At 40.4% G+C, this 72089-nt stretch overlaps 1 protein-coding gene across 1 annotated transcript; it reads left to right on the plus strand.

Annotated features, from left to right (window-relative positions):
- Window positions 1-3864: 3864 nt before the first annotated feature.
- On the plus strand, window positions 3865-57278 carry pde11al (phosphodiesterase 11a, like). Its single transcript, XM_061915826.1, is given in 21 exon segments — window positions 3865-4749; window positions 20121-20279; window positions 23625-23714; window positions 23829-23969; window positions 24056-24120; window positions 25439-25559; window positions 25658-25733; window positions 26212-26279; window positions 26875-26967; window positions 27741-27791; window positions 27907-28053; window positions 29322-29429; window positions 29761-29870; window positions 29941-30031; window positions 32375-32475; window positions 32634-32711; window positions 32783-32846; window positions 35000-35074; window positions 54438-54521; window positions 54595-54711; window positions 54713-57278. Coding segments are annotated over 21 exon segments (2736 nt in total). The 5' UTR covers window positions 3865-3969; the 3' UTR covers window positions 54830-57278.
- Window positions 57279-72089: the final 14811 nt, after the last annotated feature.

Consider the following 72089-nt stretch of genomic DNA (forward strand, 5'->3'; position numbering starts at 1 on the left):
CATATATTGCGCTCTACCACGGTATCGAGCACTATTCTCTGGATAATCTAATTAAGACATATATATATATATGACATATATATACATATATATATATATATATATATATATATATATATATATATATGTATATATATATATATATATGTATATATACATATATATATATGTATATATATATATATATATATATATATATATATATATATATATATATATATATATACATATATACAGTCGTGGTCAAAAGTTTACATACACTTGTAAAGAACATAATGTCATGATGTCTTGAGTTTGCAATAATTTCTACAACTCTTGTTTTTTTGTGATAGAGTGATTGCAGCACATATTTGTTTGTCACAAAAAACATTCATGAAGTTTGGTACTTTTACGAATTGATTATGGGTCTACTGAAAATGTGACCAAATCTGCTCAGTCAAAAGTATACATACTCCAATGTTAAAATTTGGTTACATGTCCCTTGGCAAGTTTCACTGCAATAAGGCGCTTTTGGTAGCCATCAACAAGCTTCTGGCAAGATTCTGGTTAAATTTTTGACAAAACTGGTGCAGTTCAGCTAAATTTGTTGCTTTTCTGACATGGACTTTTTTCTTCAGCATTGTCCACATGTTTGAGTAAGGACTTTAGGACGACCATTCTAAAACCTTAATTCTAGCCTGATTTACCCATTCTTTTACCACTTTTGACGTGTGTTTGGGATCATTGTGCTGTTGGAACACCCAACTGCGCCCAAGACCCAACCTCCGGGCTGATGATTTTAGGTTGTCCTGCAGAATTTGGAGGCAATCCTCCTTTTTCGTTGTCCCATTTACTCTATATAAAGCACCAGTCCGATTGAGCAGCATAAAGACCAGCCGACCCGAGGAACCTTTGCCGGAATGTTGCTATCTTCCCGGTAAGCATTACCTCTGGCATTCCCTCCCCTGTGCTTTGCTCTTTGCTCTCGCCGTGTCTCCCTTGTTCATGTCCCTTGTGTCTTCCGCAGTGACTCCTTGAGAATCGTCTATTCCTGAAGGCAGAGAAATGCAGCTTCCACTCCCCTTCAGTGGAGTTCCTGGGATTTGTGGTCGAAAAGGAGCACATAAGACCCGACCCAAAGAAGGTGAAGGCCGTAGTAGAGTGGCCTCAACCTACTACTAGGACGGAACTTCGAAGGTTCTTCGGCCTCCCCGGCTTCTACCGGCGATTCATTCAGGACTTCAGTAGGGTTGCGGCACCGCTCCACTCCCTCACGTTAACTAACGTGCCATTTGTGTGGACTCTGTTGTCTAGAAAGGCCTTTGAGGACTTAAAAGAGCGTTTCGTTTCAGCCCCCATTCTCGTCCACCCCGACTTAGACAGTGCATTCCTGGTGGAAGTGGACGCCTCAGACTTTGGGATTGGGGCTATTCTCTCACAGCGGTCCAAAAGTGACAATTTGATTCACCCTGTGGCCTTTTTCTCTAGGCGCCTGACCCAGGCCGAGCAGAACTATGACGCTCGGAATATAAATTTATTTGCGGTCCACGAGGCCCTAGCTGAATGGAAACATTGGCTGGAAGGAACTAGACATCAGTTCCAGATCCTGACCGATCGCAGCAACCCTCTGCACATCAGAGCTGCCAAAAGACTCAACAACCGTCAGGCAAGGTGGCAGCAGTTTTTCTCCTGCTTCAATTACGTGCTCTCTTTCAGGCCTGGGTCTAAGAACACTAAGGCTGACGCACTATCCCGGTTATTAGTGAAAGAGACCACCTGTCCGTCAGTGCCGGAGCCCATCCTTCCTTCCACTCGCATCGTTGGAATGGTGACTTGGAAGGTGGATGACCTGGTCAAGTCTGTGCTGCGCGCCAATCCAGGACCGAGAGGTGGACCACCCAACAAGCTTTATGTCCATCGGGAGCTACGACCCAGGGTCCTGGATTGGGGGCACTCAAGTCTGTTCTCTTGCCATCCAGGCTTTTAACGATCCCTATCGCTGCTGCGAAGACGTTTTTGGCGGCCATCCATGGCCAAGGATACTCGTGAGTTCATCGCTGCTTGTTCTACTTGTGCCCGCAGTAAGACGTCACACAGGCCTCCTGCTGGTCTCCTTCACCCCCTCTCCATTCCTGCCCGTCCTTGGTCACACATCGCTCTGGATTTCGTCACAGGATTCCCAGCCTCCAGAGGTAACATCGCCATTCTAACTATTGTTGACTTCATTCCTCTGCGCAAGTTATCTTCTGCCTCAGAGACGTCGGATCTTCTCACACTACACGTCCTCAAGCAACATGGCATTCCGGTGGACACACCGTCTCTGACCGAGGTCCTCAGTTTACGTCACAAATATGGAGAGCCTTCTGCGAGAGAATTGGGGCCTCGGTCAGCCTCACATCGGGATACCATCCCCAGAGCAATGGGCATGCTGAGAGGGCGAACCAAAGCTTAGAGACCATGCTACGCTGTGTCGCCAATCGTCACCCCACGTCCTGGAGCAAGTTTTTGCCTTGTGTGGAGTTTTCCTACAACTCCTTAAAAAGCTCCGCTACCGGTATGTCCCCATTTGAGTGTTTGTTGGGTTATCAACCCCCCTTGTTTCCCCAACAGGAACTGGAAATTGCTGTGCCCTCGACTAGGGCTCATATTAGGCGGTTTCAAAGGGTGTGGAGAGCCACTTGTGCGGCCTTAGAGAGGGCCTCCGAGAGGATGTGCCGCAACGCCAACCGTCATCGCATTCCAGCCCCATCCTATCAGCCAGGACAACAAGTTATGCTACTCACGAAGGACCTCAGCCTCTAAGTTCTGCCATCTGAGTACCCAGATTTTTCCCGTAATTTTTTGCTTTCCATTTGCGGTAATACACCTTTAAAACGACAAAAAAAAACTGGCAGCTCAAACGACAGACCTTTTTCCGTAAAAAACATTGTTTTTCTTTTCAATTAACAGCAATATGCAGTAAAGACCACCTCAAAATTTCTGCGTAAAATCTATTTGGATTTTTACAGTGTACAATTCGATGGATAACTTGCTTTGTAATCAGAAGTCAAGAAGATATTGAAGTATTTATTTTGAATTCGACAAAAAAATGTGTTGCGATATCGTTTACTATAAAAGTTGAAAATGTATGCATTTCTATTCTGTGAAAATAAATTAAAAAATATATAAGGTGTTTTATTGACGCATATTATTTCCAGGCATTTGGGGGCCAGGCAAAATGACGTGGCGGGCCAGATCTGGCCCTCGGGCCTTGAGTTTGACACCTGTGGTCGAAAGTCATATCGTTGACCAAATTGAATTCAGTAAGCCGTTTTTTACGGCATTAAACACAAATATAAATGTAGAAAAAAAAGTATATCCACCTTGTGAAGCTATTGAACTTATTTTCTTGAGTGAAGGTAATGTGTTGCTATATCAGGGGTCGGGAACCTCTTTGGCTGAGAGAGCCATGAAAGCCAAATATTTTAAAATGTATTTCCGTGAGAGTCATATAATATTTTATAACGCTGAATACAACTTACTTTTAAGTAGGACCAACATTTTAGAGTATAATAAATCTCTTATTCTTATAAATAACATTGTTATTCTGAAGTTACCCAATAATAAAGGAAATACTTCTAATAAACAGGTGCGGAAGAAAACGGATTGATGGATTAAGATGCATGAGAATATTTTATATTCTGAACGTTATTTGTAACACTGATTACCAGCGGAACAATTCATTACTTATCAGGTTAAGCAATGTCAGCTAAGATTTATCTGAGAGCCAGGTGCAGTCATCATAAGAGCCACATCTGGCTCTAGAGCCATAGGTTCCCTACCATTGGGCTATATTGTTGTAATAATGTCGTCCCCGCCCCCTCGTGTTGTGTGGAAGATTGCGTTCACCTGAGTCATGAATGGCTTCAAGTTAGAAGGTCAGCCTCTCAGCTTCTGCGTTCATGTTCCAGCATCCGAGCGCGTCGTTTGCTCCTCGCAGCATCTCTCACCATGACGGCGTCTGACTTCTCTGACATAGAGGCATTCTTGGACGGACACCCGGACCTCTTTGAGGAGTATTTGGTCCGAAAAGCCAAGTGTGAGCACATTAGCAAGTGGATGAGGGAGCACCAGCTCGCCCCTAAAGTGAAAGTGTCGACCCCTGAGGAGAGACGCGTCCAATTGGCCAGGGACCCCGCTCTCAACCCGGACGCTCTCCGGCGCAGGTCGTCTCACTTGGAGCTTCGGCGCAACTTCGCCCGGTCCAAAGCCACCACGGCGCACCGAACCTGCGACGAGCACGCCAGCTTCGGTCAGCAGGACCCGCAGTCCAGCATGAGGCGACGCGCGCTCCTGCGTAAAGCCAGCTCCCTGCCTCCAACCACGGCGCACATTCTCAGCGCCCTGCTGGAGTCCAGAGTCAGCGTACCGCAGTATGCATCTGCTGCCACCGACCACAAGTGTCGGCTCAGGGAAACCAATGAGAGGGAGTTCTTCTTGGAGCTGGTGAAGGACATCTCCAATGATCTGGACCTGACCAACCTGAGCTATAAGATCCTGATCAACGTGTGCATCCTGGTGGACGCAGACAGGTGCTCCCTCTTCCTGGTGGAGGGCCCCGCGCAGAAGAGGACGCTGGTGTCCAAGTTGTTTGATGTGCACTTGGGAACCACGGTCAGACCTTCCTCCAGCACCCTCAACTCCAACGAGGTGCAGGTACCTTGGGGAAAGGGCATCATTGGGTATGTGGCAGAGCACGGAGAGACTGTCAACATTTCCAATGCATATCAGGTAAAAATCATTGAATTTGTTTTACTAAAGGACCCAATATTTCATATCTACACCAACCTGCCACAACATTAAACCCATGAGATCCAACGCAAGCGCTTCAAGATGATAACACTCAATATATTTGTCATGAGGGACTGCAGTTTCTTATATTTTTCTTTATTTAGCTATTAATCGGTCAAAATATTAGAAACAGCTCCTAGCTGATGCAGTGCATACACCATTTTTATTTATCTAGCCTTTATTTAACCAGGTAAAATCCCATTAATATCAAATATCTCTTTTCCAAGGCAGACCTGGCCTAGAGGGCAGCAGCAAGGTTACATTAAAAACAGTAAACACATAAAACATCACATTTACAACATTACAACTTGCTCATATGACACATGTGCATACAGACAAGGTAGACTGCAGTCCTTTCACAGAAGCTTTAAACTCATTCATTGTAACAAGGGTTTGAAGTTAAATATTCGATTGTAGGTTATTCCAAGCCTTCGGTGCTGAAAACCTAAATGCTTTCTTGCCCAGTTCAGTTCTCACTTTGGGGATGACAAATTGAAGAACATTCATTGAACGAAGATTGTGACTTCCGTGTTTCTTTTTTAAAAGACAAGACTGATAAGATGGAGTGATACCCAGAATGGTTTTGTAGATGAACACATACCAATGATTGAGGCGTCGAGCACTTAAAGATGTCCAGTTAACTACTGAGTATAACACAAAATGGTGAGTAAGGGGAGCGCAGTTGGTGATGAATCTCAGTGCCCCGTGGTACACACTATCCAGCTTGTGGAGACAACCAGCAGTAGCATTCATGTACAACACATCTACATAGTCAATAACAGGTAAAAATGTTGTTTCCACCAATTTCTGTTTCACAGTAAAAGAAAAGCAAGACTTGTTTCTATAATAAAATCCCAGTAAAAGTTTCAGTTTCTTTACAACATACTGACTGTGCTCCTTAAAACTCCAGTGGTCATCAATTAAAAATCCCAAATATTTAAAAGAAGATACTAACATAATTTGTTGCCCATTTCTTGTTCAAATGTTTTCACACAATGCTGATCTTATAGTTTTTGATGTGGTAAAGAACATACACTTTGTTTTCTCTGCATTTAAAACCAGTTGAACATAGCAAAGTTGTTCTTGTACTCTGTCAAATGCATATTGTGGATATTTCAAGGCCTCAGCAGGAGTTGGTGCTGTGCGGTAAATGACAGTATCATCAGCATAGAAATGGAAAGTTGAGTTCGGAATATTCTGTCCAAGATTATTGATGTAAATAGTGAATAATAAGGGGCCCAACACAGAACCTTGAGGGATACCCTTTTACCACGCAAACTACAACCACAATAAGAAACACGACACTAAATGTGCATTGTTATCTCTGTCAAAACACCATTTACATAGTATGGCATTGTTTAAATTTCAATGTTTTACAGTTAAAAGGCACTATTAGTTTATTTTAAAGCAGGGGTCGGGAACCTTTTTGGCTGAGAGAGCCATGGAAGCCAAATATTTTAAAATGTATTCCCGTGAGAGCCACATAATATTTTTTTACACTGAATACAACTAAATGCGCGCATTTTTAAGTAAGACCAACATTTTTAGAGTATAATAAGTATCATATTGTTACGAAGGACATTGTTCTTCTGAAGCTAACCAATAATAAATAAAATACTTCTTACCATTAATGCGACTCCTTTAACAAGTGCGGTAGAAAATGCATGAGAATGTTTTATATTTTTAACGTTATTTTTTTAACACTTTGACTACCAGCGGAGTTATTAATTATTTATCGTGTTAAGCAATGTCAGCTAAGATTAATTGGAGAGCCAGATACCGTCATCAAAAGAGCCCCATCTGGCTCGAGAGCCATAGGTTCCCTACCCCTGTTTTAAAGGGTCATATTATGATGGTTTTCCTCCTACATTTAAAACACTTCGTTGTAGTCTACATCCAATGTAATGCTGGTTCTTTGGTCAAAATTTTGCAAAGAAGATGTTTTACAGACTATCTCTTCAGAATGTGCCGTTTTGTGGGTGGTCTTATTTACGTGCTCCACTTCTACGGCGTCTTTCCCCCGCCAGCCATGTTGTAGTTTTTAGTGCTTCCATGTGGAGTCGACTGTAATACCATAAGTTAGAACTATGCGCGAGTATGTATGACAAGGAGGATGCATGTGCATGAACGAGCCCGTCTGCACCACAACAAGAGGATAGAGAAAAAGAAGGACCTTACAGACTACAGCATTGGACTACAAAGACGCAAAGATTTTGGGGTAAATCTCCAGGAGCTATCCGCTGATGTCAAACTTGGGAAAAACGTCACAAATTGGGCAAATGCCAAACAGCTCGTTTGAAGGGAGCATGAAGAAAGGCTAGGTTGTTTTATCAATGTCTCAGCGATGCCTCTGGTTTGATTTTACATTTTCAGGGCTTGTTCAGCTCCCAAATACACAAAAACAGATACCGATAGGTAAGAAACGACACTTGCCAACCTTGAGACCTCCGAATTCGGGAGAGGTTGTAGCGTTCCGGAAGAGTTAGTGCTGCAAGGGGGTCTGGGTATATGTTCTGTCGTGTTTATGTTGTGTTACAGTGCGGATGTTCTCCCGAAATGTGTTTGTCATTCTTGTTTGGTGTGGGTTCACAGTGTGGCGCATATTTGTAACAGTGTTAAAGTTGTTTATACGGCCACCGTAAGTGGGACCCGTATGGCTGTTGATCAAGTATGCCTTGCATTCACTTATGTGTGTCTGTAAAAGCTGCATATAATATGTGACTTGGCCGACACGCTGTTTGTATGGAGGAAAAGCGGACGTGACGGCAGGTTATAGAGGACGCTGAAGGCAGTGCCTTTAAGGCATGCCCCTGAGACAGTCTCTTGCCGTCGTGCGGGTTCCATGGACCACCAAGGAAGGACATGATTGATCAGGTTTACTTTTGTTTATTTTTTAAATAAAACTCAGTCTCTCGTCGGGTTGCTTTTCAGCTCCTCCTCCACTGCTCGCTCTTCGGTCGCTTTTAGCCGCCCCCGTCGTCTGCGTCTTTCTCTCTTTTGCTTCCGCTATTGGGCTTCACGGTGGCAGAGGGGTTCGGGCATCTGCCTTACAATACGAAGATCCTGAGTAGTCCTGGGTTCAATCCCGGGCTCGGGATCTTTCCGTGTGGAGTTTGCATGTCCTCCCCATGAATGCCTGGGTTTCCTCTGGGTACTCCAGCTTCCTCCCACTTCCAAAGACATGCACCTGGGGATAAGTTGATTGGCAACAATAAATTGCCTCTAGTGTGTGAATGTGAGTGTGAATGTTGTCTGTCTTTCTGTGTTGGCCCTGCGATGAAGTGGCGACTTGTCCAGAGTGTAAGCCGTCTACCGCCCGATTGTAGCTGAGATAGGCACCAGCGCCTCCCGCGACCCCAAAAAAGGGAATAAGCGGTAGAAAATGGATGGATGAATGGGCTTCCGCTCTTCATGCACGGCTGCAGGTCAATTGTGTCCAGGTGCGCGATCCACGCACCTGATCTTGCTTGTGGCGTCGCTGCCTGCACGCCCCGCCTCGCCGCTCGCCCGCATTCTCCGCCTCCTCGCCACCATCTTGGGCCGGGCTCCAGCGTGCCCTGCCCCGCTGCTCGTTCGCCGGCTCCGCCTCTCCACAGTCGCGAATATTGTTGTCCGGGTGGAAATCGGGAGAAATTCTGGAGAATGGTTGCCCCAGGAGATTTTCAGGAGGGGCACTGAAATTTGTGAGTCTCCCGGTAAAATCGGGAGGGTTGGCAAGTATGTAAGAAACAATAACATAAAAGAGACACTAAAGCCAAACTGCGCCCGTTTCTCGTTTTGTATTGACCTGCGACACAATCTATAGACAAAATAGATATATCACTGAATAGAAAAAAGGGTTGGAAAAGGCCCAAATCCCCCATCCCCTTCCTAAAATGGGCCACTATAAAGAAAAATGGCCAACGTGGCAGAGGGGTTAGTGCGTCTGTCTCACAATACGAAGGTCCTGCAGTCCTGGGTTCAAATCCAGGCTCGGGATCTTTCTGTGTGGAGTTTGCATGTTCTCCCCGTGAATGCGTGGGTTCCCTCCGGGTACTCCGGCTTCCTCCCACTTCCAAAAGACATGCACCTGGGGATAGGTGATTGGCAACACTAAATTGGCCCTAGTGTGTGAATGTGAGTGTGAATGTTGTTTGTCTATCTGTGTTGGCCCTGCGATGACGTGGCGACTTGTTCAGGGTGTACCCCGCCTTCCGCCCAATTGTAGCTGAGATAGGCGCCAGCGCCCCCCGCGACCCCGAAAGGGAATAAGCGGTAGAAAATGGATGGATGGCCAACAACCTGTGCAGCTTACTGAGGGATGCACAAAAACATTGATTCAAAATCAATACGTATGTTGTAAAAAAAACTGAAACTTTTACTGGGATTTTATTATAGAAACAAGTCTTGCTTTTCTTTTACTGTGAAACAGAAATTGGTGGAAACAACATTTTTACCTGTTATTGACTATGTAGATGTGTTGTACATAAATGCTACTGCTGGTTGTCTCCACAAGCTGGATAGTGTGTACCACGGGGCACTGAGATTCATCACCAACTGCGCTCCCCTTACTCACCATTTTGTGTTATACTCAGTAGTTAACTGGACATCTTTATGTGCTCGACGCCTCAATCATTGGTATGTGTTCATCTACAAAACCATTCTGGGTATCACTCCATCTTATCAGTCTTGTCTTTTAAAAAAGAAACACGGAAGTCACAATCTTCGTTCAATGAATGTTCTTCAATTTGTCATCCCCAAAGTGAGAACTGAACTGGGCAAGAAAGCATTTAGGTTTTCAGCACCGAAGGCTTGGAATTACCTACAATATAATCTTCAACTTCAAACCCTTGTTACATTGAATGAGTTTAAAGCTTCTGTGAAAAGATTGCAGTCTACCATGTCTGTATGCACATGTGTCATTTGAGCAAGTTTTAATGTTGTAAATGTGATGTTTTATGTGTGTTTACTGTTTTTAATGTAACTTTGCTGCTGCCCTCTTGGCCAGGTCTCCCTTGGAAAAGAGATCTCAATGGGATTTTACCTGGTTAAATAAAGGCTAAATAAATAAAATACATGGGCTGTCAAAGATAACGCGTTAACTATTCAATGGCGATCATTTTGTTAATGCGCTATTAACGTTTTTGACCCTTGGCATGTTCCGTAGTTTGGAAAAATGTGTAATGGCGTGCAGTTACTGTTGAGCGACAGGCTCAAAAATAGCTAGCAGTACTGCACAAAGAAAGGGTTACCTTATAGAAATTTCAGATCCAAAGCCATGGCAAGTCCTTCTCCGGACAAGACATGGAGATTGTTACATTCAATCGCCGTGAGACTACATCATTGGAGCAAAGGCTGAGTGCACATTTGCTCCTTGGAGTGAGGAGAAGCTTCAAGTCCGTGTTTAGATTACAGTTAAGTGCATTGAAAATATAAAATGTAGATTGTTACTTGAACTGCTGTAGTAAGATGGAATTCAAGCTCAACAGAAACAAAGAAGGTAGTGAGGAAGTCCAAAGTCACTTTTATTGGAGATTTTTGCCAAAACATGTGAAGTCTTTTCTTACACCAATCACACGCGTCCGGCTGGCGGCTTCACAATAATACCGTCGCTATGGTATATTCTTTTATAACATGTTCTGATTGATAGTCCGCAATTGCAGAATGTTTAACAGGCTGAATATTACTTTTTATTAATAAGTAGTAGGGAAGGTTAAAACATTGTCATGCAGAGATATGAATGCCATTAACTTGCATTACTGTGCAGAAGTTTAGGGGAATCACTATATCTAAACATCACCCTGCAGAAGAAACCAAGTAAGTGTCATTCATAAGGCAGGATATAAGGATCACACAAATACATTCTTTTAAAGATCTTGTAGAACTACAAACAGTGGAAATTACATACTGTACGTCGCAAAAAACAGTTCACTCCCTGGAAATATGTAAAAGTTTTTCACTGAAAGGGAAGGGGGTTATACTTTAAGGGGTAAGGGTACGAAATGTATGCACAGCACCCAAAAGCTTCTGTTTTCAATAAGTGGGGATAAACTACGGAACAGTTTGAATGCGGGGTTAAAAGAATGTCCAACCTTAATTTTGTGAAAAAACAGACGGGAAAAAAAAACGATACAAAGACAAAATTTTCAATATGTACAAGAATGAGGGTTTTTAACAATCACAAAGTGTTTACATTTATACTATCATTCAAATTATTTGGGTAGGTTTTTACTTTATACTGGTTGGTGTAACCTTCAATTAATACTTGTATTCATGTGACTATATACAGTATGTGTATATTGTGCATATGTACGGTATTTTTGTGGCCAAAAAAAGTGGGTAAAATAATATTTGATAATATATTGTAATAAGACCGGTAAATTTATCATTGTATATAATAATAATGATGATAAGAAAGCTAGTTATTTGATTTATAAAATTAGGGTTGGGAGTAAATACCTTTCAAAACCCTAACCATTATGTATTGTTTTCATTTTTTTCATGTTTTCTTTGTGAAATTATGGTTTCTATTCCTGTATTTTGCAATAATGTTATCAAAATGATTTCCTTTTTCAGTTTTGTTTTCTTTTGCTTTGTTTTTTTTAACATGGCCAAAATACAAACCCCGTTTCTATATGAGTTGGGAAATTGTGTTAGATGTAAATATAAACGGAATACAATGATTTGCGAATCCTTTTCAACCCATATTCAAATGAATGCACTACAAAGACAAGTTATTTGATGTTCAAACTCATAAACTTCATTTTATTTTTGCAAATAATAATTAACTTAGAATTTCATGGCTGCAACACGTGTACTTGCCAACCTTGAGACCTCCGATTTCGGGAGGTGGGGAGTGGGGGGCGTAGTCGGGGGTTGGGCGAGGGGCGTGGTTGGGGGGCGGGGCGTTGTTGGGGGCGGGGTTAAGAGGGGAGGAGTATATTTACAGCTATCTATCCATCCATTTCCTACCGCTTATTCCCTTTGAGGTTGCGGGGGCCGCTGGTGCCTATCTCAGCTACAATCGGGCGGAAGGCGGTGTACACCCTGGACAAGTCGCCACCTCATCGCAGTATAAGTAGAAATCTTTATTTATAATCGAATCACTTGTTTATTTTTCAACAAGTTTTTAGTTATTTTTATACCTTTTTTTCCAAATAGTTCAAGAAAGACCACTACAAATGAGCAATATTTTACACTGTTATACAATTCAATAAATCAGAAACTGATGACATAGTGCTGTATTTTACTTCTTTATCTTTTTTTTTTCAACCAAAAATGCTTTGCTCTGATTAGGGGGTACTTGAATTAAAAAAATGTTCACAGTGGTACATCTCTGAGAAAAGGTTGAGAACTATTGCTCTAAAAGCCGTAGATGTTATTGTCACATATGCATGCACAGTAGATGGTAGTATTGTCCTGTATAAGAGTGTCACAACATTGCTGTTTACGGCAGACAAACTGCTTTACGGTAGACGAAAACGTGACTGCCGTTGTTGTGTGGTGTTGCCGCGCTGGGAGGACGTTAATGAGTCTGCCTAACAATAAACCCACATAAGAAACCAAGAACTTGCCCGCGATCATTCTACCGTTATAACGTCATTGGGCAGGCACTCTGTTTATATTGTGGGAAAGCGGACGTGAAAACAGGCTGTCGACACGTTACCCGGGTCCGCATGGAGCTGGAGGAGGCGTGGCCTCCAGCTCCGCCTGAATTTTGGGAGATTTTCGGGAGGAAATTTGTCCCGGGAGGTTTTTCGGGAGAGGCGCTGAATTTTGTGAGTCTCCCGGAAAATCCGGGAGGGTTGGCAAGTATAGCAACACGTGCCAAAGTAGTTGGGAAAGGGCATGTTCACCACTGTGTTACATTACATTTTCTTTTAACAACACTCAATAAACGTTTGAGAAATGAGGAAACTAATTGTTGAAGCTTTGGAAGTGGAATTCTTTACCATTCTTTCTTGATGTACAGCTTAAGTTGTTCAACAGTCCGAGGTCTTGTTGTCGTATTTTACGCTTCATAATGCGCCACACATTTTCGATGGGAGACATGTCTGGACTGCAGGCGGGCCAGGAAAGTACCCGCACTCTTTTACTACGAAGCCACGCTGTTGTAACACGTGGCTTGGCTTTGTTTTGCTGAAATAAGCAGGGGCATCAATGATAACAGCATTAATGGTGCCTTCACAGATGTGTAAGTTACCCATGCCTTGGGCACTGATACACCCCCATACCATCACAGATGCTGGCTTTTGAACTTTGCGCCTATAACAATCCGGATGGTTATTTTCTTCTTTGTTCCGAAGGACACCACGTCCACAGTTTCCAAATATAATTTGAGATGTGGTCTCGTCAGACGACTGAACACTTTTTCACTTTGCATCAGTCCATCTTAGATGAGCTCGGGCCCAGCGAAGCCGGCGGCGTTCCTGGGTGTTATCGATAAATGGCTTTCGCTTTGCATAGTAGAGTTTTAACTTGCACTTCCAGATATAGCGACCGACTGTAGTTACTGACAGTGGTTTCAGATTCAAGATTCAAGATTGTTTATTGTTATATGCACAGTTAAACAGACAGTTTGCCGTACAATGAATATCTTACTTTGCTAGTCCAACCTTCAACAAGTCACACGGTACTTAGCTAAAAATACAAAAAATAAAAATGTATACACAAGCCACAGTAAGTAACAGAACATTATTGCACATTCTGATTGACAGTCAACAGTATAAATATGGAGGTGACCTCGGGTCACAGCAGCAGTTAAAGGGTCTTTAGTGATCAAAGGTGAAAAGTGTCTACAGTGATTCGTTCACAGTTCGGGGGTGGTCAAGGTACCTATCTTGTTCAAAAGGCAAAGTAAAAATGGTGGTGGTGGTGGTGGTGGGGGGGGTTAGCATCCACAAGTTAGCATTCACAAACCTGATGGCCTGTGGGTAGAAACTGTTTGTCAGTCTCGTAGTCCTGGATTTCAGGCTCCTGTATCGTCTGCCTGATGGTAGGAGGCTGAAGAGACTGTGCTGGGGGTGTGTACTGTACTTTATGATGTTGTGAGCTCTCCTGGTGGCCCTGGTAGAGTACATGTCCTGTAGTGAGGGGAAGGCTGCTCCTGATATGTACTGAGCAGTTTTAATCACTCGCTGGAGTGCCTTCCTGTCCTTAGCAGTGCAGTTTCCATACCAGACCGTGATTGAGCTGGTAAGGACACTCTCAACCGTACTTCTATAGAAGTTGCTGAGCATTTTGGGAAGTACAGTCGCTGCTGGGCTTTCTGTATTGTTTGTTGGGTGTTGTGATCCCAGGTGAGGTCCTCGCTGATGTGGGTCCCGAGGAATTCAAATGTTTTCACCCTGTCCACCTTTGTCCCCCCTATGTACAAAGCTGTGTACTGTGCACTCCTTCTCCGTGGGTCAAAAATAATCTCCTTGGTCTTGTCTGTGTTAAAGGAGAGATTATTATCCTGACACCAGGCCACCAGTTCCGCTACCTCCCTTCTGTACACTGCCTCAGCTCCCCCGGTGATCAGTCCGACGACCGTAGTATCATCTGCAAACTTGATGATACTGGTGTTGTTCTGGGAGGCCACACAGTCGTGTGTGAAGAGGGTGTACAGTAGGGGGCTCAGCACGCAGCCTTGGGGGGTCCCTATGCTTAGAACCTTTGTGTCTGAAGTCTGGTTGCCGATTCTGACTGACTGGGGCCGGTTTGTGAGAAAGTTCAGGACCCAGTCACAGAGAGATGGCGTCAGACCAACAGTGAGGAGTTTAGCAGTGAGTTTTTGTGGGATGACCTTGTTAAAATCAGAGCTGTAGTCGATGAATAATAGCCTGGCATAGGTGTCCTTGCCCTCTAAGTGGGTGAGGGTGGTGTGGATGACGGTGTTGACTGCATCCTCAGTGGACCGGTTCTGCCGTTAGGCAAACTGTAGAAGGTCCAGTGTGTCTGGGATTGTCTTCTTGTTGTGTGACATGACTATCCTCTCGAAGCACTTCATCACTATTTGGGTGAGTGCAACAGGGCGACAGTCATTCAGACAGGTCACAGTATTTTTCTTTGGCAGGGGCACGATGGTGGTGGTCTTGAAGCAGGTGGGCACAACAGCTTGTGCTAGTGACAAGTTGTATATGTCAGCAAGTACGTCAGCCAGCTCTGATAAACACACCCTGAGGGCCTGGCCAGGGATGTTGTCTGGGCCGGCTGCCTTCCATGGGTTTGTTCTCCTCAGAACTGTACGTACCTCTGCTGTTGTCACAGTGAGTGGTGGGTCCTGGGTGCGCTCCGTGGTCAGAACCCCTCTCTGTTGGTTGGTGTTGAGGACCTCGAAGCGGGCGTGGAACTCATTCAGCTCATCTGGCAGTGATTGTTTTCTGTTTGTGACCCCCCTGCTCCCCTGCTTGTAGTCTGTGATGTGTTGCAGGCCTTGCCACATGCGCCGGGAATCTGTGGTGGAGTAGAATCCCTCCAGCTTTTGTCTGTATTTTCCCTTGGCTTCGCTGATGGATTTACGCAGGTCATATCTCTTGTAGTCCTTCTTGTCGTCCTTTATGAAGTGTTCCTGAGCCCGTGTGATATCCTTTACACACTAATGTCGGTTTTTGATGCAGTACCGCCTCAGGGGTCAAAGGTCTGTAATATCATCGCTTACGTGCAGTGATTTCTCCAGATTTTCCGAAACTTTTGATGATTTTATGGACCGTAGATGTTAAAATCCCTAAATTCCTTGCAATAGCTCGCTGAGAAATGTTGCTCTAAAACTGTTCGACAATTTGCTTGCAAATTGGTGACCCTCGCCCCATCCTTGTTTGTGAATTACTTAGCATTTCATGGAAGCTGCTTTTATACCCAATCATGGCACCCACCTGTTCCCAATTACCTTGCACACCTGTGGGATGTTCCAAAAAAGTGTATGATGAGAATTTCTCAACTTTATCAGTATTTATTGCCACCTTTCCCAACTTCTTTGTCACTTGTTGCTGGCATGAAATTCTAAAGTAATGATTATTTGCAAAAAACAAAATGTTTATCAGTTTTAACATCAAATATGTTGTCTTTGTAGCATATTCAACTAAATATGGGTTAAAAATGATTTGCAAATCATTGTATTCCATTTATATTTACATCTAACACAATTTCCCAACTCATATGGAAACGGCGTTTGTAAACAATTACTACATTTAATTTGTAAAACATGTAAAGTACAAAATATCAGAAACATTTATTCATGTAGTAGAAAAAATGATCACCTAGCATCTTTGAAAATCAAAGCATGACCGTTAAAAGTTTTCATTTTGTGTTATTAATCCTCTCCTCTAAGTGCTAGTGCTCCTAAAGCAGGAATACAAATTCTGTATTCCTACGAAATAGAAAATCTGGCAAGACACCAGTGCACTGCAAGCATATTTTTCAATCTCTTTAAAAATGTGTTTATATCCTTTTCATGTTGAGCTGTTTAAAAAACGTTTTGTTTAAAAATATTTAATAAAAGCAAATTAATTGTCCAGACATGGTATTAAAAACTTTAAAATGATCTGTCTGTGGTACACCTATTAATGACGAAAAATTATATCTTTTTGCGATTAATCACAATTAATTTTGAGTTAACTATGAACAAAGGCAACTATCGCAATTAAATATTTAATCATTTGACATATATACACTATATTGCCAAAAGTATTTGGCCACCTGCCTTGACTCACATATGAACTTGAAGTGCCATCCCATTCCTAACCCATAGGGGTCAGTATGATGTCGATCCACCTTTTGCAGCTATTACAACTTCAACTCTTCTGGGAAGGCTGTCCACAACGTTGCGGAGTGTGTTTATATTAATTTTCCACCATTCTTCCAAAAGGTTAGGTCACACACTGATGTTGGTCGAGAAGGCCTGGCTCTCAGTCTTCGTTCTACTTCATCCCAAAGTCATTCTATAGGGTTCAGGTCAGGACTCTGTGCAGGCCAGTCAAGTTAATCCACACCAGACTCTGTCATTCATGTCTTTATGGACCTTGCTTTGTACACTGTTGGAAGACGAAGGGGACCGCTCCAAACTGTTCCCACAAGGTTGGGAGCATGTAATTGTCCAAAATGTTTTGGTATCCTGTAGCATTCAAAGTTCCTTTCAACGGAACTAAGGGGCCAAGCCCAACTCCTGAAAAACAACCCCACACCATATTTCCTTTCCACCAAATTTCACACTCAGGCGGTATAGCTCGGTTGGTAGAGTGGTCGTGCCAGCAACTTGAGGGTTCCAGGTTCAATCCCCGCTTCCGCCATCCTAGTCACTTCCGTTGTGTCTTCGTCAAGACACTTTACCCACCTGCTCCCAGTGCCACCCACACTGGTTTAAATGTAACTTATATATTGGGTTTCACTATCTAAAGTGCTTTGAGTCAGTAGAGAAAAGCGCTATATAAATACAATTCTCTTCACTTCACAATGCAGTCCAAAATGTACTGTTCTTCTGGCAACCTCTAAACCCAGACTCGTCCGTCAGATTGTCAGATGGAAAAGCGTGATTCGTCACTCCAGAGCATACCTGCCAACCTTGAGACCTCTGATTTCGGAAGGTGGGGGGCGTGGTCGGGGGTGGGGCGGAGGCGTGATTGGGGCGGGGGCGTGGTTAAGAGGAGAGTATATTTACAGCCAATTCACCGACTCGAGTATTTCATATATATTTACATACATATATATATATATATGTATATATATATATATATATATATATATATATATATATATATATATACATATACATATACATATATATACATATATATATATACATACATATATACATATATATATATACATACATATATATATATATATACATACATATATATATATATACATACATACATACATATATATATATATATATATATATATATATATATATATATATATATATATATATATATATATATATATATATATATATATATATATATATACATATATGTGTATGAAATACTTAACTTTCAGTGAATTCTAGCTATATATATTTATTTTATTTAATATATAAATGAAATAAATAGTTTAATTTCAGACGGCACCTATCAAATACACTGTAATAAGAACACAGTTGTTCTTCTAACTGTACTGTGCTTGCTGGTTACTAAAAAAAACAACAACACTTACCTTTCACTATTTGAGTAACGTCACTTCTGATTTTCCAGAAGATGGCGCTAGTATGTGCTTTGCCCTGCCGTCTCTCGCTGTCAGCTCTGTTTGTTTTTGTGTTGTTTACGTCTATTTGCGTCTATTTTCGTCTCTGTCAGCTCACAGCTTGAGTATGACCGCCAAACACTGTTGGATCTTTGCCCCTTTCCCACTGATATGATCAACTTCAACGTTGTTTTTTTTACGTCCCAGTCAGCTTTTTCACCTGGCCGGATTCCTGCCTTCCTTTCCCGCCTCGTGGCTCCTCTCCCCAGCCACCTGCGGGCTGTGTGTCGGGCCCCACCTGGATTAGCTGCGCCCCCTTGGACGTGCTGGCCCCCGCCAGGTTCAATCTTGTGAACGCAAGATCTTTGACAAACAAAACGTTTATCCTGAAGGATTTCTTCACTTCCCGCGGACTTGACTTCTTCTGTGTGACGGAAACATGGCTGAGAGCCGGTGAGTCCGCCCCTCTTAATGAACTTCTGCCTCCGGAGTGTTCCTACTTTATTTCTCCAGTCCAGTCGAAAAGGAGGAGGATTAGCAGTCGTTTTCAAAAATTACTTTAAATGCCGTCAGATCCGCCCGCAATCCTCCCTTTCAAGCTTCGAACTGTGCATGTTTGAGGTGGAGGGGGCGTGGCCTCCAGCTCCAGCTGAATTTCGGGAGATTTTCGGGAGAAAATTTCTTCCGGGAGGTTTTCGGGAGGGGCGCTAAATTTCGGGAGTCTCCCGGAAAATCCGGGTGGGTTGGCAAGTATGCTCCGGAAAAGGTGTCTCCACTGCTCTAGACTCCAGTGGCGACGTGCTTTACACCACTGCAACCGACACTTTGCCTTGGACTTGGTGATGTATGGCTTAGATGCAGCTGCTCAGGCATGGAAGCCCATTCCATCAAGGTCTCCACGTATTGTACGTGGGCTAATTGGAAGGTCACATGAAGTTTGGAGCTCTGTAGCAACTGACTCTGCACAAAATCTTTGCACTATGCACTTCAGAATCCGCTGACCCCTCTCTGTTAGTTTACCTGGCCTACCACTTGGTGGCTGAGTTGATGTTGTTCCAAAACTCTTCAATTATCTTATAATGAAGCCAACAGTTGACTTTGCAATATTTAGGAGCAAGGAAATTTCCCGACTAAATTTGTTGCACAGGTGGCATCCTATGACAGTTCCACGCTGGAAATCACTGAACTCCTTAGAGCGGCCCATTCTTTCACAAATGTTTGTAGAAAAAGTCTCCATGCCTAAGTGCCTGATTTTATACATCTGTAGCCAGGCCAAGTGATTAGGACACCTGATTCTCATCATTTGTATGGGTGGCCAAATACTATTGACGATATAGCGTAGATATATATTTATTTGTTTTAAAAAAAAATAATAATATTAATAGATATATTTTTTTTAAGTTTTTGGGCCATCTCCATGCAACAAGTGGGAACTTTTCTAACCTTCAACCCGTTTTGAAAATGTTTTATTATAACTATTATACCATATAATACGCTGCGAGAGTCGGTTTGAATTGAGAATTGGAATCAGATTGAATCATTAGGTGCCCTTCGTCTTACAGTGTATATTCTCTGTTCATTTCCATGCGCCCTGTCATAAAAAGGTTTTAGATGGCATAATAATATTATTCGTAATGAATAAAAATAATAAATTAAATAACTCCAGGGTGTTAGATTAAATATTACGCTGATTTGTTTTATCTATAACACAAAACTAAACTGTTTTTTTTTCAGAGTGGAAAATGTCAGTCCTTTGTATATGCAAAAGTCTATATGTATATTGTGTATCGCCAATTATGTATAGCCTATTTAGTTAAACATTGTATGTATCTAGTATCATAGATGATATTGTATTATATGACAATTATTATGTTCTAACAATCATGTTGCTGTGCAACGCTTTTACTTACTGGTGAGCTGATGACAGTTTTTTCAAAGATGGTTTTTACAGTCCTAGAGGTAGAGTGTCTTTATTTTTGACTTAACTGAAGTAATTACCCACATTTATGTCATGCTCAGTAGTTGTGCTCATTGTGGTGTGTAATGTCAGTGTGCCTGCACTGCACAATCGTAAAGGGCCATAAAGGCTCTCAGTCCTCCGCATATGGGTTAAAGATTATGTTCCGATCGGTTCATCATGATATGTACCTGTGTGCCCTTCCTCCCAGGACCACCGCTTCAGTGACGAGATAGACAAGTTAACAGGCTACAAGACCCAGTCCATTCTCTGTATGGCCATCTGTAACAGTGATGGAGAGGTCATTGGTGTTGTACAAGCAATCAACAAAAATCCCACCGGAACGCCTTTCACTGAGGATGATGAGAAGGTGGGCTCTAACTCACTGCAGGCTCACTCTCTTGCACTTCCAGTGCCTGTGGGCCATTCAGATAATGACGTATGCAACATTAAACATGCCTAGCAGGGCATCAATGTTAGTGCAAATATTTCCTCGGTTCCTCTAGACACAAATGTATGCTCCTAATACCGTAGATATACAGTGCATATATACTTTATACTGTCCCTACAATATATACTATTGTTGACAACCTGACAGATCCCTATTGAATATAGAGCATAAGGCCAGTGCACAACAAAGTCTAATGTATTTTTGCAAAAACTGTTTCCCGACTCTCCAGAAAGTGTAACCTCCTGTCTCACAGCAATAGTGTTCAAGGTTTTGTCCAGGTACTGCCAGAATTCAGTCGTCACATGTGCCATATATAGATAGTAGGCGATATAAACAACATGTAATATACATTTGGTTGACAAAATAGCTTTTAATCCTATTGTTATATGGTGATAATGCCTGTTGATGACACATTCTAGCTGTGTCCCGCTAATTAGCAACAAGCAAACGACCACATCCTCGACACACTGTAGCATCATCGCTAGCAGCTAATGTCCCCACCACAGTGTGAAACTGCTTCAAAGTCAACCGTCCTCGCCTCCAAGGCGGTAAATGAACTATGTTTCTTATAATTACAATGATCACTGAAGGATGAGGAAAATCTAAACATGCTACACTACACACAGTAGGAGGATACAATAAGCCATGCTAATCGCTTAGCTAGAGCTCCTGAACGTAAACAGAGTTGAACGGATTGATACAAATGTCAACGGTAACAATACCTACCATGTAGATCAAATTTTTTACCATCACATAATCCTTGGTCGTTTTTGATATTGTTTAAAAACTCAGAAAATAAGTCTGTAGACACACAGGAGAACCTTAAGGGCAAACACTAAAGGATTGAAATAATAGCCAATAATAAGCATTCATTTAAATATTTGCTGCATCACAAATCCATGTTTTTGTTTGATTATAATTATGATTAAAAATTTAATCATTCAATGATCTTGACAATTTTAAGTATGATCATCGGTATGACCACTTCTGCTCCTGTAACTACTTGGTCTTAGATCAATACCCTCATATCATATCAAGACTTCAAAAAGGCATTTGATTCAATAGACAAAGGCATAATGCTGAAAATCCTTAATTAAGGCCTTGAGGCCATGTACCAGGGCACAAGAGCCAAGGTGGTTTCTCCAGATGGCATCAGCGAGGAGTTCAAAATCCTGGCAGTGTTGCAGCAGGGAGACAATCTTGCCCCCTTCCTCTTTATCATAGCACTGGACTAGACCCTCAGGAAAGCCATCAACGGGTGGGAGCAAGAGCTTGGCTTCACAATTTTACACCGAAGAAGTCTAGAAGAAACCCTGTTGTAACCCTGGCAGACTTACACTACGCAGATAACATCTGCCTGATGTCTGACAGCGTGGAGCAGGCACAGGAACTCCTGAACAAAGTGGAGGTGGAATGTGCTAGAGTTGGCCTCAGACTGAAAGCAAAGACGACTGGGGTAATCACCTATAACTTACACATAAACCACCTACCAATGACTTCCAATACTTGGGTTCCTGGATGAACTCCACAAAACAGGACCTTAAGGTAAGGAAGGTGCTAGCATAGAGGTCACTGTATGTCAAGAGTGTGGTGCTCGAATCTTCCCGGACACATAAAGCTGAGCCTATTCCATGCCACTGTGGAGTCTGTCCTTCTGTATCGCCGCGAAAGCTGGACCCTGACACACACCCTGCAGAAGTCCCTAGATGGGTGCTACACCAGAATGTTACGACCTGTAATGAATGTGGACGAGAGCATCCACTTCACTAAAGAGGACCTATTAGGCAACTGCCGAGGCGCAGCAAGAAGGTAGCAGTTTGGAGGATGAGGCTGGCCGGCCACTGCTACAGACATCTGGATCTCCCAGCCAGCAGGCTGGTTCTATGGGAACCAACGCACAGGTATCGATCGCAAAGACGTCCTGCGCTAACGTATGTGGACATCCTGAATAAAGATGTTGGAGCTGAAAGCTCTTCGGAGGGGGCAGGGTGTATGGAAAACCGGAAGGATTGGATACTCCAATGGAAGCTCGTCTGAGGACGATAGAGAGCACAAGTAGATTAATTATAGTTTTGAGAAAATAATACAACTGGAAATGGCAATATGTTATTGCATACGTCAGTAGTCTATCTAGGAACTTTTGTAACTTGTATTGAAACTATTCTATGATCATTTACATACAAAATAATATATTGTGATATATATCATTATGTATATTGCGATGTTGATTTTAGTAAATATTGCCCATGCATAGTAGATGCATTTGTGGAAGAAGTGTACACTTTATTGTCATGTACATCTTAAAAGTTCTAAGGTGTAGCCTTGATAATAAATCTAGTAATTATTATTGAATTGTTGCTGTCCAATGAAAAGCATGCATCTACAAATTGTATATTATTGTACCTCGAAAAAATACTATACTAGAGAATCGGTTTGACATTATGTAGTTGTTGTGACGGTACAACGGGAGAAGAAGACGGCAGAGGAACGATGACGTCGTTAGCTGTCAGCGTATTTAATGACAGTTTAGTGTGTGAGTGAGATGTGTATTTAACCAAAGAGATGTAGTGTGACGAAGTGTGAGACTTATCTGAGTATGGTTGCCAGAGGGTGTTGAGGATGCGTGTTGGGATCCAGGCGGAAGTCCAGCAAGGAGCAAGGCGGAATCGAACGTCGGGGAGCAGGCAGATGGTCAAGGGCAGGAGCTTGGTTTCGTGGTCGTTAGGCAGGCGTGAGGTCGATGTCCAGGAAGGCAAGGGAAAATCCACGGGGGGTCCAAGGTGACGAGATACACAACTCGACGACAAGGAAGGATGGCGGGAAGCTGGAAGACGACACAACACAGGAGACAATGAGCACAACAGGGAAGGAGCACAGGGAAATAGTCTGCACATGCAGAGGAGCTAGATACGTGTGGGCTTACTGTACTGGGTACGTGAAGCTACGTTCTCACGTCGGATCTCAGGCTGCGTCTGCTCTTGAAGGCAGCTCGCTCATCACAGGCAGGTGTGTAGTTTGGTGAGTGTTTGCAGGTGCGAGGAGGCACGCCCGCAGTGGAGAGAGAGCACATGTGGGAGTGGCCCGTGGTGTGCTTGTCCGGACGCCCAGCAGGAGGAGACATAGCAGGAAGAGAGGAAGCAGGAGTGTGACCCATAACAGTTGTATCTGTTTAGCTGTTCCACACTCAATAACAAAAAAATATATATCATTAGTATTTTTAAATATTTAATCATAATACATGGAATTTTCTTTATTTACAATCAGGTGCTCCAGATGTATCTACCCTTCTGTGGAATATCCATATCCAATGCCAAGTTGTTTTCTGAGTCTCGCAAGGAGTATGAAAGAAGTAGGGTGAGCGAATATTTCAACCATATTTGCATAAAGTCAATAATATTTTTTGCAGACATGTACGTTTTTTATAAGAATGAATGTGACATAAGTTCAAGATTTCCACTGCTTCCTCAGGCTTTACTGGAGGTGGTCAACGATCTGTTTGAGGAGCAAACTGACTTGGAGAAGATTGTGCGGAAGATCATGCAGCGAGCGCTCACCCTCTTGCAGTGCGAGCGCTGCTCCGTGCTTCTCCTCGAGGATATCCACTCACCAGTAGGGCCTTAAGCATCAACTAAACACTCATAAAAAAACTAACGTCAGTCTGCTTACCTTGACGACATATTTGTCTCTCCATTGAGGTTGTGAAGTTCTCCAAGACGTTTGAACTTATGTCCCCCTTGAGCAACATGTCTCGTGACATAAGGTGACAGACAAAATGGAAGAAAAAGTAAAAAAAAAAAAACGCCATTAAAGGCCTACTGAAATCAGATTTTCTTATTTAAACGCCAATAGCAGGTACATTCTATGTGTCATACTTGATCATTTCTGGATATTGCCATATTTTTGCTGAAAGGATTTAGTAGAGAACATCCACGATAAAGTTTGCAACTTTTGGTCGCTAATAGAAAAACCCTGCCTTTACCGGATGTATGTGCGCGTGACGTCACCGGTTGTAGGGCTCCACACATATTCACATTGTTTTTAATGGGAGCCACCAGCAGTAAGAGCAATTCGGACCAAGAAAGCGACAATGTCCCCATTAATTTGAGCGAGGATGAAAGATGTGTGAATTAGGATATTGATAGTGAAGGACTAAAAAAAAATATATATATATATATATATATATATATATATATATATATATATATATATATATATATATATATAAAAAGCAACGGCTCCGGGCGGCGGCAGTGTGAGCGTTTCAGATGTTTTTAGACACATTAACTAGGATAATTCTGGAAGATCCCTTATCTGCTTATTGTTTTAATAGTGTTTTAGTGAGATTTTAAAGATTGTAAAGACATACCTCGAGGTCGGATGGCTGCGGTGAACACGAAATGTCTCAGAGAGAAGCCGAGGAGCCAAGCTCACAGCTGCCTTTTAAACAGCTGCTGCAGGACGACAAATACTCCAATGAGTTCTCCGGTAAGATATATATCACAATTTACCCATCCAAAAACATGCTGGTTGACGTAGAGAAAACATGTTTGCTTGACCGCTCTGTGTTAAAGCTTCACAACAAACAAAGAAACACCGGCTGTGTCTCGGTGCTAAAGACAGCTGCAATCCACCGCTTTCCACCAACAGCATTGTTCTTTATAGTCTCCATTATTAAATGAACAAATTGCAAAAGATTCAGCAACAGATGTCCAAAATACTGTGTAATTATGCCATGAACCGAGACGACTTTTAGCCGTGTTTGGTGCAGCGCTCATATTTCCTTACAGTCCGTGACGTCACGCGTACGCGTCATCATTCCGCGACGCTTTCAACAAGAAACTCACGGGAAATTTAAAATTGCAATTTAGTAAACTAAAAAGGCCGTATTGGCATGTGTTGCAATGTTAATATTTCATCATTGATGCATAAACTATCAGACTGCGTGGTCGGTAGTAGTGGCTTTCAGTAGGCCTTTAAGGATCAATAGTTAATTATTCCTGAGATTACATGAAGTGACAATGGCACCGCCAAAAATTGTTTGGATATGTTTTTTTTGTCTCACTGTGTCTTTATATCAGCCTGGAGAAGCTGTCATGCTCTGATTGGCTGATTAATAACAGCATCGCCGAGTTGGTGGCCTCCACAGGACTCCCAGTTAACATCAGTGACGTGTGCCAGGACCCACGCTTTGATGCAGAGGTTTGTCAAACTTTGCTAAAATGGTATAGTTGTACTGTTATTGTGATTTTATTTGTTCAACTGTAGGTTATCATTATGATAGTTTATTCTGCTTCTAGGCAGATCAAGCTTCAGGATTTCATATTAGATCAGTGTTGTGTGTGCCTATCTGGAATAGAACTCACCAGATAATAGGTAAGTTTGATCATAATTGATTTTAAGGTCTGTACCCCCACTTTAAACAAAATATTGTGCAGCTTTTCATTTTTGAATTAAATGTGTTATAAACTAATGGGCCTTACCTGGCTAAGCTGGTTGTAATTAATTTTTTAGCCAGCAAAATAGTTAAGACCAAACCAACAGCGTTCATTGCTGATTGCTGCTAAGTACAGCTGAATTCAGAACATGGCTAAAACGACAAAATTCACCACAATTAACACATTTAAAAAAAAAATTAAAATGTTTTTTTTTATTTAACTATCCACAATCTTTATTACTTTAGACTGTTATTGTAGCAATGCATATATATTTGTTCCTTGATTGTATGTCCTTTTTTCAATGGTGGCATTTATTATTGAGGCCAACAACAGGAAAAAACATAAAATAAATGTTCTGATCCAAAGTATCTCGTTGTATTTAAAAATAGAATAACAATATATATTTTCTTCTGCAGGGGTTGCACAAATTTTGAATCGCCTCGACAGGAACACCTTCAACGATGCAGATCAGAGACTGTTTGAGGTTAAAAAAACAAACAAACATTGCTACAAAAACATGGAGTGCACATGTTGTTGTTGTCAGTGATGTGCGTTGGTTTTCATGGTGGGTGAGGCACTGACTAAGATCTAAAAGTACACCGCCTTTAAATGTTTGCTTCAAATTATTACTTCTCTCTGCAGTTTATCATCAGATCACCAAGAATAATGACGTCAAACACTTATATTAAATATATTACAAAGTCATGGTGTGTTATAAATGTTTCTTGCAAACATTGTATTGGCGACATGCTGGGAATCAGAGACGTGCACTGGTCATTGCAAGCCAATTTGTAAGGGTTGCACATTCAGAGATAAGTGTTTCTGTCTTGAACTTGATCAGAAACATTTTGCAAATTCAGCACAAGTTTTTGCTTAAATGATAAAAATGGAATCGTTTAGAAAATATATATATCTATAAATATATTTATAACTGAGGTCAGTAAAGAAATATTCACAATGCTTTGCCTCACCTGCATCCTTTGGCCGCACATCACTGATAGTTTTGGATGGACTGAACACATACAAAATGTGAAACCTATCATATCGTTGTGATTTTTGGTCATTTTGTTTGGTTGAAGGCATTTGTGATTTTCTGTGGACTGGGCATCAACAACACTATGATGTACAATCAAGTGAAGAAGACGTGGGCCAAGCAGTCTGTAGCACTGGATGTGAGCACAGCTAACACAATGTTCATCGTAAAGTGCAAACTCTTCATCCATGTTCATGTTTCTTGACCTAAAATATGTTTCCATGTTCCCAACCCTTCCCCTCTTTTGCAATTTGTCCTTTCTTTTTTTTTTCTCGCACCACTGCAGAAATATAGCCATTAAAGTACAGTAAATCAATCACAATAATACGTTGTTATGGCCACCCTGTAGTGCTGAATAAATCACAATAATCTCCAGTGTATGACCAAGAGCATGACAGCAGAATAATGTGAAAGTAAACTATAGAGGGGAAAAAAGGTCTCATACTGATCACAAACATAAATATTTCAATACCAGCGGTGCAAAAAAATATTTAGTCCACATTCTTCAAGTGTTTCTTTTTTAATATTATCTTTAGTTATATAAAATGCTTAGAAAAAACTTAGAAACTAGCTTGACTATAATAATTGCAAATTGGTTACATAACTGCCCTACAGTAGCATTAGAGTTTATTGGAAACATGATTATAGTTGAAATGTTGTATTTATCCTCAGCTAAAACATGAACCTGCTTCTCACCTGTCTAAATATATCAGCTATTTTGTCAGTAATTCATAATAAATACATGTGCTGGTGTCTTCACCTCACATTAAATTTACTGTCACATCGTTCCTTGTGTTGGTTGAGGCCATGATGGAAAAAGTAGCAAAAGTCACATATTCAATTCTGTTTGAAGCTGAAATTAAACATTTAATACATCCATTGTGCATTCATTTAGATTGTGTGTTTTTCCAGATGTTATCCTACCACGCTACATGTTCCAAGGTAGAGGTTGACAGACTCAAGGTAATCCCAGTTGACACACAACATGCCTGTTTGCATATTATTATATGTTTTTATGTAAATGCAAGTTCTTGGCTGGTATCTTGTGACTGACAGCTGTCTTCCCCCTGTTTTTAAGGCAGCCAAAATCCCCCTGAGCAGCGAGTTGGGAATTGACGAGTTTCATTTTAACGACTTCTCTCTCGACAACGATGCTATGATTACAGCCTCGCTTAGGATGTTCCTGGAACTTGGGGTGGTCCAAACATTCAAAATAGACTATGAGGTGAGGGTATGTTTATTTACAAGAAAATAATACAGGTACTGTAATTGTTTCTTTTTGTTTTGTTAATCTTTCTTTGCTCCTCGACTCCACATAAAGTTCGGAACTTTTAGCGTTTTAGGCCTGATTGTGTAAGATCCAAGTGCAACGCACTAAACTGCATGTGCAAACTGTACTATTTATGGGCGTGTTGCGGGTGATCAACTAAGACTGCATGTGCAATTGATAAATAGTGCAGAAGTGGTGCAGATGAGAATATACTCCAATGGTCCAACCTATGCTGTTTTGTTATGTTGTGGAGTATGCAGTTCACAAATATATAAGTAACCACATTTAGGGCAATTTACTGCTGATGTGAGATCTACACAAAATAACCTATTTTAAGTGCCGGTGTTGTGATAGTGCGTCTGGAATGATCCAGAAATGCAAGAATGCATAAAAATGCATGTTGCAAGAAAAAAATAACGCCAGCAGACACCAGAAAAAATCAATTGAATTTGTTTGAATCATCCTGTTGGGTCATCCAGCAGATATGTCTTATATTTTTGTAATCCTGTTAGTCCAAATATGTCAACACACTCACACAGGACAGAGAATTATTTGTCAACATCTGTCTTGGCAGCACAACTGCCTCCTTTCTCTGAGCCATTTGTGCATAACGGTGCCAGTTTGCACACACATTTTAAACGTGTTAAATATAGACGCAAAACAGCGGCAAAAGAACAGTGTTAGGTTTGATAAATCCCATTGAGAGCGCTGAATGATTATATTTGCATCCCCTCCCAGTATTGTAGGTGGTCTAATAATCAGCATATGTTCTGCATATACATAAAGACAGATCGCTGACTGGATTGCGCTCTCTATTTTGATAATTTGAGATGCAAACCTCTGTGCACAAACTTAGTAGATCAGATTTGTACATGTTTAGTACATGCAAACCTTTAGTAGATTAGGCCCTTGGTGTAGTTTTCGGCCAAGCTAAAGTTAATGCAGGATGTCCATTAAGTTGCTTAGTGATTTAAAAAAATAAAAAAGCATATGTAGCAACAAATCTGTGGAAGGAAGATAGTGAAGTTTTTATGCATCATTTATTGGACGCTTTACATGGGCACCATTAGTTACATACAGCACATCAAGACTGTACTCTGGCCACACTGTCCAAATCAATCATCACATATTTCTGCTGTGAAATATTAATTTACTTTGATAAATGAGTTCTATAACTGTTGTATGAACAACTTATAGTGAACCTGACTTGTTTTTTCTCTCAGGTGTTGTGCCGCTGGCTTCTCACCGTGAGGAAGAACTACAGAACTGTGGCCTATCATAACTGGAGGCACGCCTTCAACGTGTCCCAGTGCATGTTTGCTATGATCACAGTAAGTTCAATGCAACTTGGCTTTAAATCTTCTCAGGTTTATTATGTTGTACTTATCAATCAGCACGTGAAGCCATGTTTCTTATTCTAGTCAAAACACTCAAGCCAAACTGCTATATTTTAAGATTCATTGTAACTTTCCAGCGTCAAGCTTACCCTAAGCTGACCCATGAGATGTTTGCCCTTGTGCCCCCATCTTGTTTTTTATTATTTCCAGTCTCTCCTCATGCCCCATTGCTCTTCTTCTTTCCACAAGTCATATACCACATTAAATAATAAAATGTGTGTAAATATTAAACAATAAGGGATCTATTAATTTTATTTGTTCATAGTCAGCCAGCTTCCAGGACCTTTTATCGGAAGCAGAGATATTGGCTCTAATGGTTGGCTGTCTGTGCCATGATTTGGACCATCGTGGCACCAATAATGCATTTCAAGCCAAGTAAGACTATGACTACAACCATGTTTGTTTTTTTAAAATATCAATAGTGATGACTCTACTGTTTTGTCAGGACGGGTTCTGCTTTGGCCTTGCTCTACGGTACGTCAGCGACCCTGGAACACCATCACTTCAATCATGCAGTTATGATCCTCCAAAGTGAGGTGAGGCCAACCTCTTTATTTATGAAATGATAATCAATAATAAAGAAGGGCAAAGGGAGACGTTATCGGTATGAGCTGTATATATATATATAAGATGTGCTTTGCTTGAAATTTTGAAATGCAAATATTGTACTAGTACGATATACAGTAGTACCTGACGGCACTCTTAACTCGAAACACTTGTATCTTAAATCAATGTCTCCCATTGAAATGAATTAATTGGTGCTTGTCCCCCCAAAACAGCACGATTTTGCCTTTTTAAAAATAAAAACTAACTTTTATATAAAACATGTTGTATAACAATATAATAGAATGTACTATTAACAAATACAGACATTTTTTTAAGTAATGTAATAATAATGTACAACATTGACCTTGGACAGTGGACTTCTCCGGTATGTCCTTCCAACTGCTCCTCTGTCAAACACCCTCAGCAGCTTCTCCATAATTTCATGGATAAATGTCCGCCGTTTTCGGCTGGCGTTATCAACTCATTCGGCTTCAGTATGGCAGTGATACGCTCAAGTTGTTTCGCCAGTTTGCTGAGACACTCAGTCATGTTTTTTCATAAATTAATTTTTTTAATTCAATGAATATCATCTACTTTTTCTTCTCACGTTCTTCCTTCCAATACCTGGAAAAACAAAATGATTTTTCATTTCTTGCTGTAAGCTAATGCTAGCGAGTAAGACCAGATGTTTTGGGTGGATCTTAAGGGTTTTACTGTAACATTTGCTACACCAAGTAATGCTTTCTGTAAAGCAGTGGTCTCCAACCACCGGGCTCGATTGGTACCGGGCCGCAGAAGAATTTTTCATTAATTTTTATTATTATTATTTTTTTTTTTTTTGTTAAATCAACATAGAAAACACAAGATACACTTACAACTAGTGCACCAACCCAAAAAAACTCCCTTTTTTATGACAAAAACCTCCCTTTTTCATGAAATAAAAAAAAATAAAAAATTCAAGTTGTTGAAAACCCTCGAGGATTAATTGCCCTAAAATATAGCACAGCATAACAATTGTGGCAAAAATATAGAATTTTCTCTCTCTTAAAAATGATAATACCAATAATTGTAATATTCCACTTTACATATGAACAACACATTTCATAGTGCTAATCTCTCTCGTCATCTGGATTGTGTCAACACAACACCAGTTTTTAATGAAGGATGACATATGTGCTGAGAAGTGACCAATTTATTTTGGTGCTAGTCTAGATAAAAATACAAAAGATGCATTCCTCTGTACAAACCTGATTTGCAAATTTTCTAAATGATGTTCAGTTTATGTTGAAAATGTTGATTTGTTTTTCGTACATGATGTATAAGTGCCCTATCATGCAACCGGTGTGTTTTTAAAGCATCCCTGTTTTAATTGTTATGCCACTCCTGAATCTCTCGTCACTCTAAATGTGCAAGAAATGGCTAGTTCCTGTTTCTATTTTTGTTATGTCGACAAATGCTTATGTTGGGAACAGTTAACCAGTCATAAAAGGGGCATCGACAACAATTATAGTAAATGTTATTCTTCTCTTGTAGATTACATCTATCTAGTGATGAATATGACACAAGCTGGTAACAGACTTTCAGATGTACGATGGTTTGTGTCTGGGGGTGTTTACCTTGACCGTTGCATTGTAGGACCATATCTGTACCTGACTGGCCCTGCAAAAGGTACAGCTAATGTCATTGGAGTCCATTAATTGTTGGTATGGGGTACATTAGTGTAGATTGAACCCTAAGCAGCACAAAGTGAGTCCTAATGTACTCTTATTATGGACAGTCATTGGTTCAGTAAGACTACATTGGAGGTTGAGGTGCATTTGAGTCTAATGCTGCTGTGACCACCAATGCTGCTGAATGTCCAATTCATGTCTGATTATGAAGAGCGGTGTCTTCAATGGATTTATTTGACCATACCACAAAAACGATCTGTCTATGTTGCAAATTAACATTACAAAGCACAACTTGATTAGGCAGCGAGCGACAACTTTTTTGGCTTTAGGCGGACATTTTCAATCAATCAATCAATGTTTACTTATATAGCCCTAAATCACTAGTGTCTCAAAGGGCTGCACAAACCACCACGACATCCTCGGTAGGCCCACATAAGGGCAAGGAAAACTCACACCCAGTGGGACATCGGTGACAATAATGACCCAGTGGGACGTCGGTGACAATGATGACTATGAGAACCTTGGAGAGGAGGAAAGCAATGGATGTCGAGCGGGTCTAACATGATACTGTGAAAGTTCAATCCACAATGGATCCAACACAGCTGCTGTTACTAATCCTTGCCTGCAATATGAATTAATATTTATTTCCATTATTTGTTTCAGGGTCACAATATCTTTGCAAACCTCTGCTCTAAAGAATACAGCAACCTGATGCAACTGTTAAAGCAAGCCATTCTCTCCACAGACCTCACTTTGCACTTTGAGTAAGTAGTCTATTCAATGAATTCACTGCAGAGGCAGGAAAGCTTGAGTTATCTATTCAATTCTTTTATTCCACGTGTCTTGCTGTGTAGAAAAGGGTTTTTTATTCCCTACACACACACACAACCGCACACATCCTTGACTGTCTTTGCTTTGAAAGGCGCAGGAGCAAGTTCTTTGAATGTGTTCTTGCTGGAAGATTCAGCTGGCCGGACGAAAAACACAGAGAGGTCCTCAGGTATTTTGTACCAAATACAATTGTGCAGTGCAGAAATAAATTGCTTTAATGAGAGTTGATGCCTTTGATAGATCCATGTTGATGACAGCCTGTGATTTGGGTGCTGTCACTCGGCCTTGGGAGATTTCCAAACAGGTTGGCAACTCAATCATGTTTGCTAATTTCCAATTTGTTACTTTGCATGTTTTAATTGCAATGCTATGCCTTTTTTGCACAATAATAGTTTTACATTATCACAATGGATATGAAAAGAAAACAAGATGGCATTGAAGTGGAGACTTTCAGCACTTACTATCTGGGAAATTTTATGCAGCATATTTACATCTTCAGGGTCTCAAAAGTACAGTCGTTGGACTACATGGAATACAGCCATACATGTCATAGTCTGTTCACGCTAGGTCTTGGTTTGTTTTCGGTTGGTTGTTCTCCTTGGTTTTGTGTTTAGCTATGTTATCGCGATCCTTGCCATCCTTTGTTTACGTTGCTGTTGCTAGGAGTGTTGGAACTCACATTTTGTATGGCATTGTATGAAAGAGTTGTTTTGACTTTTGGCGTTATTCACCACCATCATGGATTTGGAATAGAACAATCGAGGTGTGATTGAGGCGTACACTTTTGGCTCTCATCCTGTATTTCACAATACTGTAATGTGACATTTACCATTTAGGAATTAAAGCCATTGTTTTATCCCCATCTCAGGGCTCAAAACGTACACTAGTAACACTACCATTTTATGGTTTAAGTTTATTTCAGACATGTATACAGTTACAATATGATACACCACATATTTCCAGTACAAAACATCTCTTAAAAGGATTAGGAAAAAGGCTAAAACCTTCAAATAAACACAGTAGAGATTGGATGGTTTAGTGAGGTCCTTGGATCGGTCCCTTTGGCTCTGGCGTAGCGGCGAGAAGACAATCAAACTTGACTATCGAGACTAAAGGAAGTACAAGTCGTAACAAGATATTTGTAGGTGAACTTGCAAAAGGATCTTTACTGTTGTCAGAGGGGCGCATAAGAGAGGCCTACCGACCAAACTGATAGAAGCTACTCATGGGTTGAGACAGTGTGTCCCACCGGGCTTTTTGCTAGATTACTGTTTAAAGTGTCTTGATTACTTGCTTCATATAGCAAGAAAGTCACTAAGTTGTCAACGTTGATGATCTCTCCTGTTCTTCCTCTAAGCGAAGGCAAAAATGTAGAGCCAAATTTATTGGCAGTGATATTGTAAATGTAATGAATTAATTTTATAAATGAATGTGAAGGAAACAGGCACTATATTTCCATGCACTAAATTAGTCTGATTTCTCAAATAGTTAGTTTTTTGGGTATTTTCACACTTACATGTAAAGTCCCAGTGTCCATGCACACTCTTTATATGTTTGTTGCTCCCTTGCAAATATTACATCTCTAATAGCAAACAGCGTCAAGAAATGATCTTACATTGCGCTAAAAACTTGACCAAGAACGTATCGGAGCAGATGCAGGTCTCAAGCAAAGAAAGACCGGTGGGAGAAAGTCTTCTCAAAGTAATTTACGGACGGAGACTCATGAAACAAAACTATCGGATGTCTCAAAATTCGTTCTTTAGGCTCTGTGGATTGATGGAAGTGTTTTTTAAATTTGAAGAAAAACACCGTTTGTGCCCTGGCCGATACTGTTCCAGATGAAGATTGCTATTGTTTTGGACTATGTTGGCAGTGGAATACAGTTATTGTAAATCAGTTTGGAGTGCACAAATGCAGCATGAAGAGGTTTGTTCACGCTTTATTATTCACCTTTAATATGCATGCTTCATTCTCTTTGATCTCATTCGTATTTCATTTGGGAGTCTGAAATAACACAGTATTCTACATTTAGGTAACTTCTGAAATAAATCTCTTTCTTTGTTTTCTCCCATCCAAGCACTTCAAAATGTTGTTCTTTTAATTTGTTAAGCAAATAACAAGTCCCCTCTTCATTGCAATTGTTGCTTATGTTTTGCTCAAAAGGGATCTGTTCCCAAGTAATATTCTGCGCGTTAAGATTGCTGCATGCGCTATATGAAGGTTCCCCTCTAGCGAGAGATTTATTTTTCAATTGCATAATCCAGGTGTGTTAGTCCGACTTTTCAAAAACCGAACACGATCCAATTAAGATGTTTCCATGGGTTGTAGGACGCTTATACAGTATAGAGCCCAGCTATTTGAGAAATCAAACCAATTTAGTGCATGTACACGTCGTGACTGGTACAGTATTTGAGCCAACAGTATATTTCATTGTGTTTATGTAATGTGTCCATTCAGGTTGCCGAGTTGGTGACAAGTGAATTTTTTGAACAAGGTGACAGAGAAAGGTCGGAGCTAAAGTTGACGCCAGCGGTAAGAACACCCACACTTCTTACAAAATTTGTTGTTACTTTATTATGAGCAAATAAATACAAATGACCCATAATATGGTTTTGCCAATATTTTTTTAATACAATGGCACCTCAACTTGCAAGTACCTTGTCTTAAGAGTAATTTGAGATTCAAGCTTTCTCTTGGCTTTTTGTTATGCTTTAAAATGCAAGTACTTTGAGTATTTTTGCTCACGGATGAAGTAATGTTTATAACAGGCCATTGCCATTTGAGAAATAAACAGTTAATATTAGGGGTGTAAGTATTGATTGATACATCGATATATCAATTTATATTCATAAATTTCGAGCATACAGAGCTGTGCTTTACAAGTTTGCCTTCCCAGAGATAGATATCATTCTAAGATTATTTTAAAAGGGAATCAATTGGAGTTATAAATACTAGTAAAGGAAAACATTTGATTTAATAATGGCTGACTTTATATGAAGTTTATTGCATAAAATTTTCAAATTAAATCTGTTTCATTAAATCTGTGACATATGTGTCTGTGTGCCTTTAAGAGATGGTGCTGTTGTGTGTGCGAGTGCGGCAGACTAGTGAATATAGTCCCGCTACTTTGGGTTTCTGTGTGTTAAGTGTTTAAACGTGAGTTGTGGCGATCAGCAGCTCTCGTATATACAATAAGTGTGTTTTGACGCCCTGATTTTGTTACCACATGTTAAGAAAACGTCTTAGAGTGTATCTCTGACAGTCTCTTCTTCCTCATTGCCGGGCATTTCAATATTATAACTTTCAGCTACAGCACAATTGCAAAAGCCACAAGAAATACAAACGACACGACACAATGATAAAGCCGCAACACAACTTTAAACCACAGAAGACGCAGCTGACACTTAGGAAGTGTCAGTGGTGCAAGTTACCACTACGCACCGACTCCCAAAACACAAGAAGAAGTCATATGAAATAAAAGAGATGGATCAAGGCGGGGCCAACGCCATCAACAGGAGTGAGGGAGACATACACGCTTCCGCACACCTGGGACGCTGTCCGTCATCGGTGACACAAGGGTGGAAAACAAATACTGTATGGCCGGGTGGAGAACTTTATTTATCCGGTATATCTACTGTTAAAATGTTGATTAGTGTACTTTTTTTTTTCAATTGCTTGAATGTTTCAAATTTGAGCAGAAAACGTTCCCTCCAGTAATTCAATCTAAAGTGTTGGTTGCACTTTATTCAAATAAGATGTGAACACATTGGCCATTAATTTCGATACTTGCTTTTTTGTATCCAAAATTAATTTGTACATAATTCGCTTACAAAAAATAACAGGAAAATAGGAAACTTCACCTGCAGTGTCCAGTATCCATTGTTTATATCACAGTCACACTGCTTGAGTATTTTTGCTTAAAAGTAACTAAATCAATTTCAACTCAGTATATTGTTCGTATTGTTCTATCTATAAAACTAATGTTGTCGTATTGGCAACCACAAATATCCAATTGAACTGTTAAAATGAATTGTTACACTCCCGGTTATTACATATTTACAAGTTCTTGTTCCTGCCTAATTCACACAAAAAAACTAAAATCCTAAGCAATAATGAGTTAATATATTGTTACACATTGTGTCTGTTTGAATTAAACAAGAAAAAAAAAACATGTTTTTATTAGACCGTTGATGTACACGTTTGAGCGTCAAGAGTCAAAGAACGACATCCTGCCCTCCAACCACCATAACTAAGGAAGTTAGTGTAAAAGAGAAGTAGATGACCAAATCAGACAAATTACCCTATTTTCCGGAATATAGAGCACACGGGGAAATAATCCACACCCACTAAATAAAAATATTTAAAAAAACAGTTTTTCCATATTTTAGCCGCACTGGATTATAAACCGCAGATATATATGTTGTGAACTGAGTTATTTACACAAAATTATTCTATAAATGTTTTTTTACGGTGTCTGTAACACGGCAGTAAAAATGCTGATCAAACAAAACCGAAGTCATCGTCATGGACTCATTGGCTGAAGAAGCTTGCTCTCCAATCAGTTAAGCGGACTCAATAACTCCATTGTGACATCTTGGAGAATTTACAAAACTGAAACAATACATAAAATATGCTGTTGTAAGTTAATACTAACACAGACACTCTAAAACATGCTAGCATATTAGCTAATACCATCGATCCTTGCTTGGTTACATTACGATAGCATGTACAAATATGCACAAAAACACTCCTAGAGATATCACACATGGGACGGATTAGTAAGTATAAACAGTTTTTGTTATTTTGTAACACTTACAAACGTTGTTTTGAGTTACGAATGAAGAATCCATACAAGTATTATTAAATTGGTCACAATATACTGTAGGTTACTTCTACACAATCGGCATTGATAAAATTTAGACATGGGTACTGAATTCGGTAATTCTATTTCTATAGGTAATGGTCAAATTTCGACTGTACTACAGTATAATGATTCATGGAAATTCAAACGGTATAATATGTCCATACCTTTGTTGTAATTGATATCACGTCCGTTTGCGACTTCCTGATAAAAAGTGCTGTAAAGTTCCACTTTCAAAACTTGCTAACGCGATGCTAATGGATATGTCATAAGTGCTTTGGGGATATTAGCTTCAGCGATTTTACATGGCAATTTCGACACCTATAAATTTGATCATCAAAACTACAACTAAGATGCACGTTACAATCAAACACCTGAGGCCTCATGTGACTAGAGTTACATGGCATTTCTACTCTAAATAGACCTACATTCAAATCAAAAAACGGCATACACAAGTGTGCATGCACAAAGCCAAGCACATCTCTTTTTTACTTCGCAATCAATTGTAAATTAGTGCCAGATGTCGTCGTGCCAAGCCCAGACCATGCCCGCTTATAAGTACGCCGATCATGTTGAAAGTAGCCATGTGCTTGAGGTCGGCACGGTCTGACCGATAGTAGAAGGTGCTTTTTTCTCATGTTTTAAGTAAACTCAGAGCGATTGTCAGTTTAGAGCTAGACCGATAATACGATATCAATATATATCGCAGTAGACACATAATCGATATCAATATAAAATGCATTCAATCAAATATTCAATATATATATTTACATTTTTTGGCAGGAAGAAACCCAAAATTATGAAGCAAGATTTTTGGGGGGGAACTCAAAAAACAGTAAACAGGAAGTGTCACTGAGTAATGGGAGGGAAAACGCTAACAACCAGTTAACAGTATTCACTGAGCAATGGTTGGAACACGTAAACAGTCAATCATTTAACGTATTCACTGAACAATGGAAGGGACAAGCAAACAGCCAATGACGTAACAGTATAAACTACTTCTTTCCTGTTGTTCGGCTATGTGCCAGTCTCAGACCATAGTCAGGGAGACTTTCTTTCCAGGACCGATATTTTCGTCTTGGGTAACACCCTTCACTATACCCGACAATGGGTCTGCTAAGCTCCGCATTCCAGTCGATTAGTGACAGTTTGGTCTCTCTATTCTTATTTCTGCAAGACACAACCAGACAACCAGACACATTAGCCAGTCACCACTATTGCTGCATGCCACCGCTCGCTCTCCTAACTCTTCCACTAATTTCACTCATTCAACACACTGCCATTCTTAAAGGAGTACACACACACATACGTTACTCTTTTAACACTAGTTTGGTTGCTTGCGAGAAGAGAAACTATAATATCTTAATATATCAACTCAAGAACAGAAACTTGTCTTGAGTTTTGTTGGTTTTAATGTACACAGTGCGCAACATCATGACAATTCTAATGTGTTGGTTTAATTAGTTACTTTCCAAACTACTGAGTTGTCAGGTTTAAACACTGATGACATCTATTAAACAAGACAAAAGGCAAGGAATCAAACAGAGACAGACTTAAATTTGGACTCAGATCTGAGGAGAGACATGGCCACTGTACACCTTGTACAGTCCTGCACCAAGCTCTGACGAAAAAGGTTTTCGTCTCCTCTTTTATTTAGATATTCAATGTTTACGCAAAAACGCATGTCACAACAGAAATGGGGAGTATGTAAACAGTCATTGTTTTCGGTCACATTGAAGACAAAAGAAGAAGATGCCTCAGGCTTGGGCTTGTCCTGGATTCAGCTTCGGCAGGTGTTTTGAGGACAATAGAAAACCCCTCTCGTCGCATTCCAACGTACACAGCGGAGTCTTCCAAGACCTTGCTTGGTCGAACAAGGATAGCTCTCATTTATTCAATGGAAACTCAGAGAGCGGAAAGTTTTTTGATAATTTACACACATTTTTTTTAACATTTCCCGCCTGTTTATCAAATAACTTCTCCATAATCTCCTCATCCCCAATAACTTTTTCTTGCAATTTTAAGTTAATGGTTCATTTCCCTAGGACCAATTTATGTTTACACTCAGAATCCAACATCACTTTTCCCTCATAATTCTGACATTTCTGGAAACAGATCAGGAACACCATCCAGGTAGGTATCCTTGTCATCAGATTCATCTTCCTTGTCGTCCACCAGGAAGTGCATCTGAACAGATTTATCATCTGCTGGGCTAATGGCTGTGGTAATCAGACGGTTAAGCAGAGAACATAAACAGGAAATACAACAACATCCACACAACGTCAGTCTTGCTGAACACAGCCATAGATACTAGATACCAAAGACTTGTATTTGCCAATCACGTCCAACCACCCCTCCCACATAGACGTATCTATGCCAGAGTGCTCTATCATGTTTTACCCTTATGGGTGTGCAGGCCTTCCGGTGCTTTGGTCAGGCTACTTTCTGCATCAGTGTAGTTTTGCATGAACATGCAACACTGTTGACCAAATACTGCGCACACGCTCACTTTTTCCGCCAACAACAAGTCTAGCGTCATACGGTTTTGAAAAGCCATAAGGGAGGTGGCGGCGAGTTGATCAGCGACGGCTTCAAGTCTGGCCTGTGTAATTTTCTAATCTTGTACGTTATAGTGGACATAGTTTATTCTGTCAACATTCTTGTTAATCGTACACCACCAGTAGACGGATGTTTCAAATCCAGCTTTAACTTGATTTACCAATTTATAGTCGTCAGATACACTTTTTTGGACACCCATTGCATTGATCAAAGTTGGATCTTCAACACTTTGCCAGTTCACATCACTAGTTCTTTTCCAATGTTCAGGTATCAAACTGTTCATGCGTGTTAACAATTCTTGTACAATTATTGATACATTTGCTTTGTGAGTTTGAGTTTGAGTTTGAGTTCATTTCGAACATGCAAGAATACAACAAGATACATCACAATTTCCATTTTCTCTTTTCAACATGTTTGAAAAGGAGTAGGAAGAAGCAGAGCTTATTTAATCCTACCCCTTTTCTTTACATAACACTTGCTAAAACTTTTGTTCACTTCCTGTTCTCAATGTATTCACAATGTATACTCCTTAAGTAATAAGTAATCACGATAAAAATAAATAAAGAAATAAATAATTGGTGAAGCAAGTTTTATTCCATACGATGAGATATTTTGAGAATGAATGGGTGAGTAAAATCAGAATGTTTATCATAGTTCTTGTTGCGATCCGCTGCTCGTATCTACACATATTAGTTATTTTTCCTTTCTGGTATCACTCTCCGTCAAGTGACTGTTTATTTCCTGTTTAGCCTGTCACCATGGTAATTCATCAGTCCACCAGCCAATCCCGGTCCACACACACCTGTTTTGTCTAATCACCCTCCTATTTAAGACAGCCTCTTTGTTCATTTTTTCCTGGGTTCATAAATTGCTCTCATGCAACAAGTGACGACTGCTACTTTTTCTATTTTTATTCTCGCTAGCTCTCACGCTATGCCACTTGATTATTCCAGTTTTCATACTGATGATTTGTTTTCTCGTTTGTGCTTTCATGCCAAGTTTAGTTTTCTGTTTGTATTTCCTAGTTTTCATACTAGCGTTTTTGGTTTGCCTTTTTATTAGCTCCAGCATTTCTGTTCAGAGCTCTCTTTTTGTTAAATGAATATTTTAAGATCCTACCTTTTGTTGTGTTCACGTCATCGCATCCACGGAGGGACAAACCCGGCATTACCATGCCCACCAGTCATCACAGTTCTTCTTTTTTGTACTTTGTAAACACTTCCACTTTGAAGAGTTTCTTGAAGTGGATCATATTAGTACATTGTTTGATTGCTTTGCTTAATCCATTCCATAATTTAATTTCACATACTGATATACTGAAGGTCTTAAGTGTTGTACGTGCATACAAATGTTTTAAATTACATTTTTCTCTAAGATTATATATCTCTTCTTTTGTTGAGAAGAATTGTTGTATATTCTTGGGAAGCAGGTTATAGTTTGTTTTGTGTATAATCTTAGCTGTTTGCAATTCCACTATGTCGTGGAATTTCAGTATCTTTGATTCAATAAATAAAGGGTTTAAAGGCGTCTAAGAAGTATTGGGGGTAATCCCTCTTAGTGCCATTTTTTATAATGCTATTGAGAATGCCTCATGTTACTCTCATATTATTTTTGTTCCTGTCCAATAATTCACTGTAATATTCTTTTCTACATGATCGTAGTATGTTTGTTAACTTGTTTTTATGCTTTTTGTACTTAACTTCTGCCTCTGTAGTTCTTTGTACTAAAACATTTTCTATATAGTGTATTCTTCTTCTTACAAGCATTTTTTAATCCTTTTGTCATCCATCGTTGATTATTCTTTCTCTGTTTACTACTGAGTTGTCTCCATGGGCAATGTTTGTCATAAAGTATTATGAACTTGTTTAAGAAATGTTCATATGCTTCATCAACCTCATTTTCATTGTACACATTGTCCCAATCTTGCTTTTGTAGCTCCATTCTGAAATCAATCATCCTCTTCTCTGTGCACAGAGACCTTCTTTTAATTCATGGAGTATTTTTAGTAGTGCTCCTTGTTCCCCATCATGTCCTGTGTCCAGTCTCAAATCTTGGTCCCAGTTGTGTCCTGTGTCGGCTGACACCGAAGATTTCGGGCTTTCCGTCTTCCCTTAAGCTTTTGGCATAGCGGCAGATCGATGACGTCAGTGCCTCTTGTGTCTTAAACGGCAGTTACTTTAGCAACTTGCAGCACGTTTAACTTGGTTGTTCCGACAATGCGTACCTTGTGTTGTTCAGAGATCCATTTGAGGTGTTAGTCTGTCAACTTATAACTCTCTGCGACGATGGAAGCACTTTAAAACAGCTGTGTAATCAGTTATTTGATGATAAGTTTCCTAACTGTTGTACAGAGCCTTGCATGTAAATGCAAGTATAATTAGCGTTTTTTTTCCTTTCACATATTTATCAAATATTGGTTTCTGTTTTGTCTATTTAGCTACAAAGTAAATTTTGTTTTGCTCATTACTTCAACTAAACCTTTTTTTGACTCATCTTGAGTAATTGTCTGGGCTTTTACAACACAATCAGTTTTTGTAGCCTTTCCGACTTGCTCCGTCATAAGGAACAAATTAATTGCCAAAACAGGAACCAATTATTATCAAACTTTGACACATCATCATATGGTATGCTTACAACTGTGACAGTGGAATTTGTAGTGTACTAGTTAACATGTCCCTTTAATAACACAAATACAATCCCAAATACTTTTTTGCCCATTATATGACCTTTTTACAATGTGCTAAGTGTACTCAGCTTGGTCTTTCCACTATCTTTCAAATTGTGTCTTAGTTGTTTCCAACCTCTCTACCCCCTTGGATAATGCCAATGTTTTCTTTTCATTGATTTTTCAAAATTTTGGTTGCTTATAAGGTCTTCCAAATATTATTTCAAATGGTCTGAGTCCAGTTGTACTTGTAAGGTTCATGTACTGTATATTTTTACTAAATCTTTGCATAATGCTTTTGTTACTGTTAGCATATGACCAGACAATAATTTTTTCCTTCACTCTTATTTAGTTCAATAAAATCCATGCATATATGTTGTATATAATTTTTTTTTATTTTATTTTTTTTGCGAATTAAACTATAGGAAGTACAGTACTTCTGTATGAGGGTAATCATATCCCTCCTGTTGAGCCATGAGTTCAACCATGGCTCAAAATTGCTACCCACTTATACAGATTTTTTGGTATGATTGGACATACATGGATGTCTTCTTTGTTCAACGTGACTCCGTTTTTTTATTCATTTATATTTTTCTTTTGGAGTACTTTGTTGCATATATTTTAGTACATCATTATTCATGTCACTAATTTGTAGTTTGAAATTTGTATTTCTTTTTCTGCTGCTTGTTTAGCTGTTTTGTCAGCAAACACATTTCCTAGTGATACTGTGTCTGTTCCTTTGGTGTGTGCTGCACATTTGCATATTGCTATTTTAGCTGGTAGCTCTACTGCTTTTACTAATATATATATATATATATATATATATATATATATATATATATATATATATATATATAAATACATATATATATATATATATATATATATATATATATATATATATATATATATATATATATATATATATATATTCTAATAGTTCTCCATGTTTTACAGGTTTTCCTGTTGACGTTATCATTCCTATATTCTTCCAGTGTTATGCAAACGTGTGCACTGTTGAAAATGTGTATTGGCTATCTGGGTATATTGTGACCTTTAGATATTTTATTACTTTACATGCTTCTATTAGTGTTACTAATTCTGAAGCTTGCATTGAGTAATTTGATGGTGATCCACTATGGCGGCGCCCGGACGGGCTGCAACATTGCGGAGCTCCTGCTAAAGATGGAACATTTGGCAGAAATACCGGACAATTCTACAAACTTTATGGCTGGCTCACATCGTGGTCACTCCGTGATCACGTACGACCGCCAGACACTTCTGGATGTGGACATATCGGGCCGTTTTGGACTGATAGACGCGTGCGTGCTAAACGTGCTAACTAGCATGGGAATACGTCGGCGGCTACATCCAGCGGCCCGTGAAGCAGGGGAGTCTAGTAGCAGCGGGGGCCGTCTACGGAGCAGACGCCAGCGGTGTGATCGGAAACGCGGATGTCGAGCGGGGCTAAAAACAAAGCAGAAGGCTAATCCCCACAGAACACCACTTCCCTCCATTATGAAGACGGATTTAAATGGAAAATGCGAGACTACTGGTCTGGGTAAGGAGTCAGTTAAATTAGAACACGTTTTTTCTGCTTTGAGTGTTTCAGAGTTGGACATGTGTTTTACCGAGGTGGCTAACTATGATGCGTGCAGTTTATCAAAGCAACAAACAAACAATCGGAAAATCCCCGTTACTGAGGTGGCTAACTATGATGCGTGCAGTTTATCAAAGCAACAATCAAACAATCGGAAAATCCCCGTTACTGAGATGGCTAACCATGATGCGTGCAGTTTATCAAAGCAACAATCAAACATTCGGAAAATCCCCGTTACTGAGGTGGCTAACTATGATGCGTGCAGTTTATCAACGCAACAATCAAACAATCGGAAAATCCCCGTTACTGAGGTGGCTAACCATGAGGCGTGCAGTTTATCAAAGCAACAATCAAACAATCGGAATATTCCTGTCGTATCAATTCCTAGATATGGTCGTAACTATACTAAATGCACTGGGCATAGTAAACACAACATTATTAATATTGCTACTACGGATAATTTGATCAAAAATTCCCTGAAACAGCCCACTACCTATAATATAGGTTTTTTAAACATAAGATCATTGTCTCCCAAAACGTTGTTAGTTAATGATATTATCAGAGACAACAATCTTAACGTCATCGGTCTCAGCGAAACCTGGCTTAAACCAAACGACTTTTTTGCGCTAAATGAGGCATGTCCTCCTAACTTTACACATGCGCATATTGCCCGTCCGCTTAAAAGGGGTGGGGGGGTCGCACTAATATACAACGAAAACTTTAACCTTAGTCCTAACATAAATAATAAATATAAATCGTTTGAGGTGCTTACTATGAGGTCTGTCACACCGCTGCCTCTACACCTGGCTGTTATCTACCGCCCCCCAGGGCCCTATTCGGACTTTATCAATGAATTCTCAGAGTTCGTTGCTGATCTAGTGACACACGCCGATAATATAATCATAATGGGGGACTTTAATATCCATATGAATACCCCATCGGACCCACCGTGCGTAGCGCTCCAGACTGTAATTGATAGCTGTGGTCTCACACAAATAATAAATGAACCCACGCATCGCAATGGTAATACGATAGACCTAGTGCTTGTCAGGGGTATCACCGTTTCCAAAGTTACGATACTCCTGTATACTAAAGTATTGTCCGATCATTACCTTATAAAATCCGAGGTTCAGACGCATGTTCATCAAACTAATAATAATAATAACTGCTATAGCAGCCGCAACATTAATACAGCCACAACGACAACTCTTGCTGACCTACTGCCCTCGGTAATGGCACCATTCCCAAAGTATGTGGGCTCTATTGATAACCTCACTAACAACTTTAACGACGCCCTGCGCGAAACCATTGATAACATAGCACCGCTAAAGTTAAAAAAGGCTCCAAAAAAGCGCACCCCGTGGTTTACAGAAGAAACTAGAGCTCAGAAATTATTATGTAGAAAGCTGGAACGCAAATGGCGCACGACTAAACTTGAGGTGCACCATCAAGCATGGAGTGATAGTTTAATTTAAACTTATAAACGCATGCTTACCTTAGCTAAAGCTAAATATTACTCAAATCTCATCCACCGTAATAAAAACTATCCTAAATTTTTGTTTAGTACGGTAGCATCGCTAACCCAACAAGGGACCCCTTCCAGTAGCTCCACCCACTCAGCTGATGACTTTATGCAATTCTTTAGTAAGAAAATTGAAGTCATTAGAAAGGAGATTAAAGACAATGTGTCCCATCTACAACGGGGTTCTATTAACACTGATACGATGGTATATACGGCGGATACTGCCCTCCAAAGTAGTTTCTCTCATTTTGAGGAAATAACATTAGAGGAATTGTTACAACGTGTAAATGGAATAAAACAGACAACATGTTTACTTGACCCTCTTCCTGGGAAACTGATCAAGGAGCTCTTTGTATTATTAGGTCCATCAGTGCTAAATATTATAAACTTATCACTCTCCTCGGGCACTGTTCCCCTAGCATTCAAAAAAGCGGTTATTCATCCTCTTCTTAAAAGACCTAACCTCAATCCTGACCTCATGGTAAACTACCGACCGGTGTCTCACCTTCCCTTTATTTCAAAAATCCTTGAACAATTGTTGCGGAGCAGTTAAATGAACACTTAGCGTCTAACAATCTATGTGAAACCTTTCAATCTGGTTTCAGGGCAAATCACTCCACGGAGACAGCCCTCGCAAAAATGACTAATGATCTGTTGCTAACGATGGATTCTGATGCGTCATCTATGTTGCTGCTCCTCGATCTTAGCGCTGCTTTCGATACCGTCGATCATAATATTTTATTAGAACGTATCAAAACACGAATTGGTATGTCAGACTTAGCCCTGTCTTGGTTTAACTCTTATCTTACTGATAGGATGCAGTGTGTCTCCCATAACAATGTGACCTCGGACTACGTTAAGGTAACGTGTGGAGTTCCCCAGGATTCGGTCCTTGGCCCTGCACTCTTCAGCATCTACATGCTGCCGCTAGGTGACATCATACGCAAATACGGTATTAGCTTTCACTGTTATGCTGATGACACCCAACTCTACATGCCCCTAAAGCTGACCAACACGCCGGATTGTAGTCAGCTGGAGGCGTGTCTTAATGAAATTAAACAATGGATGTCCGCTAACTTTTTGCAACTCAACGCCAAAAAAACGGAAATGCTGATTATCGGTCCTGCTAGACACCGAACTCTATTTAATAATACAACTCTAACATTTGACAACCAAACAATTAAACAAGGCGACATGGTAAAGAATCTGGGTATTATCTTCGACCCAACTCTCTCCTTTGAGGCACACATTAAAAGCGTTACTAAAACGGCCTTCTTTCATCTCCGTAATATCGCTAAAATTCGCTCCATTCTGTCCACTAAAGACGCTGAGATCATTATCAATGCGTTTGTTACGTCTCGCCTCGACTACTGTAACGTATTATTTTCGGGTCTCCCCATGTCTAGCATTAAAAGATTACAGTTGGTACAAAATGCGGCTGCTAGACTTTTGACAAGAACAAGAGAGTTTGATCACATTACGCCTGTACTGGCTCACCTGCACTGGCTTCCTGTGCACTTAAGATGTGACTTTAAGGTTTTACTACTTACGTATAAAATACCACACGGTCACGCTCCATCCTATCTTGCCGATTGTATTGCACCATATGTCCCGGCAAGAAATCTGCGTTCAAAGGACTCCGGCTTATTAGTGGTTCCCAAAGCCCAAAAAAAGTCTGCGGGCTATAGAGCGTTTTCCGTTCGGGCTCCAGTACTCTGGAATGCCCTCCCGGTAACAGTTCGAGATGCCACCTCAGTAGAAGCATTTAAGTCTCACCTTAAAACTCATTTGTATACTCTAGCCTTTAAATAGACTCCCTTCTTAGACCAGTTGATCTGCCGTTTCTTTTCTTTTTCTTCTATGTCCCACTCTCCCTTGTGGAGGGGGTCCGGTCCGATCCGGTGGCCATGTACTGCTTGCCTGTGTATCGGCTGGGGACATCTCTGCGATGCTGATCCGCCTCCGCTTGGGATGGTTTCCTGCTGGCTCCGCTGTGAACGGGACTCTCGCTGCTGTGTTGGATCCGCTTTGGACTGGACTCTCGCGACTGTGTTGGATCCATTGTGGATTGAACTTTCACAGTATCATGTTAGACCCGCTCGACATCCATTGCTTTCCTCCTCTCTAAGGTTCTCATAGTCATCATTGTCACCGATGTCCCACTGGGTGTGAGTTTTCCTTGCCCTTATGTGGGCCTACCGAGGATGTCGTGGTGGTTTGTGCAGCCCTTTGAGACACTAGTGATTTAGGGCTATATAAGTAAACATTGATTGATTGATTGATTTTATAGCTTTCAAAATTTTCGTTGCTGTAACAATCGCACATCCTATTGTATTTTTATTTCACAGAATGCTGTTTCAGCTTCTGAGTTCCACTCTACAGATGATTGAAATTTTTAACATTAATTTACTTAATGGAGCTACTCTTTCAGCATAATTTGGTATCCAACTTCTACAGTAATTAGTTAATCCTAAAAAATGACATCATTTGTTTCTTTGTTTGTGGTTTTGGTGCTTGTAGTACTGCTGTTTTTCTGCTTCCCACAATAGTGTGTCCATTTTTGTTTAGAGAATGTCCTAAATACTTTACTTCTGTTTTGCATACCTGAACTTTTGCTTTGCTTACTTTGTGTCCTTCACTATGTAGATGATTTAACAACGCTAATGTTATTTTTCTCCTAATTCAAATGTTATACGTATTACTTCATGTAATTTTTTAAGTAACATTTTAAACTCACTTCACTTTCTATACGCCACTTAATCTATACTTTTATACTCAGAATTTACATTCTTCCAATTGTTTATATTTCTTATTTGCAATTATTATTCAACAATATTCAAATCAAATAGTTGTCTATCGCTAACTGATAGTTGTTTTGATTGTGATGTCTCCCTATTTATTCTATGTTATTTTACTATCTTATCTTAGCTCAACACACAGATTTATGGTGTACTGCAAATGTCTAAAACATAATTTAACCTAAGAATGTTATACTACACTTCAAAGTTAAACCTACTTTAAACTTAAATGTAAAACATTAATTTTCACACCTCCCCCAATGCACCACACACACACACACACACACACACACGCACACAAAGTTGTGTGTGAGTGCATGAGTGCACTCCCAAGGGCAAAGGTCAGCAACACTTGAAGAGCGTTTTATTTTTGTTAGTTTTTTTTCTCTTCTTCTTTCCTCAGCTAAAAAACATGTATCCGACTTTATCATGTTATACATGTCAACTCTTATTAACGTTATTAATCCAGGTTTTTATTTGTTCCATTATTTTAAATAAAATATACATATATTTGCATATATAAAAGCGCTATTTATATACACAAACATACATGTATATCTTCAGTCTACATTTTCTTCATATCTTATTTCAATACGTCCACATTATCTCTGTTGTACGCATTAGTTTACTCCTTTTTGCATTAATTCTTATTGATTTCTTCTCATTTGTATCTATTTTTACTTTTATCTCACTTTAGCACTTTGAGATTTTTTTTCCTTTTTTAATTTATTTTTAACCTTTTTTCATTTTTATTTGAACCTCCGGGGTTTTTACACAATTTGTACCTGGAAAGATCCACACTTAAACACACACACACTAACAAACAAACAAATTTGCAGCGATCTTACCACCAATGGCATACGCTGATAACATGACTAATTGGTGTCGTCTTTTAACAATCATGCTGAGTTACTTTGTTAATTATTTTCTCAGGACAGTTTCTTGCAAAATGTCCCTCTTTCCCACAACGCCAACACGCAGTAGGGTGTAACCACTGCCGTTGTTGTTGTCTTCTATTTAGGTTTAAATAGATTGTAATAGACCATATCAGATCTGCGTTTCTTTGTGTTCGTCTTTCCATTTTGAGAATTTGGAGTAATCTGTCGTCCCCTACAGAGCCAAAATTTTAAGGATTACTTTTGTCTTTGTTGTAAGATAGTGGTTTAATTTATTATTGTGGTACACATCGCTTCTACTTGAGATTGTTCCACAGTGGAGGTGTCTTGAATAATGCTTCCACAATAACCCACTATTTACTTCTCACAACTTTAATATGGAGTGATAGCCTAATGGCTATTACTCCCACACACTCTCACATTCCCACCTATTCAGTATATTGATCAGCGGATATTTCAATTTTTAATGTGGACCCCGCCGCCCTCCAGGTTATTGTTTTTCACGGAAAAAATTTCCGTTCTCTGAAAAGACCATTTCAGGTCTGGGTTTTGGACTCCGTCGTCCCTCAGGATATGGCTTGCAGATTTTTCAATTCATTGTGGGCTCTGCCGCCCTCCAGTATGTTTGTTTATGGCTTCTATGAATGTTTCAGTTCCGTTTACCTTCAGTATATTGGCCTCTTCAGTTTTAGAAATTTTATTTTTAGCTTATTTTCAATGTTGAATACCCGGAATTATCCATCCATCCATCCATCCATTTTCTACCGCTTATTCCCTTTCGGGGTCGCGGGGGGCGCTGGCGCCTATCTCAGCTACAATCGGGCGGAAGGCGGGGTACACCCTGGACAAGTCGCCACCTCATCGCAGGGCCAACACAGATAGACAGACAACACTCACACTCACATTCACACACTAGGGCCAATTTTAGTGTCGCCAATCAACCTATCCCCAGGTGCATGTCTTTGGAGGTGGGAGGAAGCCGGAGTACCCGGAGGGAACCCACGCATTCACGGGGAGAACATGCAAACTCCACACAGAAAGATCCCGAGCCTGGATTTGAACCCAGGACTGCAGGACCTTCGTATTGTGAGGCAGACGCACTAACCCCTCTGCCACCGTGAAGCCCCACCCGGAATTATTATTATTATTATTATCATTATTATATACTGTATATATTATTATAATATATATTTTCCCTTTGCGGGCTCCGTCACCCGTCTTATTGGCTTTTTTACCTGTCAGAGCAGGGGTCGGGAACCTTTTTGGCTGAGAGAGCCAAAAAGCCAAATATTTTAAAATATATTTCCGTGAGAGCCATATATTTTTTTTAACACTGAACACAACTAAACACGTGCATTTTTAAGACAAACATTTCTAGAGTATAATAGGTCTCTTATTCTTTGTAATAACATTTTTATTCTGAATCTAACTGTGGAGGGGGCATGGCCTGCGGGCCTGCAGCTACAGATGCGAAGATGGCCCACCTGGGCCTTGTTATCTAATCACCTGTTGCTCTGTTATAAGCAGCAGCCAGGAGGAGAGACTGGGTTGGGGCTGGAAAAACTATTGCTGGAAAGCAACTGAGAGACTTTTTGAAAAATAATACAATATTGTAACCCTGAAACAGGCTCTTATGTCGGTGCTTGGGGGTCTGAAGAACCCCCAGGAGGGCAAGCCCCACACTAACCAATAATAAATGAATAACTTCTTACCATTAACGCAACTTCTTGAACAGGTGCGGTAGAAAACAGATGGATGGATTAAAAATGCATGAGAATGTTTTATATTTTGAACATTATTTGTAACACTGTGATTACAAGTGGAATTATTCATTACTTATCGTGTTAAGCAACGTCAGCTCAGATTTATCAGAGAGCCAGACGCAGTCATCAAAAGAGCCACATCTGGCTCTAGAGCCATAGGTTCCCTACCCCTGTGTTAGAGCCTAGGATTTACAGGGTTTGTATTTGCGTCATAACCCTCAGTCACACGCTTTTTCCATGTGTCGTAACCCTTACTTACCCGCTTTTTCTTTGTAATTCAAAATGTACTCACTGAACTCTGCGTTCCTTCCTTTTGTCCTCGGCTTTCCATAAGTCTTTCAATTCCAGCCAAAATGAAGAAAACACAGTTCCTCAATCAGGATTTGGATGCCATGGTCTTTCTGGTTTCATTCACTCTTGCTGGAATCGTCAGACGTGTTGGAATCCGGCTCGAAGGACCAAGAAGATGTCAGGTTCAAACACTGATGACATCTATTAAACAAGACAAAAGGCAAGGAATCAAACAGAGACAGACTTAAATTTGGACTCAGATCTGAGGGGAGACATGGCCGCTGTACACCTTGTACAGTCCTGCACCAAGCTCTGACGATAAAGGTTTTCGTCTCGTCTTTTATTTAGATATTCAATGTTTCCGCAACAACACATTTCACAACAGAAATGGGGAGTATGTAAACAGTCATTGTTTTCGGTCACATTGAAGACAAAAGAAGAAGATGCCTCAGGCTTGGGCTTGTCCTGGATTCAGCTTCGGCAGGTGTTTTGAGAACAATAGAAAACCCCTCTCGTCGCATTCCAACGTACACAGCGGAATCTTCCAAAACCTTGCTTGGTCGAAGAAGGACAGCTCTCATTTGTTCAATGGAAACTCAGAGAGCGGAAAGTTTTTTGATAATTTACACACAATTTTTCTAACAGAGTAGTGTTCAATATCCTATACACTACTGCCACCTAGTGTCATAAATCTGCTTTAATCATTTTACTACCTCAGCCGCGTTCTACCTGGCCACTGGTAAATAGCACCTTTGCTAAATTGGAAATTGTTTTACTGCATTTATTGGCAAGCTTACATAAGTCATAAAAAGTATTAATGATTATTGATTTTGATCAATATAAAAAACGTATATTGTGATATTGTTTTCGGCCATATTGCCCAGCCCCAGTCAGCATGTCATTGCTGTGTCTCGGAGAACTGAACACAGACTGAAATAATTTTTAAAAAATGGTCGTGTCAGGAAGAAAATTAAGAAGATCATGTCCTTGGCAGAAACTGATTTAGGGAAATTAGTGCTGTACCCAGTTTAGAAAGATTGCATATATGTAAAACTTTAGATGAGTCAGGTGATTCCAGTAGACCCATCCATCCATCCATTTTCTACCGCTTATTCCCCTCTAGGTCGCGGGGGGCGCTGGAGCCTATCTTAGCTACAATCTGGCGGAAGGCATTGTACACCCTGGACAGGTCGCCACCTCATCGCAGGGCCTACTAAACCCAATACAAATATAATTTGTGTAATTTACCACAAAATGTGTTCATACAGTAGCCTGCTCACATGAGCCAGATTAAATTTTCACGTGAAATTAATAGGTTCAGGCCCCCCCCTCTCCCGCAATTCCAAGAGTGACAATTGTGGTAGAAGATGAATAAATGTATTTATTTGAAATCTTTTACATTTAAACATGCCATCCTATCACAAAGGCTACAAAATACTTTGACTCTCGTTTGATTAGTCAATTTAATAATATAACATAGTAGCGCTCCTTGCGGTAGCAGCCTTATATGTTTTGATTGATTGATTGATAGAAACTTTTATTAGTAGATTGCACATAACAGTACATATTCCGTACAATTGACCACTAAATGGTAACACCCGAATAGGTTTTTCAACTTGTTTAAGTCGGGGTCCATGTAAATCAATTCATCCTCCTCGATCTCCGGGGCAGCAACCACCCGCTGCTGTCCACCTGACATGATTAAGGAGTCACACAAACACGTTTTGACAGCAATAGTTGGCAAAATGATTGCCGAGACGGACCAATATATGTCCTCATAAATAATAATATGAATATGAAGCAATAAATGCATTGGTGAAATATTGACTTTTGTGTCCTTGCCTCTAGTTTTACATTGTGAAAATCAAATGTTTGCAAATCTTGAACAAGCACCTCAGCTTGTAGAAATGGATTGATGTCAGCCATGAATGTGGCGTGAAGCAGCCCACATTTCCACGTCATTTTCAGTCTTGATACATCTCACCTTTGCTGTGAAAAAGTTTGTAAGCCAGGTTTTTGTGCATTAGCAAGCTTGTTAAATGAGGCCCTGGTGTGTGAGAGAGATTTAGCCCACCAAAAAAGGGGGGGCCACTGTGGACTGCGGGGGATTGTTTTATGACCGGAAGTGAATAATTTTTAACACGGTCACACATATATATACCGGCAGAAACGTGGTCGCTACAATGCTGTTTCGGCGGTATTTCATATGCTACCTGGTCACTATAATGCTGCTTGTCGGTATATCATATGTGACCTGGTCATTATGATGCTGCTTCGACGGTATATCATATGTGACTGTGTTAAAAAAAACTACAAAATAAAAAATGGCGGCCGGATGGTTAGCGGTTTAAGCCATGCCCACTTCCGGGGTCATAAATCAATGCCCCGCTATCCCCCTTAACTAGTGGGTCCATGGAGGCCACTCCCCCTTTCTGGGGGTCATAGAAGCCCCCCTCACTTCCGGTCATAAAACAATCCCCCGCAGCCCACAGTGGCCCCCCTTCTAAATCTCTCTGGTATGTAATAAGTACGATACTCATAGTTTAACTTTGTAGGTCTCAACAAAAGACAAGACTGGCGCATTCAACATAAAGGCAAAGACTACTTCCTGACTACAACAACGCAACTAGGACAAAATTAAAATAATTCACTTTTGTAAATAAGACTCAGAAGTGTAAGAAAAAAATACAACAACTGGATAGCACATACCAATGGAATCTATTTGTCGTGTTTTACCTTTTTTAGTTTAATTTAATTATTATTATTATTATCTCTAGGGTTTGTTCGCTGGGTTTTTCAATGGTTTGTAATATTTTGGGAGATTTTATTTGGTTATAAAGGGAAAGAGAGCGCAAAACCCATGCAACATAAACTGATGTACCAATGAGTGTAAATTTTCAGTGTACAAACCCTACATCTGCTTTTATTATGCGTTTGTAGGCCATATTTGACCGCAATCGCAAAGATGAGTTACCTGCCTTACAGCTAGAGTGGATAGATGGCATCTGTAAACCACTTTATCAGGTATTGGACATAGAGAACTAATGCATCTCATTCTTGTGTAATAGCAAAGAAGCAATTTATTTTTCCCTTTCAGTCACTGCTGAAGCTCAACAAGAAATTGCAGCCAATGGTGGACGGGATAGACGCCAACCGAACGAAGTGGCAGGAACTGTGCCCGTCTAACGAGCACACAGGCGACGACGCCTCGGTGAACAATCAGAGCGCTGAAGCCAGCCAGCCAGAACCCTGAGGCTGTGGAAGCCAGCAAACACTCCTTCGTCAAACCAGTGGAAAACACCAAGTTGGGATCAAAGGGTCATCAGGTGTGAAATTTGAACCATACACAACAGCTGGACCAAAGGAAAGTGAGGTTCTGCCTCCAATTACGACTGACTGGAATACTTTACCCTGTGATTGTAAAACAACCGTCCTGGTATTACTACAATGGCTTAGAAAAACTGGGATTACCGAATTTTCTTCAAATAGAGGCAGAAGGGGTTTAGTAACTCAACAGCAGAACGTATCAAGGAAGTGGAATGTGTTTGTGTTTCCTTTGCAGAGCATTCAGAGGTGCTACATGTTGTCGATGGATCAAGATGTACTTCTCTGATCAACATTATAGTGCTCAGGTGACATCATGATCGTAAGATGAGACAAAGCTCTCCAAAGCAGTTAGAAACCAAGGATTGAGTAATATGGGATCTTAGCCACGCCCACTTTGGGGCTATGTTAGCGCCCTTAAATTCATCCACCTGTGGTGATCTTTTTTACATGGAGTACTCATTCATATTGCATGTTACTGAGACCCTCATCAACAAGCAACCAATTACACTTAAAAAAGCATGTAAACGTATCTGCAGAGAGAGGACCGAACCTACATTTGCAATTTTTCAGATTAACGTATACGTTTAAAATGCGGAGCTTTTGTTCTACATGATGTGGAAATTCCATATGGTCTTGTGAATCTTGTGAACGGTCAGATACTAGAACTTGACGAGATCTTTTGATTTTTAGGAAGTTCATGCATGGCAATTTGTTAGCGACTGCAAGCAAGGTGACCACTACACCGGATTCTCCAATATTCCTCCAATTAATCCAGTATTCTTCTTTACTGTTAGCTGATAACTTTTATTAGCACAAAACTGCTTGAGGATTGTGTGTCTCTACGCCTATAAGAGGACCCTCGACCACTCGCAACAGACTAGACGTGATGGGGAAGGAAGCTGCAGAATGTCAGCGAAGAGGAGGGGATTACAGATTTACCGTGCATACAAGTCAACATTGATGATTAAAAGAAACTTACTATAGTGCCCCAATGAGAGCCAATATCATTTTAAAAGCCCCTGAAATGAGCAGGATGGTACCTGTTTCAGGGTTTAAAGCAAGATGCCATAGAAAAACCAGCCTGATGGAGTTGTCTACTTTAAAAAAAAAAAAGTAAGTCCCCATCAGACGTTACTATGATCTATCGAAGCATGAAGCCATGAAGGTTTTTGCTTGTTTATGCTACCTTGTGAGTTTTGTGTGCCAGCCTGTCATATTTGATCACTTTCTTGCCTTGTGTAAAAAAACCCACAACGTCTTAAACGTGATTACTTGTATCAGGGGTGTCCAAACTTTTTCCGGCAAACACTACAGTCAGAAAAATTAAAGAATGCGAGGGCTCACTTTAAATCAATAAATGATAAATGGGTTGTACTTGTATAGCGCTTTTCTACCTTCAAGGTACTCAAAGCGCTTTGACACTACTTCCACATTTACCCATTCACACACACATTCACACACTGATGGAGGGAGCTGCTTTATTACACAAGCTATGCGCAATCCAATGTAGATCATTACATGCTAAGCTAACTCCATCATTGACATCTTAGCTCTGTACTAATGGTTACAAAGCTAATTAGTCTGATATCAAGTTTTTTTTCTTTTTTTTTTATCTCAGTATGGAATGCACAATTTTTTCCCAGATACAGATAACTTCCTGTTTCACAAGACCAATAATAATAACCAAGAATATTTATAGCTATTATTTTTTTTTAATATATATTTAACTGTGGTTTGTGCACACCTGTCTTTGTGGCTTCCTTTGGGGCAGCTACCGTATATTCCGGACTATAAGCTTTTTTAAACGGAGCGGCCGTTTTTTATTTTTCACTGACGGCCACAATGCAAATAGTTTTTTATAAAAAGGCACGCAAAGACACAGAAAAGTTGTGTTATTGTTTGTGCTATTTCACCATTTTTGGTCAAGTTCTCTCAGTGCAGGTGCTGCTCTGCTCCATTGCCCGACTGTTGTGACCGAGCTTTCAACTGGAAGTACAATTGCCATTCAGTTTTGTAGCTGTCCATAGCGTTCTTACTCGTACGGATTCTTCATTCATCACTCCAAGCAACATTTGTAGGTTTTACAATCCAACTAAAACAATTCTTACTTACTAAACTATCCCAAGTATGATGTCTGTAGGAGTGTTTTCATGCATGTTTGTACATGCTATCATAATGTAATAAAGCTAGCGTCGTTAGTATTAGCTAATATGATGACACGCTTACATACTGTTAACTTACAATGGCATTTTTTTGTTTTGTTTTAGTTTTGTAAATTCATCAAAACGTCACCGGGGAGTTGTTGAGTCTGTTTAGCTGACTGGAGAGCTAGCTTCTAAATCTAGTGGGTCCACAATGATGACTTATGTTTTGTTTGATCAGCCGTTTTACTGCCGTGTGATAGGCACAGTTTGGAAACAATTAAGCTATGTAAATAAATATTTAAATAACTAATTTCACAACATAATGTATATATCTATGGCTTATAGTCCGGTTAATATATGGAAAATTACTTTTTTCTTCTAAAATTTTGCAGGTGCTGGTTATATACCGTGCCCTCTATAGTCGGAAAATACGGTCCTTTATCAGCGCAAGCGTCTTCCTCGGCTTTCAAAAAAACATTTGGCATTTCAGGTTTAGGTTTGATGTGTTGAAGCCTGATGGTTTTTTATACCACTTCCTAGCAGAATGTTTAGAAAACATTTGGGGCACATATAGCCAGCAAAATGTCTTTGTCTGAAATTGAAGAAGGCCCACACGATCTGCGTCATGCTTGTTTACGGCAAGCTCAAGGGAAGTTGATGACATCCTAATAGTAAGAAGAAAGGAAGCGCTTTTTTTGTTCACCCTAACCCACCTACAGCACAGCACGTCATCTCACCTTTTTTTTAATCAGCTATTTTTTCATGATATTGGAAATTGCATATTTCTTCATATCGGTCCGATAATTATCTGTTCAATCTGTCAAAGTTTCGGAGTATTTTGAGGGCGAATAAAAAACACGCTTCCCCTGAAATTCACTCCGGACACCACTAGTCTAAAGAATAATACCCTCTACTTAAACTGATACCTCTGAATGTGTGCTTTGAAGGACATTGAAGCAAAACAAAACGTTAGTTAACGTGGGGGAGTTCTGTCAGATTTTTGTAAAACCATTTATTTTATCTAAGGTCATGTGACTCAAGAAAAGTCAATTTGAAAATTTTCATCACAAACTGACTTTATATCTAAGTAAATCTTTGTACTGGATGCTGCCTGGTTGCTATACAGAGAAGTCTTTTTTGTGGAGTTTTTAACCTTCTTGAATGTAAAGATCTTATTCCTGAATGTCATGAATTTGCTGCCTTGTTTTCTTACCCTCATTCCTGCTGCATGGCCTTGTTGGAGATACTTGCAGATGAACTGTTCATTGTTTGGAAAGCATGTTTTTTTATTTATCAGCACTGCAACTATAAGTAACAAAAGTGCATACAAAATGAAGACAATGCACCACATAATGTCTTTTTCTTACGTGTATCTCAAGGTTATAATTAATTTTCTCAACCATTGCTGAAATGTCTTGTAAATGTGAAATATGACTATTTTAATAATGCTGCCTCTTCATAGTGCATGTCCGGTTGTCCCACTGTGGTTAGGTAGGGTCAATCCTTATCTGCACCATTATTTTACAGTTTTCATTTTAAATCCTGTGTAAATGCACCGCATGCTGCCACTTGTTTGATACTGGACTTCATGCCTTCAACTGCCTGATGAGATTGGCTTTGCGTGACAATGCTCTCAAGGATGAAAATATATATTTTACGCTGTTGGATTTTACTACACTGGATGCACTATTTTTCTGATCGTTGGTGATAGTATTAAAATGTTTTGTGGATAAAGAAGTGAAGTTATATTTGACTCATTTTCAAGTAATTTTGGATGATCAAATTTCCACCGTTTGCAAGCTAATAACTATATGTTAATCTAAGCCAATGGTTCTCAAATAGGAGGGCGGGCTCCTGTTAGGGGGGCACGAAGAGGTGTAAGGGAGAGCCCGAGAGTCAAGGGACTTTCAGTATAATCATCATTTTTCATTCTTGAACAATACACAAGCCTCCAACTTGTGGCAGCAATGCTCGAATGAAACAAGGTTCAACCAGAAATTAAAGCTGCAAGCAGCGTTGGTCGGGTCCCTCCAACTTGTGGCAGCAATGCTCGAATGAAACAAGGTTCAACCAGAAAATATGAATAAGTATAGAGCCCTTTGTTTTTCCACATGGCTTTATAAATAGATAAATCAATTTTATTGATAAAGTCCAGCTTTTTGTGGAAGACGATTTAAAAAATCAAAATATTGTGTTTTTCTGCTCTTGCTCCATCATATATTTTGACCCCAGAAGCTGACCCCTGTCCTACCCTTTATATCCTTAGCGGAGATTCACACACGTAGAAAAACATGGTTAATGCTAGCGTTAACCAGAGCGAGACGTTTGTTCCAAAAAAAGTGTTGTCAGTGGTTTAGATATGTGGCAAAAGGCGTGGAACAAACATAAGTTTGTCTACAGAAGGCAGCAGCACAACAAACTTATTCCAGCATCTGAAACCGAAGCATTGAGCCAAGTGCGGGAAATGTAAACCTTCACGACGCAAACAAGACTGCAACAACCCCTAAAAAGCAATGGTGTGTGGTGGAATTATTTCACACGTTGCCAAAGATGTGGTGCCCATAAGCCTGCGTTTATCCTCTTACTACCATAGAGACGTCTCAATGCTACGTTTTTATTTACCCAAGTATTTTCCATCCATCCATTTTCTACCGTTTATTCCCCAGGGGCGCTGGTGCCTATCTCAGCTACAATAGGGCGGAAGGCGGAGTACCCCCTGGACAAGTTGCCCCCTCATCGCAGGGCCAACACAGATAGACAGACAACATTCACACACTAGGGCCAATTTTAGTGTTGCCAATCAACCTATCCCCAGGTGCATGTCTTTGAAGGTGGGAGGAAGCCGGTGTACCTGGAGGGCACCCACGCAGTCACGGGGAGGACATGCAAACTCCACACAGAAAGATCCCGAGCTCGGGATTAAACCCTGTCTACTCAGGGCCTTCATATTGTGAGGCAGACACACTAACCCCTCTAGCACCGTGCTGCTCACCCAAGTATTTTATTCAAGACAGAAGATTTAAGTTTGTACTTTATCAATCTCCAATGTTGGAGTTTATTTATGTGCATGCAATGATATGTTACTTCTTCTTTCTTTTTTTTTTTTTAGAAAAGTATTTTATTCAAGACAGAAGTATAACTTTCCATAAGAAGCCAATATTTAAAAAAAATTATTTGATTAGGACAATGCATCATAGTTAATGTGTCAGAAGCTCAACTTAATCTGTTTCATCGGTTTATTTTTTTGAAAAATATTCTTTACACTGTCCAATTTGTATCTGTTCTAAAAAATAACCAACTTTATAAAGATTAGAATTTTGCAGTGTGTGCAGTGTCCTTTCAAACTTCTGTGTTGATCAAATGAAAGCAAAACTTGTTTTAAATTATTTTTGTCATTTGTATTCATTGGTTTCCTTAAAACCTCTCTTTGGACTTTCTCTTTTAAAACTCTGTGGTGTTATTGTTGGTCTATTGTGTCCATGTCTATGTCTTACTGTGGTTGTGTTTGTGTTACCTGTCTTTGGACAATGGTTGCAATTTAGCTATTGTGCTAATTCCAGTGTATGTTGACATGTAGACACATGTTACACTCTCGTCCTTGTACGCTACACCGCTACAACAAAGATGACGAAGAAAAGATGCTGCCAAAGGTGAGCCACGTAAATAAGACCACCCACAAAACGGCGCATCCTAAAGTGACTGTCAGTAAGTGACTTGAAGATGATCTGTAAAACATAATCTATGCAACATTTTGACCAAATAACCACCATTACATGTTATGTAGACCACAAGGAAGTGTTTTCAATTTAGAAAAAAAAAATAATAATATGACCCCTTTAATGCGCCCTTTAATCCAGTGCGCCTTTTGTATGAAAATAGACCTGACTAGAACCACTCATTGGGAGTGCGCCTTATAATCTAGTGCGTCTTATGGTCCGAAATATACGGTAGAGGTTTTCTATTTTGTTTAGGTATTGAGTACTATTGACTTTGTTTTGATCAAAAATTTTATGTCATACAAGACTATATTGAACAACTTTACATTTTGTGTTGTGATTGTTAAACTTCCAATGACACTCATCATAAATACATTGAAAAACATCAGCATAAAACCTTGTTCGGAACACCTCTACTTTTGAGGCTGCACTAACTGAACAAATGGACGAGGAGGGCGCATAATGTCAAAGGTTGACTCCACAAGGAAACAGGCGTACAGAGAGCATATTACAGTGAGACGCTTCCCCTCATCATGGAGTCTCTTTTATATAGCCCGCTCTTCATGTGTGAGCGCTGTTTGATGTTGATGTTAATAAGGCATGGCGGGGAGGCTACACTGTACAAGGCCCAGCCAGTCAGAGCTGAGCCTTAATCTATAATTTAACACAGATTGAGTGGATTCTACACATGGTCCACCATCGACAGAGAGACTTCCAACTTCATGGACCAACGTCTCTTCTGTGCTGCATATTTCCCATTTCTATTGGTTTACTCAGTACAGTAGTTCTATATCCGTATGAGCATAACGTTACATCACATGATAGTGTAAGCATCCCAAGGAGAGATGCTTCAATGTTAAATAACCTCTGATGTTTTCAGCCCCCAAGCCATAATGAAGTCATCCTTTACTGCCTGTTAGGGACAACTGTCCTATTTATCTAATACTAAACAACCAGACCATACAAATGTGATTGTGAGCACGCATTAAACATTCATACATACTCTCAACAGTTACTGTAATGCAGATAGATAGATAGATAGATGGATGGATAGATAGATAGATAGATAGATAGATAGATAGATAGATAGATAGATAGATAGATAGATAGATAGATAGATAGATAGATAGATAGATAGATAGATAGATAGATAGATAGATAGATAGATAGATAGATAGATAGATAGATAGATAGATAGATAGATAGATAGATAGATAGATAGATAGATAGATAGATAGATGGATGGATGGATGGATGGATGGATGGATGGATGGATGGATGGATGGATGGATGGATGGATGGATGGATGGATGGATGGATGGATGGATGGATGGATGGATGGATGGATGGATGGATGGATGGATGGATGGATGGATGGATGGATGGATGGATGGATGGATAGATAGATAGATAGATAGATAGATAGATAGATAGATAGATAGATAGATAGATAGATAGATAGATAGATAGATAGATGGATAGATAGATAGATAGAAAGATAGATAGATGTATGCATATATATGTATATAAAAAAATATATACATATATGTATATATACATATATATGCATATACATACATACATACATACTTACATATATATACGTAGATATATACATAAATATATAAATACATATATACATGTATGTATATATATATACAAATATATATATACATATAAAATTGTGTTAGATGTATATATAAACGGAATACAATGATTTGCAAATCATTTTCAACCCATTTTCAGTTGAATATGCTACAAAGACAACATATTTGATGTTCAAACTGATAAAAAAAAAAATTGTTATGCAAATAATCATTGACTTTAGAATTTAATGCCAGCAACACGTGACAAAAAGTTGGGAAAGGTGGCAATAAAGACTGATAAAGTTGAGGAATGCTCATCAAACACTTGTTCGGAACATCCCACAGGTGTTCAGGCTAATTGGGAACAGGTGGGTGCCATGATTGGGTATAAAAACAGTTTCCCAAAAAATGCTCAGTTTTCACAAGAAAGGATGGGGCGAGGTACACCCCTTTGTCCACAACTGCGTGAGAAAATAGTCAAACAGTTTAAGAACAACGTTTCTCAAAGTGCAATTGCAAGAAATTTAGAGATTTCAACATTTACGGTCAATAATATCATCACAAGGTTCAGAGAATCTGGAGAAATCACTCCACGTAAGCGGCATGGCCGGAAACCAACATTCGAACTTCGATCCCTCAGATGGCACTGTATCAAAAACAGACATCAATCTGTAAAGGATATCACCACATGGGCTCAGGAACACTTCAGAAAAACCACTGTCACTAAATACAGTTCGTCGCTACATCTGTAAGTGCAACTTAAAGCTCTACTATGCAAAGCGAAAGCCATTTATCAACAACATCCAGAAACGCCGGCGGCTTCTCTGGGCCCGATATCATCTGAGATGGACTGATGCAAAGTGGAAAAGTGTTCTGTGGTCTGACGAGTCCACATTTCAAATTGTTTTTGGAAATATTCGATATCCTGTCATCCGGACCAAAGCGGCAGTGAACCATCCAGACTGTTATCGACACAAAGTTCAAAAGCCAGCATCTGTGATGATATGGGGGTGCATTAGTGCCCAAGGTATGGGTAACTTACACAGCTGTGAAGGCACCATTAATGCTGAAAGGTACATACAGGTTTTGGAACAACATATGCTGCCTTCTAAGCGCCGTCTTTTTCATGGACGCCCCTGCTTATTTCAGCAAGACAATGCCAAGCCACCTTCAGCACGTGTTACAACAGTGTGGCTTCGTAAAAAAAAAAAGTGCGGGTACTTTCCTGGCCCGCCTGCAGTCCAGACCTGTCTCCCATCGAAAATGTGTGGCACATTACGAAGCGTAAAATACGACAGCGGAGACCCCGGACTTTCGAACGACTGAGGCGCTACATAAAACAAGAATGGGAAAGAATTCCACTTTCAAAGCTTCAACAATTAGTTTCCTCAGTTCCCAAACATTATTTGAGTGTTATTAAAAGAAAAGGTGATGTAACACAGTGGTGAACATGCCCTTTCTCAACTACTTTGGCACATGTTGCAGCCATGAAATTCTAATTTAATTATTATTTGCAAAAAAAATTAAGTTTATGAGTTTGAACATCAAATATATTGTCTTTGTAGTGCATTCAATTGAATATGGGTTGAAAAGGATTTGCAAATCATTGTATTCCGGTTATTTTTACATCTAACACAATTTCCCAACTCATATGGAAATGGGGTTTGTATTCCCTGGTTGCGAGTTTCATGTGACATTAACGTGTGCAATAAAATTAAGGACCATAAGGGTGAAGGCCTTTCTAAACCATATGACAAATTCTGCGGCTGGAGGCCATTTGTAAAAGTACAATAAAGTTCCCTGGTTGAGAGTTCCAGGCGGCACTGAAGTGTGCGCTAAAATTAAGGAAAATATACACAATGGTCAAGGAGTGTGACCGACAGGAACGTGATGGCGGCTGGGAAAATGTGATGAATCGTTACTGTTTAATGATCAATTGAATGTACTGTTGTCGAAAAATTTAATTAACAGGTACAGTTTAAAAAAAATAAGAAAAAGAAAACGTTTCTTGAAAGGGTTTAGAGGGAGTTTACAACACTCGTAAAGTAGTGAACTCAAACGTTTGGTGAATTAAGAAAAGTAACTAGAAGTTTTCTGGTGAAGTGAAACGTAGAGAAGGAGCTCTCGTGCAGCTTTTTTCTTTTGGGCGTGAGTGCTTACGCGCGCACGGGCGCGCGTGTGTGTGTGTGTGCGTGTGTGTGTGTGTGTGTGTTTGTGTGTGTGTGTGTGTGTGTGTGTGTGTGCGTATGTGTGTGTGTGTGTTTGTGTGTGCGTGCGTGCGTGTAGGGTAAGGAAGAGATGGATACAGGATGTGGTTTGTAAAGGAAAAAGCAAGTTGAGAAAAGATGAGAAAGTGACAAATGAAGGTATTCGTAAATGGTATTCGTGTGTCAGCGTATGCTGTTGGTGGTGGTTCGCTGCAAGTTTGTTTGTTTGGTTGGTTGTTCACTCCTAAAACTGAAATACATTTGTATTTTATAGTTGTTCTTTTAATACCTAGTTCAGAAATGATATGACTGAATGATCCATCCATTTATTTATCTTCCTCTGCTTATCGGAGGTCGGGTCGCGGAGGCAGCAGCCTAAGCAGGGAAGCCCAGACTTCCCTCTCCCGGGCCATTTTATGTAGGTCAGAGTGAATGATAAATGTTGTGTATTATTATTAAGGTTTGATATAATACAGCTGAGCTTCTGGGTGAGACATTTGAGATAAGAGATGTGTCTTGGTAAGGAGAGCGTCTGAGGAGGGAGGAAGAAGGACAGACCAAAGTCGCCACACTCCTCGCTACAGTCATAACAAAATCGTAGAGCAGCGTTAAACAAATTCTAATCAGAAAACATACTGAGCTATAAGAACTTAATTAACCAGACAGCAAGCAATCCACAAAGAAAAATTGAAATAAATTACTTAGGTCCCAATAACGAGGCTTGTTAATCTCTTTGGCTGTAATTTAGTCTTATTAATTTCCACATATTGAGATCTATTACTTAAATAACTATTTAACCACTGTTTGGAAACACCTCTAATGCCATAGTTTTACAATTTATGGAGATATTGCGATAGGATGTGAGGAAAATGTCTGCTGTGGTCGAGGTGAGTTTGGAAATGAATATAATAAAAATAAATTTTAAGTCGTTTAACTTTAAGGTGTAGTCTAACATTTTTAGGTTGGAGTATTTTATTTTTATTTAGACATTGCATTACACATGCATCTGGGTGGTGAGCTAAGATAGGATAATGGCATAATAAGGAGGCACACCACATCTCAACAGCTTTCAGTTAGCTATAGACTTTTTGAAATAATGCGAATAACTATACCTTTACCACCGTTTGCTTTGAATAGTGTTGAATAATAATTACAAATAAAAGCCTAGATTAATAACTATAATAAGAGTCGGAACGTAAAGTGTTATAAAGGAGAGAAGTGTTGGTCGGCTTATCACTTAGCACACAGCCTTGTGTGTTTGTGTGTGGCCCGCGCTATCAAAATAATGGTGGAATGGAATCTGGAGGAACGAAGGTAAATGCATGCCTTTATTTTGTAGAATATCATGCACAACAGGAAGTCAGAGTGCACAACTAACTAACTTATTGACACAAATGGTAGTTTAATTAACTTATAGATAATCTTTAGATGATTTAAAAAGTCACTTAAATATACATGAAGTAGTACGTATAATCTTTGAAATAGGGGTATTGATTATCATTTAATGGGACAATTAATGCTGTGATTTTAAACGTGATATGCAAAATTGGACTAAGCAAGAGGACAACGACAAGGCTGTGGTAGAGAAGCAAGGAAAAAACTCCTTCATTTACAAATTACTGAAGCAAAAATGGCAAAAGAAGGGAAAGGTCAAAAATCAGCTAAAGTATATTCAGCAGTGTGTGACCTTCCTTTTGATTTCCCACAGGCGAAGGAAAGAATCCTGAACAGACGTGACATAAGTTGACATATCTTTGCAACAACTAGTATGGTATAAGATGGACACAAATGCTGTCCCACATTGTTCCCTTGCTCTCTGTACCCCCTACGGAAACTAAAGACTTAGGTCCAATGATGAAACAGGGCGTAGCTGCCGATGATTGAAAAGAAAAACAAATACCATATTTTCAATTGTTTAAGTTGTCTGTTAAACACATAGCTCTAGGCTGCACTTTGGACACCCTGGCTGTAGGCTACAAGGAGCTAGCAGCTACACAACAGCTGAGCTAAAACTACACTTTACATTTGAGCATATCAAATAATTATAGTTGCTTATTACATACAATAAGTTGCCAAGACAGAAGTCTGATAGAAAGTATTCGGTAACAAACGTGTCTGCATCATTCAACTTTCTACAACATGAGCTTGACTTAACGAATTATTGTGGACACCAGGTGTGGTAGAATGTCAAATAACTATTGCAAAAGCATCCGCCATAAGGTTAGTGTTTTTCTAGCATTTGTGTCAATATAAATATAAGCATATTTTGTTGCTTTCACCATATTAAATAATTTACATAAAATGTAGGGTTGTTATCGCTAAAGGGTTGCCTACCCTAATACCACCCTCCAGTGGTCCACAGAGGATGAAAAGACTACCATTGACCTCAAACATGACCTGTCCTCCGCCCCTGCTCTTGCTGCACTTGACGATCAGCTGACCTTTTTCTTAGATGTTTCTGAAAGTGATAGTACTACAAACAGTCTTTTTTTCAGAAACAGAAGGGGGAGGAGGTGAGGGTGGATTCAGACTCCTTACTACAAAATTGACAATCATCCGACTCTGACACATTCCATAGTTTTAAAATTTTTCGTTTAAAACATAAAGTCAAGTTTAGAAGTGGTAATAAAATCATTGACTAAAAATGATTTGTTATTCAGATACCCGACATTGAGCCATCATCCTGATGATGTTATTGACAGGCTTCGATGTTGGCTTCTATTTGGAGAGAATAGGAATGAGACTGTTTAGGTTAGCAGGGTGGCTAAGTTTCCCAATGTTTACTCTCTTGGTAGTCACAACAGGAATGTAGAAGGTGCCATGATTTGATGTAGGCAACCTTGCGTTATTACTAAATTGAATTTGAAAATAACAAATTTGCACATCGATAGTAGTTTAGTAGATTAATTTGGAATATGGAGGTGAGGGTGGATCGTGTATAGTTTGTGATTTCATTGATATGATCAATTAGGTAGAAGGGAAAAGTTACTTGCTGACTTGCGTTGACAATTACAGTGGTTGGCGGGAAGCAACCCCAACCTCAAAATAGCATGCAAAATCAGTCATTAAATGGATTGTTAATAACCTAATAGCCCGACATTGTTTCCCCGAAAAGATTAGGTCAGATAACAGCACCCATTAAAAAAAAATGCTCACTTAGCCTTGGTCGAAAAGGCTCTCGGACTAGAACACAGGCTCGGTTTGGTGTACCATCCACAGTCCCAAGGTAAGGTCAAGAGAATGAACCAAAACATCAAAACAAATTGGCTAAAATCTGTGCACAGACCAAATTGAATTGGATTGACATGTTGCCATTAGCATTAATAATCATTTGAAAGTCCGTGAATAAGACTGTTTTTCCGCCCTTTGAATTTTTCACCCTATGAACTGCATACAGGTCAGCCCTTCCCAGGACCAGCAGCTCCCCTGAAAGGAGGAATCAATGTGAGACCAAAATGGTATGTTTACAAAATGCAATATTTATGTGCCAGTTCCTCTGTGCAGATTCGAGGATGACAGCCCGCCACTCCAAATTCCCTTCCGCCCGCTGAGAGTGGGTCAAGATCAAGGTCATCAAGCACAAGTAGACGGAGCCCAGGTGGACCGGTCCCTTCAAGGTCGTGGAGCGGACGTCCCACGCCCATCGACTGGATGGTAAAGGGGAAACCTGGTACTACCTCTCCCTTTGCCCTCCTGCTGAAGAACCTGACAAATCTCCAGCAGATGTCTGGGGGCCCAGTTCGGAGTGAGAAAAAACCTCCATAGCAAAGCACATATACATATTACAACATACGTCTCGAGATATTTATGTCACCACCTGCTGCCATCTTGTGGTTAGTTTACTCAGTTTCCCCTGTTGGTGCAGCAGACTTGTCTCTGACGTTTGGTCTTCCTTAGATTTCCTGTGGGCCGAGCTGCAAGACGTGCACAGCTGGATCTCATTTTACCTGCACTATATAAGCAGCACCTGGCCAACTGGATGGTACTTGGCTATTCCACTCTGTGACAGTGTTTGTTGATTCCTCCTAGTCTCTTTGTATTTTTGCCTCAGACCTGCTTGTCAATTCCGTGCCATCCAGTTGGTATGTATATCGTAGTTTGCACGTCTTGCAATTTCGACCCTAGTTTTAGTTTAGTTTGTAGTTTAGCCTTTGTTCTTTTATCACGGTGCCTTTTTGTGTTCCTCTTTTTCCGCACCTTTTGTTGCATTCTAGTTTTTGAGCATTTTTGTATTGACTTTTTCTTATTTGTGAAGTAAAGACTATTTACTCTCAAATTCATCTACATCCTTGAGTCCCTTTGTTCCACTGCTAAACGAACTGCGACAGAATAGCCAAGTCAATATGGAACCCGCAGATGATCAGATTCAGCTGGCCCTCAGGGCTCATGGCCAGCGCATAAGTGACCATGAACAAGCTTTGGTAAACCTGACCACACTTGTGCAAGAGATGCATACTAGCATGTTTGTGCCTCGCCCGCTCCCAGACGCTGAGGCTGCTCAACCAGCAGCTCCTTCTTACCCCACGTCCTCGACATCGGGTTTTCTTGCCCGGGAGCCCAGCATACCACACCCACCCATGTATGAGGGGGACTTTGGACAATGCAGACTATTTTTGTATCAATGCTCTCTAGTTTTTGCACAGCAGCCTCACACATACGCTACAGACTCTGGCCGAGTGGCATATATTTTAAGTTTACTGGCTGGAAGAGCAGCGAGCTGGGCTATGGAGGTGTGTGAGAGTAAACCCGGACTTCGTTCCAGCTTACCCCTATTTTCCGCTGAATTACGCAGCGTCTTTGATCACCCCGTGAGGGAACGAGAGGCAGGCAGCCGCCTCCTCGCTACACACCAGGGGCCCTCCTCGGTTGCGGACCACTCTATATCTTTCCGAATCCTGGCGGCGGAGAGTGGCTGGGGGGAGAGAGCCTTACGAGGAATATTCCTGGCTAGCCTTAGCTCCCAGATCCAAGACGAGCTGGCTGCCCGAGACGAGACCCAGACCCTCGAGGAGCTCATATCGCTCGCCATCCGATTGGACAACCGCCTACGAGAGCGTCATACCCAGAGGAGGGTGGATCCTCCGTCCACCAGAGGGCAGTCATCTACCTGGTCCACACGGTCAACACCCAAGCCTCAAGATTTTTCGTTTCCGCCTTCTGACTGCAGTGCCCCGGAGGAGGGGCTAGAGGGGGCCATTCCCATGCAGCTGGATGGCAGTCGCCTGTCGTCTACAGAGAGGAGCCGGCGGCTGAGATTGCGGTTGTGCCTGTACTGTGGAGCGGCGGACCACATCGTTGTTCGCTGTCCTGCGCGGCCTACTGGGGGCCGTTCCACGTCCAACCGAGACCGTCCGCAGGGAAGATTCTCTACTTCGCCCCCTGCTCCTGTGGTGACGTCTGCTTCCTCAATGGTGGGAAGACTTCAAGTCGAAGGTACTCTGTCATGGGTGGGGGGTTCTTGTCCTATTAAGGCACTTATTGACTCAGGGGCTGATGAAAATATCATTGACAGTGGCCTTGTTGAATCTTTAAAGATTCCTACTATGAGTATTGATCGTATTAAGAATGTTAGCTCACTTGACGGGCACCATCCGGCTAATATTACTCATCAGACACAGACTACATCCCTCCTTATTTCTGGTAATCACCGTGAGGAGGTTAAATTGTTTATAATGCCTTCTCGTTCGGCGCCCCTAGTTCTTGGACTTCCATGGTTGCGACGTCCCAGTCCAAGCATAGATTGGACAACTTGGAAGATTACCAATCGGAGCCTTTTTTGTCATAGTCATTGTTTGCGCTCCGCTCCGTCTCCGGCTAACCTTGCTACTCTTCCGCCCCCTGATCTCGCATTGATCCCTGAGGAATATCATTCCCTTAGTGAGGTTTTTTGTAAAGACCGGGCTACGTCGCTACCCCCCCAACGCCCGTATGACTGTGCCATTGACCTCCTTCCTGGGTCGTCACTACCTTCTTCGCGGCTATATAATATTTCGCGTCCCGAACAACAGGCTATGGAGGAATACATCTCCTCTTCTCTCACCGCCGGACACATTCGTCCCTCTTCCGCTCCTGTGGCGGCGGGGTTTTTCTTTGTTCCAAAAAAGGATGGTGGGTTACGACCCTGTATAGACTATCGTGCTTTAAACAAAATTACCATCAAGAATAAATACCCTCTTCCACTGCTGGAGTCTTCGTTTTCTCCTTTGCAAGGGGCGGTAGTATTTACTAAATTGGATCTACGCAATGCATATCACCTTGTGCGTATTCGTGAGGGTGATGAATGGAAGACTGCTTTTAACACTCCTATTGGCCATTTTGAGTATTGCGTCATGCCGTTCGGCCTCACTAATTTCCAGTGTTTAATTAATGATGTCCTCCGTGACATGATAGGCCGTTTCGTGGTAGTCTACTTGGATGATATACTTATTTTTTCAAGCTCCATCGAATTACATCATCAGCATGTCCGTTTGGTTTTGCAGAGACTTTTAGAGAACCGATTATTTGCGGGATTTGCGTCGAGGGCGTTGGATTAGGGGGACGGGGTGGTGTATGTGTGGCGTATATTTTTTTGCGGATGTGTGTGTATATAAAGCCCATAGTGTGTCTCTGTTCCGCAGCTTTGATATATTTGCCATCGCTAGTCCAAAGTTCACAACAACAAGTGTGTGTCCATGAGAGATAAAAAAAAGGGGGTTCGTTGTGTCTTCGCTGCAGCGATCTTCGGGAGAGTCTCGAAGCCAGGGAAACAATCCAAGTTAAAATGATTTGTATGCGATTGAAAATAAAATTTGCTTTTCACTCTAAAATTGTCTATGACTGGTCCTCAAAAACCACGGGGTAGATAGTCCGATATAATCCACAGTTCTTCCCGCATCCTCCAATCATTTGTGGCAGCTTTGGGGTACTTTGAAGACTGCCAGCAACTTCCAATTCGTCGACAAACCAGAGCAATGCTTACTCCAATCAGCAGATGTCCTGTTGTCATAATTCCGAATAGGTGGATATCTTCACGTCCTCGACAGAAAAGGGTCGCCAGGCACACGGCCCTCCGTCTTTTCCCAAGAGTCCGTCGTGTGTCCAGCAACAACCGCTTCGTCACGACAGCAGGTTCCCCCAAACCCAAGATCTTGTCAATTTTGTTGAGGCCAGTTAAATAGTTCCAATGTTTAGATTTGGAGAGCAGTGCAAAAAAGAGGCAACAAGAAAGTTAAGACAAGACAGAACAAAGATGCAAGCAGGAGAAATAAGGGAGAGGAAAGGGGAGCGTCCACCCTCGGTGAGTGCCAGAGGTGTGGCCCAAAAGCTGGATTACACGTGTTTTCAATTCACAGGACCCTCTTTGTCCCCCAACAAATTGGGTGACATTGACCCTTCCTGGTGCACCACACTGATAGATGGCTCCAAAATAGGGCCTTGGGCACGGGCTGACTTATTCTGGTATTGTGGGGAGCACAGATTGTACAAACCCCGTTTCCATATGAGTTGGGAAATTAAGTTAGATGTAAATATAAACGGAATACAATGATTTGAAAATCCTTTTCAACCCATATTCAATTGAATGCACTACAAACACAAGATATTTGATGTTCAAACTCATAAACTTTTTTTTTTT

The sequence above is a fragment of the Nerophis ophidion genome, linkage group LG11 (assembly GCF_033978795.1).
Source record: "Nerophis ophidion isolate RoL-2023_Sa linkage group LG11, RoL_Noph_v1.0, whole genome shotgun sequence".
Classification (NCBI taxonomy): domain Eukaryota; kingdom Metazoa; phylum Chordata; class Actinopteri; order Syngnathiformes; family Syngnathidae; genus Nerophis; species Nerophis ophidion.